At 44.4% G+C, this 57,806-nt stretch overlaps 1 long non-coding RNA gene across 1 annotated transcript; it reads left to right on the forward strand.

The window, feature by feature from the left end:
- Positions 1–9,551: 9,551 nt before the first annotated feature.
- On the forward strand, positions 9,552–21,242 carry LOC130317788 (uncharacterized). The gene is made up of 3 exons (XR_008864810.1): positions 9,552–9,605; positions 20,918–21,003; positions 21,098–21,242. It is a non-coding gene; the product is annotated as an uncharacterized LOC130317788 (long non-coding RNA).
- The last annotated feature ends 36,564 nt before the right edge of the window (positions 21,243–57,806 follow it).

Below are 57,806 nucleotides of genomic sequence, written 5' to 3' on the forward strand. Positions count from 1 at the left end.
AGGGTCTGTACAGGATATAGTCATGATGGAGGAGTGGAGTATATACAAGGGTCTGTACAGGATATAGTCATGATGGAGGAGTGGGAGTATATACAAGGGTCTGTACAGGATATAGACATGATGGAGGAGTGGGAGTATATATACAAGGATCTGTACAGGACATAGTCATGATGGAGGAGTGGAGTATATACAAGGGTCTGTACAGGATATAGACATGATGGAGGAGTGGGAGTATATACAAGGGTCTGTACAGGATATAGTCATGATGGAGGAGTGGGAGTATATATACAAGGATCTGTACAGGATATAGTCATGATGGAGGAGTGGGAGTATATATACAAGGATCTGTACAGGATATAGACATGATGGAGGAGTGGGAGTATATACAAGGGTCTGTACAGGATATAGACATGATGGAGGAGTGGGAGTATATACAAGGATCTGTACAGGATATAGACATGATGGAGGAGTGGGAGTATATACAAGGATCTGTACAGGATATAGACATGATGGAGGAGTGGGAGTATATATACAAGGGTCTGTACAGGATATAGTCATGATGGAGGAGTGGGAGTATATACAAGGGTCTGTACAGGATATAGACATGATGGAGGAGTGGGAGTATATACAAGGGTCTGTACAGGATATAGACATGATGGAGGAGTGGGAGTATATATACAAGGATCTGTACAGGATATAGACATGATGGAGGAGTGGGAGTATATACAAGGGTCTGTACAGGATATAGTCATGATGGAGGAGTGGGAGTATATACAAGGGTCTGTACAGGATATAGTCATGATGGAGGAGTGGGAGTATATATACAAGGATCTGTACAGGATATAGACATGATGGAGGAGTGGGAGTATATATACAGGGTCTGTACAGGATATAGACATGATGGAGGAGTGGGAGTATATATACAAGGGTCTGTACAGGATATAGTCATGATGGAGGAGTGGGAGTATATACAAGGGTCTGTACAGGATATAGACATGATGGAGGAGTGGGAGTATATATACAAGGATCTGTACAGGATATAGACATGATGGAGGAGTGGGAGTATATACAAGGGTCTGTACAGGATATAGACATGATGGAGGAGTGGGAGTATATACAAGGGTCTGTACAGGATATAGACATGATGGAGGAGTGGGAGTATATATACAAGGATCTGTACAGGATATAGACATGATGGAGGAGTGGGAGTATATACAAGGGTCTGTACAGGATATAGTCATGATGGAGGAGTGGGAGTATATACAAGGGTCTGTACAGGATATAGTCATGATGGAGGAGTGGGAGTATATACAAGGGTCTGTACAGGATATAGACATGATGGAGGAGTGGGAGTATATATACAAGGATCTGTACAGGACATAGTCATGATGGAGGAGTGGGAGTATATACAAGGGTCTGTACAGGATATAGACATGATGGAGGAGTGGGAGTATATACAAGGGTCTGTACAGGATATAGTCATGATGGAGGAGTGGGAGTATATATACAAGGATCTGTACAGGATATAGTCATGATGGAGGAGTGGGAGTATATATACAAGGATCTGTACAGGATATAGACATGATGGAGGAGTGGGAGTATATACAAGGGTCTGTACAGGATATAGACATGATGGAGGAGTGGGAGTATATACAAGGATCTGTACAGGATATAGACATGATGGAGGAGTGGGAGTATATACAAGGATCTGTACAGGATATAGACATGATGGAGGAGTGGGAGTATATATACAAGGGTCTGTACAGGATATAGTCATGATGGAGGAGTGGGAGTATATACAAGGGTCTGTACAGGATATAGACATGATGGAGGAGTGGGAGTATATACAAGGGTCTGTACAGGATATAGACATGATGGAGGAGTGGGAGTATATATACAAGGATCTGTACAGGATATAGACATGATGGAGGAGTGGGAGTATATACAAGGGTCTGTACAGGATATAGTCATGATGGAGGAGTGGGAGTATATACAAGGGTCTGTACAGGATATAGTCATGATGGAGGAGTGGGAGTATATATACAAGGATCTGTACAGGATATAGACATGATGGAGGAGTGGGAGTATATATACAGGGGTCTGTACAGGATATAGACATGATGGAGGAGTGGGAGTATATATACAAGGGTCTGTACAGGATATAGTCATGATGGAGGAGTGGGAGTATATACAAGGGTCTGTACAGGATATAGACATGATGGAGGAGTGGGAGTATATACAAGGGTCTGTACAGGATATAGTCATGATGGAGGAGTGGGAGTATATATACAAGGATCTGTACAGGATATAGACATGATGGAGGAGTGGGAGTATATATACAGGGGTCTGTACAGGATATAGTCATGATGGAGGAGTGGGAGTATATATACAAGGATCTGTACAGGATATAGACATGATGGAGGAGTGGGAGTATATACAAGGATCTGTACAGGGTATAGTCATGATGGAGGAGTGGGAGTATATATACAGGGGTCTGTACAGGATATAGACATGATGGAGGAGTGGGAGTATATATACAAGGATCTGTACAGGATATAGACATGATGGAGGAGTGGGAGTATATATACAAGGATCTGTACAGGATATAGACATGATGGAGGAGTGGGAGTATATACAAGGGTCTGTACAGGATATAGACATGATGGAGGAGTGGGAGTATATATACAAGGATCTGTACAGGATATAGTCATGATGGAGGAGTGGGAGTATATATACAAGGATCTGTACAGGATATAGACATGATGGAGGAGTGGGAGTATATATACTAGGATCTGTACAGGATATAGACATGATGGAGGAGTGGGAGTATATATACAAGGATCTGTACAGGATATAGACATGATGGAGGAGTGGGAGTATATACAAGGATCTGTACAGGGTATAGTCATGATGGAGGAGTGGGAGTATATATACAAGGATCTGTACAGGATATAGACATGATGGAGGAGTGGGAGTATATATACAAGGATCTGTACAGGATATAGACATGATGGAGGAGTGGGAGTATATATACAAGGGTCTGTACAGGATATAGACATGATGGAGGAGTGGGAGTATATACAAGGATCTGTACAGGGTATAGTCATGATGGAGGAGTGGGAGTATATATACAAGGATCTGTACAGGATATAGACATGATGGAGGAGTGGGAGTATATATACAAGGATCTGTACAGGATATAGACATGATGGAGGAGTGGGAGTATATATACAAGGATCTGTACAGGATATAGTCATGATGGAGGAGTGGGAGTATATACAAGGATCTGTACAGGATATAGTCATGATGGAGGAGTGGGAGTATATATACAAGGATCTGTACAGGATATAGTCATGATGGAGGAGTGGGAGTATATATACAAGGGTCTGTACAGGATATAGACATGATGGAGGAGTGGGAGTATATATACAAGGATCTGTATAGGATATAGACATGATGGAGGAGTGGGAGTATATATACAAGGGTCTGTACAGGATATAGTCATGATGGAGGAGTGGGAGTATATACAAGGGTCTGTACAGGATATAGACATGATGGAGGAGTGGGAGTATATACAAGGATCTGTACAGGATATAGACATGATGGAGGAGTGGGAGTATATATACAAGGGTCTGTACAGGATATAGTCATGATGGAGGAGTGGGAGTATATATACAAGGGTCTGTACAGGATATAGTCATGATGGAGGAGTGGGAGTATATATACAAGGGTCTGTACAGGATATAGACATGATGGAGGAGTGGGAGTATATATACAAGGGTCTGTACAGGATATAGACATGATGGAGGAGTGGGAGTATATATACAAGGATCTGTACAGGATATAGTCATGATGGAGGAGTGGGAGTATATACAAGGGTCTGTACAGGATATAGTCATGATGGAGGAGTGGGAGTATATACAAGGGTCTGTATAGGATATAGACATGATGGAGGAGTGGGAGTATATACAAGGGTCTGTACAGGATATAGACATGATGGAGGAGTGGGAGTATATATACAAGGATCTGTACAGGATATAGACATGATGGAGGAGTGGGAGTATATACAAGGGTCTGTACAGGATATAGACATGATGGAGGAGTGGGAGTATATACAAGGATCTGTACAGGATATAGTCATGATGGAGGAGTGGGAGTATATACAAGGATCTGTACAGGATATAGTCATGATGGAGGAGTGGGAGTATATACAAGGGTCTGTACAGGATATAGTCATGATGGAGGAGTGGGAGTATATACAGGGGTCTGTACAGGATATAGACATGATGGAGGAGTGGGAGTATATACAAGGGTCTGTACAGGATATAGTCATGATGGAGGAGTGGGAGTATATACAGATGTCCGTGTAGATGGGGGGTCAGGAGTTTATTCTATATATAATGTTTATATACCATCTGTAGACCCAGGTTATAGTGATATTCAGGGGTCCCCTTCTGCTGCAGTGTAATGATTAGGCCTGTGGGTGGCGCCGGTGTACATTGTTATCAGTGGGCGTCATCCCTGCGATCACATGGTCAGTGGTGAATAAATCAGGACCCCCGAGGGTCTTCTCTGTCCTCCTGGGGAAAAGCTAAAGCAAATTTGTCAATAAAAAAAACCCTCCAGACGTTTGTGTCTTCAGACCCGACCAATCACAAGTAGGAGCCGTTATTAGTACTTCCTGGTCACATGACACTGAGCCCACACGTCTCCTGTCTCATTCTTATGATTGGTCGGGATCTAAACGCTCAGACCTTGACTCTTCAAACTATAAAGAATTGTAAGAATGGTTCAAAGTCGCACCACAATATCGCTGGTCGCGCACTCGCTGGGCCTAGAGCGTCGCGCACTCGCTGGGCCTAGAGCGTCGCGCACTCGCTGGGCCTAGAGCGTCGCGCACTCGCTGGGCCTAGAGCGTCGCGCACTCGCTGGGCCTAGAGCGTCGCGCACTCGCTGGGCCTAGAGCGTCGCGCACTCGCTGGGCCTAGAGCGCCACGCACTCGCAGCGTCTACACTGTTCAGCTCCAGGCACTCTTATGACCTCATCGCCACTCTACAAGGATATTGTGGTGCAGAGCAAGATGGCAATGGAGGCTGGAATGGAGGTCTATCCTCTTCAGTGATGGAGGCTGGAGCGGAGGTCTATCCTCTTCAGTGATGGCGGGTGGAGTGAAGGTCTATCCTCTTCAGTGATGGAGGCTGGAGTGGAGGTCTATCCTCTTCAGTGGTGGAGGCTGGAGCGGAGGTCTATCCTCTTCAGTGGTGGAGGCTGGAGCGGAGGTCTATCCTCTTCAGTGGTGGAGGCTGGAGCGGAGGTCTATCCTCTTCAGTGGTGGAGGCTGGAGTGGAGGTCTATCCTCTTCAGTGGTGGAGGCTGGAGCGGAGGTCTATCCTCTTCAGTGGTGGAGGCTGGAGTGGAGGTCTATCCTCTTCAGTGGTGGAGGCTGGAGCGGAGGTCTATCCTCTTCAGTGATGGAGGCTGGAGCGGAGGTCTATCCTCTTCAGTGATGGAGGGGGGAGCGGAGGTCTATCCTCTTCAGTGATGGAGGGGGGAGCGGAGGTCTATCCTCTTCAGTGATGGAGGGGGGGAGCGGAGGTCTATCCTCTTCAGTGATGGAGGCTGGAGCGGAGGTCTATCCTCTTCAGTGATGGAGGCTGGAGCGGAGGTCTATCCTCTTCAGTGATGGAGGATGGAGCGGAGGTCTATCCTCTTCAGTGATGGAGAATGGAGCGGAGGTCTATCCTCTTCAGTGATGGCAGGTGGAGCGGAGGTCTATCCTCTTCAGTGATGGAGGCTGGAGCGGAGGTCTATCCTCTTCAGTGATGGAGGCTGGAGCGGAGGTCTATCCTCTTCAGTGATGGCGGGTGGAGCGGAGGTCTATCCTCTTCAGTGATGGCGGGTGGAGTGGAGGTCTATCCTCTTCAGTGATGGCGGCTGGAGCGGAGGTCTATCCTCTTCAGTGATGGCGGGTGGAGTGGAGGTCTATCCTCTCCAGTGATGGCGGGTGGAGCGGAGGTCTATCCTCTTCAGTGATGGAGGATGGAGCGGAGGTCTATCCTCTTCAGTGATGGAGGCTGGAGCGGAGGTCTATCCTCTTCAGTGATGGCGGGTGGAGCGGAGGTCTATCCTCTTCAGTGATGGAGGATGGAGCGGAGGTCTATCCTCTTCAGTGATGGAGGATGGAGCGGAGGTTTATCCTGTTCAGTGATGGCGGGTGGAGCGGAGGTCTATCCTCTTCAGTGATGGCGGGTGGAGCGGAGGTCTATCCTCTTCAGTGATGGAGGATGGAGCGGAGGTCTATCCTCTTCAGTGATGGCGGGTGGAGCGGAGGTCTATCCTCTTCAGTGATGGAGGGTGGAGCGGAGGTCTATCCTCTTCAGTGATGGCGGGTGGAGCGGAGGTCTATCCTCTTCAGTGATGGCGGGTGGAGCGGAGGTCTATCCTCTTCAGTGATGGCGGGTGGAGCGGAGGTCTATCCTCTTCAGTGATGGCGGGTGGAGCGGAGGTCTATCCTCTTCAGTGATGGCGGGTGGAGCGGAGGTCTATCCTCTTCAGTGATGGCGGGTGGAGCGGAGGTCTATCCTCTTCAGTGATGGCGGGTGGAGCGGAGGTCTATCCTCTTCAGTGATGGCGGGTGGAGCGGAGGTCTATCCTCTTCAGTGATGGCGGTTGGAGCGGAGGTCTATCCTCTTCAGTGATGGAGGATGGAGCGGAGGTCTATCCTCTTCAGTGATGGAGGATGGAGCGGAGGTCTATCCTCTTCAGTGATGGAGGATGGAGCGGAGGTCTATCCTCTTCAGTGATGGTGGGTGGAGCGGAGGTCTATCCTCTTCAGTGATGGCGGTTGGAGCGGAGGTCTATCCTCTTCAGTGATGGCGGCTGGAGCGGAGGTCTATCCTCTTCAGTGATGGAGGCTGGAGCGGAGGTCTATCCTCTTCAGTGATGGTGGGTGGAGCGGAGGTCTATCCTCTTCAGTGATGGCGGGTGGAGCGGAGGTCTATCCTCTTCAGTGATGGCGGGTGGAGCGGAGGTCTATCCTCTTCAGTGATGGCGGGTGGAGCGGAGGTCTATCCTCTTCAGTGATGGCGGGTGGAGCGGAGGTCTATCCTCTTCAGTGATGGCGGGTGGAGTGGAGGTCTATCCTCTTCAGTGATGGCGGGTGGAGCGGAGGTCTATCCTCTTCAGTGATGGTGGGTGGAGTGGAGGTCTATCCTCTTCAGTGATGGCGGGTGGAGCGGAGGTCTATCCTCTTCAGTGATGGAGGCTGGAGCGGAGGTCTATCCTCTTCAGTGATGGCGGGTGGAGTGGAGGTCTATCCTCTTCAGTGATGGCGGGTGGAGTGAAGGTCTATCCTCTTCAGTGATGGCGGGTGGAGCGGAGGTCTATCCTCTTCAGTGATGGAGGGTGGAGCGGAGGTCTATCCTCTTCAGTGATGGCGGGTGGAGCGGAGGTCTATCCTCTTCAGTGATGGAGGCTGGAGCGGAGGTCTATCCTCTTCAGTGATGGAGGCTGGAGCGGAGGTCTATCCTCTTCAGTGATGGAGGCTGGAGCGGAGGTCTATCCTCTTCAGTGATGGCGGGTGGAGCGGAGGTCTATCCTCTTCAGTGATGGCGGGTGGAGCGGAGGTCTATCCTCTTCAGTGATGGCGGGTGGAGTGGAGGTCTATCCTCTTCAGTGATGGAGGCTGGAGCGGAGGTCTATCCTCTTCAGTGATGGTGGGTGGAGTGGAGGTCTATCCTCTTCAGTGATGGCGGGTGGAGCGGAGGTCTATCCTCTTCAGTGATGGAGGCTGGAGCGGAGGTCTATCCTCTTCAGTGATGGCGGGTGGAGTGGAGGTCTATCCTCTTCAGTGATGGCGGGTGGAGTGAAGGTCTATCCTCTTCAGTGATGGCGGGTGGAGCGGAGGTCTATCCTCTTCAGTGATGGAGGGTGGAGCGGAGGTCTATCCTCTTCAGTGATGGCGGGTGGAGCGGAGGTCTATCCTCTTCAGTGATGGAGGCTGGAGCGGAGGTCTATCCTCTTCAGTGATGGAGGCTGGAGCGGAGGTCTATCCTCTTCAGTGATGGAGGCTGGAGCGGAGGTCTATCCTCTTCAGTGATGGCGGGTGGAGCGGAGGTCTATCCTCTTCAGTGATGGCGGGTGGAGCGGAGGTCTATCCTCTTCAGTGATGGCGGGTGGAGTGGAGGTCTATCCTCTTCAGTGATGGAGGGGGGGAGCGGAGGTCTATCCTCTTCAGTGATGGCGGGTGGAGTGGAGGTCTATCCTCTTCAGTGATGGCGGGTGGAGCGGAGGTCTATTCTCTTCAGTGATGGCGGGTGGAGTGAAGGTCTATCCTCTTCAGTGATGGCGGGTGGAGCGGAGGTCTATCCTCTTCAGTGATGGAGGGTGGAGCGGAGGTCTATCCTCTTCAGTGATGGCGGGTGGAGCGGAGGTCTATCCTCTTCAGTGATGGCGGGTGGAGTGGAGGTCTATCCTCTTCAGTGATGGCGGGTGGAGTGAAGGTCTATCCTCTTCAGTGATGGCGGGTGGAGCGGAGGTCTATCCTCTTCAGTGATGGAGGGTGGAGCGGAGGTCTATCCTCTTCAGTGATGGCTGGTGGAGCGGAGGTCTATCCTCTTCAGTGATGGCGGGTGGAGTGGAGGTCTATCCTCTTCAGTGATGGCGGTTGGAGTGGAGGTCTATCCTCTTCAGTGATGGCGGTTGGAGCGGAGGTCTATCCTCTTCAGTGATGGCTGGTGGAGCGGAGGTCTATCCTCTTCAGTGATGGAGGCTGGAGCGGAGGTCTATCCTCTTCAGTGATGGCGGGTGGAGCGGAGGTCTATCCTCTTCAGTGATGGCGGGTGGAGTGGAGGTCTATCCTCTTCAGTGATGGAGGGGGGGAGCGGAGGTCTATCCTCTTCAGTGATGGAGGGGGGGAGCGGAGGTCTATCCTCTTCAGTGATGGCGGGTGGAGCGGAGGTCTATCCTCTTCAGTGATGGCGGGTGGAGTGGAGGTCTATCCTCTTCAGTGATGGCGGGTGGAGTGGAGGTCTATCCTCTTCAGTGATGGAGGGGGGGAGCGGAGGTCTATCCTCTTCAGTGATGGCGGGTGGAGTGGAGGTCTATCCTCTTTAACAATAAGTCTCGCTTTTGTCTTGGACCTTGTGAAGTGCATTCAGCTTGGCAGAACAACCATTGATGATGTATATCTGCACATGGGTCCAGATTTATCAAACTGTGTGAGAGAAAAAGTGGAGAGATTTTTCCACAACAACCAATCACAGCTCTGCTAACGAGCTCTGGTAAAGTGAAAGCTGAGCTGTGATTGGTTGTTGTTGGAAAATCACTCCACTTTTTCTCTCACACAGTTTGATAAATCTGGGCCGGGTGTCTAAAGTCCTTAATGAATAAATGAAGGTGATTTGAATATTTAAAGTGTTATTATTTTGCATATAATTTACATATTTCCCCCGTTTCCTCCACAATGTTACAATTTGTGTGGAGTAGATGTTCTCCGTTCTGTATGGATAAGTATTTGCGCCCCTTACACCATGTGATTGTTTGTTTCCGTAGGATTGTGAGTATCTGGAAGACAATGGGCGGGAGCAGCCAATCCCATCACCAGGTAAGAGACCAATCACCGCTGTTCACACTGCGCTTATGTGTTCATCACGTGCGCCGAGAAGATCCCGAGGAAATCCGTATAATAAGAATAGTGCAAAATATTCTGTCCAGAATGTCACCCATAGTGCTGAGCCTCTAGTTTACCTCCTCCTTATCATCACAGACAGGATTACACTGACAGGTAACACCTATATATAGATAATACAGGATCCACCATTCACTATAGACTGACCCCTCCTGTTCTGTAGAGATCACTTCTCAGCAGTCTCCTCCTTATCATCACAGACAGGATTACACTGACAGGTAACACCTATATATAGATAATACAGGATCCACCATTCACTATAGACTGACCCCTCCTGTTCTGTAGAGATCACTTCTAAGCAGTCTCCTCCCTATCATCACAGACAGGATTACACTGACAGGTAACACCTATATATAGATAACACAGGATCCACCATTCACTATAGACTGACCCCTCCTGTTCTGTAGAGATCACTTCTCAGCAGTCTCCTCCTCCTTATCATCACAGACAGGATTACACTGACAGGTAACACCTATATATAGATAATACAGGATCCACCATTCACTATAGACTGACCCCTCCTGTTCTGTAGAGATCACTTCTCAGCAGTCTCCTCCTTATCATCACAGACAGGATTAAACTGACAGGTAACACCTATATATAGATAATACAGGATCCACCATTCACTATAGACTGACCCCTCCTGTTCTGTAGAGATCACTTCTCAGCAGTCTCCTCCTCATCATCATCACAGACAGGATTACACTGACAGGTAACACCTATATATAGATAATACAGGATCCACCATTCACTATAGACTGACCCCTCCTGTTCTGTAGAGATCACTTCTCAGCAGTCTCCTCCTTATCATCACAGACAGGATTACACTGACAGGTAACACCTATATATAGATAACACAGGATCCACCATTCACTATAGACTGACCCCTCCTGTTCTGTAGAGATCACTTCTCAGCAGTCTCCTCATCATCATCACAGACAGGATTACACTGAAAGGTAACACCTATATATAGATAATACAGGATCCACCATTCACTATAGACTGACCCCTCCTGTTCTGTAGAGATCACTTCTCAGCAGTCTCCTCCTCCTCATCATCACAGACAGGATTACACTGACCGGTAACACCTATATATAGATAATACAGGATCCACCATTCACTATAGACTGACCCCTCCTGTTCTGTAGAGATCACTTCTCAGCAGTCTCCTCCTTATCATCACAGACAGGATTACACTGACAGGTAACACCTATATATAGATAATACAGGATCCACCATTCACTATAGACTGACCCCTCCTGTTCTGTACAGATCACTTCTCAGCAGTCTCCTCCTTATCATCACAGACCGGATTACACTGACAGGTAACACATATATATAGATAACACAGGATCCACCATTCACTATAGACTGACCCCTCCTGTTCTGTAGAGATCACTTCTCAGCAGTCTCCTCCTCCTCATCACAGACAGGATTACACTGACAGGTAACACTTATATATAGATAACACAGGATCCTCCACCATTCACTATAGACTGACCCCTCCTGTTCTGTAGAGATCACTTCTCAGCAGTCTCCTCCTTATCATCACAGACAGGATTACACTGACAGGTAACACCTATATATAGATAATACAGGATCCACCATTCACTATAGACTGACCCCTCCTGTTCTGTAGAGATCACTTCTCAGCAGTCTCCTCCTCCTTATCATCGCAGACAGGATTACACTGACAGGTAACACCTATATATAGATAACACAGGATCCACCATTCACTATAGACTGACCCCTCCTGTTCTGTAGAGATCACTTCTCAGCAGTCTCCTCATCATTACAGACAGGATTACACTGACAGGTAACGCCTATATATAGATAATACAGGATCCACCATTCACTATAGACTGACCCCTCCTGTTCTGTAGAGATCACTTCTCAGCAGTCTCCTCCTCATCATCACAGACAGGATTACACTGACAGGTAACACCTATATATAGATAATACAGGATCCATCATTCACTATAGACTGACCCCTCCTGTTCTGTAGAGATCACTTCTCAGCAGTCTCCTCCTTATCACAGACAGGATTACACTGACAGGTAACACCTATATATAGATAATACAGGATCCATCATTCACTATAGACTGACCCCTCCTGTTCTGTAGAGATCACTTCTCAGCAGTCTCCTCCTTATCATCACAGACAGGATTACACTGACAGGTAACACCTATATATAGATAATACAGGATCCACCATTCACTATAGACTGACCCCTCCTGTTCTGTAGAGATCACTTCTCAGCAGTCTCCTCCTCATCCTCACAGACAGGATTACACTGACAGGTAACACCTATAATATAGATAACACAGGATCCACCATTCACTATAGACTGACCCCTCCTGTTCTGTAGAGATCACTTCTCAGCAGTCTCCTCATCATCTCAGACAGGATTACACTGACAGGTAACACCTATATATAGATAACACAGGATCCACCATTCACTATAGACTGACCCCTCCTGTTCTGTAGAGATCACTTCTCAGCAGTCTCCTCCTCATCACAGACAGGATTACACAGACAGGTAGCACCTATATATAGATAATACAGGATCCACCATTCACTATAGACTGACCCCTCCTGTTCTGTAGAGATCACTTCTCAGCAGTCTCCTCATCATCACAGACAGGATTACACTGACGGGTAGCACCTATATATAGATAATACAGGATCCACCATTCACTATAGACTGACCCCTCCTGTTCTGTAGAGATCACTTCTCAGCAGTCTCCTAATCATCACAGACAGGATAACACTGACAGGTAAAACCTATATATAGATAACACAGGATCCACCATTCACTATAGACTGACCCCTCCTGTTCTGTAGAGATCACTTCTCAGCAGTCTCCTCATCATCATCATCACAGACAGGATTACACTGACAGGTAACACCTATATATAGATAACACAGGATCCACCATTCACTATAGACTGACCCCTCCTGTTCTGTAGAGATCACTTCTCAGCAGTCTCCTCCTCATCATCACAGACAGGATTACATTGACAGGTAACACCTATATATAGATAACACAGGATCCACCATTCACTATAGACTGACCCCTCCTGTTCTGTAGAGATCACTTCTCAGCAGTCTCCTCATCATCATCATCACAGACAGGATTACACTGACAGGTAACACCTATATATAGATAACACAGGATCCACCATTCACTATAGACTGACCCCTCCTGTTCTGTAGAGATCACTTCTCAGCAGTCTCCTCCTTATCATCACTGACAGGATTACACTGACAGGTAACACCTATATATAGATAATACAGGATCCACCATTCACTATAGACTGACCCCTCCTGTTCTGTAGAGATCACTTCTCAGCAGTCTCCTCCTCCTCATCACAGACAGGATTACACTGACAGGTAACACCTATAATATAGATAACACAGGATCCACCATTCACTATAGACTGACCCCTCCTGTTCTGTAGAGATCACTTCTCATCAGTCTCCTCATCATCACAGACAGGATTACACTGACAGGTAACACCTATATATAGATAATACAGGATCCACCATTCACTATAGACTGACTCCTCCTGTTCTGTAGAGATCACTTCTCAGCAGTCTCCTCCTCCTCCTCATCACAGACAGGATTACACTGACAGGTAACACCTATATATAGATAATACAGGATCCACCATTCACTATAGACTGACCCCTCCTGTTCTGTAGAGATCACTTCTCAGCAGTCTCCTCCTTATCATCACAGACAGGATTACACTGACAGGTAACACCTATATATAGATAACACAGGATCCACCATTCACTATAGACTGACCCCTCCTGTTCTGTAGAGATCACTTCTCAGCAGTCTCCTCCTTATCATCACAGACAGGATTACACTGACAGGTAACACCTATATATAGATAATACAGGATCCACCATTCACTATAGACTGACCCCTCCTGTTCTGTAGAGATCACTTCTCAGCAGTCTCCTCCTCCTCATCACAGACAGGATTACACTGACAGGTAACACCTATATATATATATAGATAACACAGGATCCACCATTCACTATAGACTGACCCCTCCTGTTCTGTAGAGATCACTTCTCAGCAGTCTCCTCATCATCATCATCACAGACAGGATTACACTGACAGGTAACACCTATATATAGATAACACAGGATCCTCCACCATTCACTATAGACTGACCCCTCCTGTTCTGTAGAGATCACTTCTCAGCAGTCTCCTCCTCCTTATCATCACAGACAGGATTACACTGACAGGTAACACCTATATATAGATAACACAGGATCCACCATTCACTATAGACTGACCCCTCCTGTTCTGTAGAGATCACTTCTCAGCAGTCTCCTCCTCCTCATCACAGACAGGATTACACTGACAGGTAACACTTATATATAGATAACACAGGATCCACCATTCACTATAGACTGACCCCTCCTGTTCTGTAGAGATCACTTCTCAGCAGTCTCCTCATCATCATCATCACAGACAGGATTACACTGACAGGTAACACCTATATATAGATAACACAGGATCCACCATTCACTATAGACTGACCCCTCCTGTTCTGTAGAGATCACTTCTCAGCAGTCTTCTCCTCATCATCACAGACAGGATAACACTGACAGGTAACACCTATATATAGATAACACAGGATCCACCATTCACTATAGACTGACCCCTCCTGTTCTGTAGAGATCACTTCTCAGCAGTCTTCTCCTCATCATCACAGACAGGATTACACTGACAGGTAACACCTATATATAGATAATACAGGATCCACCCTTCACTATAGACTGACCCCTCCTGTTCTGTAGAGATCACTTCTCAGCAGTCTCCTCCTTATCATCACTGACAGGATTACACTGACAGGTAACACCTATATATAGATAATACAGGATCCACCATTCACTATAGACTGACCCCTCCTGTTCTGTAGAGATCACTTCTTAGCAGTCTCCTCCTCCTTATCATCACAGACAGGATTATACTGACAGGTAACACCTATATATAGATAACACAGGATCCACCATTCACTATAGACTGACCCCTCCTGTTCTGTAGAGATCACTTCTCAGCAGTCTCCTCATCATCATCACAGACAGGATTACACTGACAGGTAACACCTATATATAGATAATACAGGATCCACCATTCACTATAGACTGACCCCTCCTGTTCTGTAGAGATCACTTCTCAGCAGTCTCCTCCTCACAATCTTGTTACCGGTTTCTTTGGAGATTGGAGAAGTTTTGTAGGTTTTTTTTTTTTATTTTTTTTTTTTATGTTGTTAAAATCGTTTCAGTGCTGGAGACCATAATCTGTGATGGGGGAGGGGAGACCATTATCTGTGATGGGGAGGAGACCATTATCTGTGATGGGGGAGGAGAGACCATTATCTGTGATGGGGGAGGAGAGACCATTATCTGTGATGGGGGAGGAGAGACCATTATCTGTGATGGGGAGGAGAGACCATTATCTGTGGTGGGGGAGGAGACCGTTATCTGTGATGGGGAGGGGAGACCATTATCTGTGATGGGGGAGGAGAGACCATTATCTGTGATGGGGGAGGAGAGACCATTATCTGTGATGGGGGAGGAGAGACCATTATCTGTGATGGGGAGGAGACCATTATCTGTGATGGGGAGGAGAGACCATTATCTGTGATGGGAAGGAGAGACCATTATCTGTGATGGGGAGGGGAGACCATTATCTGTGATGGGGAGGGGAGACCATTATCTGTGATGGGGAGGGGAGACCATTATCTGTGATGGGGGAGGAGAGACCATTATCTGTGATGGGGAGGGGAGACCGTTATCTGTGATGGGGGAGGAGAGACCATTATCTGTGATGGGGAGGGGAGACCATTATCTGTGATGGGGAGGGGAGACCATTATCTGTGATGGGGGAGGAGAGACCATTATCTGTGATGGGGGAGGAGAGACCATTATCTGTGGTGGGGGAGGAGAGACCATTATCTGTGGTGGGGGAGGAGAGACCATTATCTGTGGTGGGGGAGGAGAGACAGTTATCTGTGATGGGGAGGGGAGACCATTATCTGTGATGGGGGAGGAGAGACCATTATCCGTGATGGGGGAGGAGAGACCATTATCTGTGATGGGGAGGGGAGACCATTATCTGTGATGGGGAGGGGAGACCATTATCTGTGATGGGGAGGGGAGACAATTATCTGTGATGGGGGAGGAGAGACCATTATCTGTGGTGGGGGAGGAGACAGTTATCTGTGATGGGGAGGGGAGACAGTTATCTGTGATGGGGGAGGAGAGACCATTATCTGTGATGGGGGAGGAGAGACCATTATCTGTGATGGGGGAGGAGAGACCATTATCTGTGATGGGGGAGGAGAGACCATTATCTGTGATGGGGGAGGAGACAGTTATCTGTGATGGGGAGGGGAGACCATTATCTGTGATGGGGGAGGAGAGACCATTATCTGTGATGGGGGAGGAGAGACCATTATCTGTGATGGGGGAGGGGAGACCATTATCTGTGATGGGGGAGGAGAGACCATTATCTGTGATGGGGGAGGGGAGACCATTATCTGTGATGGGGAGGAGAGACCATTATCTGTGATGGGGGAGGAGAGACCATTATCTGTGGTGTGGGAGGAGAGACCATTATCTGTGATGGGGGAGGAGAGACCATTATCTGTGATGGGGGAGGAGAGACCATTATCTGTGATGGGGGAGGAGAGACCATTATCTGTGGTGTGGGAGGAGAGACCATTATCTGTGATGGGGGAGGAGAGACCATTATCTGTGATGGGGGAGGGGAGACCATTATCTGTGATGGGGGAGGAGAGACCATTATCTGTGATGGGGGAGGGGAGACCATTATCTGTGGTGGGGGAGGGGAGACCATTATCTGTGGTGTGGGAGGAGAGACCATTATCTGTGATGGGTAGGGTGATTACGTGTCCCAGATTGCCCGGGACATTCCCGCATTTGGAGAGTCGGTCCCGGTCACCCTCATTTCGGGACAATGCAGTGTCACGGAATCAGGCCCGGACTGGCCATTGGGCACAGCCGTCCCCCTGAATGTTCATTAGCCCGGCCGATGTCACAGTGCCCGAAGGCAAGCTTCTCACCCCGCCTGTGCCACTTGGTCCTCATTACCATAATCACAAAACTGAATATAACAGCGCAACGAGGCGATGGATCCGGGCAAGGTTAGCATCATTTTAATCAGCGTCACCCACACTGCCAGACAGTACCACTGGTTAGTGCGGGTGCTTTGCTGACAGTTTTCCTTTAAATGGCAGAAAGGGGGCCCGCTGCCAGCCCCTAACCCCAAGTCTAGCCCCAAACCTCTATTCACTTAGACTGCAGGATGGGCTGCGGGTACTTTAAGGCCAGCACAGGGGCTGCCAGGGGTAGGCACTACTTTCTGGGGGCACTATCTACTGGGTGCATTACTTACCTGGGTAAAGTACCTACTGGGGGTACAACCTACAAGGGGCATTAACTACCTGGGGGGGGGCACTAGCTACTGGAATATTACCTGTCTTGGGGCTTACCTACTACCTACTGGGGGTATTACCTTTCTGCGGGGGTACTACCTACTGGGGGACATTACCTGCTACCTTTTGGGGCATTAACTACAACCTACCTGGGGGGCATCACCTGGTACCTACTGGGGGCATAACCTACCTGGGGGCATTACTTTCTGGTACCATTACCTACAACCTACCTACTGGGGGCATTACCTCCCTGGGAGCAATACGAGGGGCATTCCCTATGTACTGGGGGCACTACCAACCTACTGGGGGCTTCTACCTTATTGGGGAGATTCTCTACCTACCTACTGGGGGCATTACTTAGGGCACAGGTAGGGAACAGGTGGGGAATGTGCTTAAAAAGTGTGGAGCCTAATATGTTTGTTGCCTGGCAGATTCTGCGGTGACAACTCATGGTTGGAAGAAGAATTCATGACGATCTAAGCAAAACAGAGAAGAAAAGATAAGAGAACGACTCCAAGAAGACTCTTTCTGTGAGTCAGTAGATGTAACTGCACTGTAATCACTTATACGGTCTGCAGCGCCTGTATAGAGCCAGGGACACTACTCTATGGGCTTTGTATTGGGGATATTGGTTTATTTTCTGTAGTTTTTATACAGTCAGTATTATTCTTATTTGTATACTGGTATTATTGGTAATATTGGTCTCAGTATACAGGATTTGGTCAGTAACAATATGATGGTAATATGTATGGTAATAATATTTCTCCTTATATACTGGTATTATTGGTAATATTGGTCAGTATACAGGATTTGGTCAGTAACAATATGATGGTAATATGTATGGTGATAATATTTCTCCTTGTATACTGGTATTATTGGTAATATTGGTCAGTATACAGAATTTGGTCAGTAACAATATGATGGTAATATGTATGGTGATAATATTTCTCCTTGTATACTGGTATTATTGGTAATATTGGTCAGTATACAGGATTTGGTCAGTAACAATATGATGGTAATATGTATGGTGATAATATTTCTCCTTGTATACTGGTATTATTGGTAATATTGGTCAGTATACAGGATTTGGTCAGTAACAATATGATGGTAATATGTATGGTGATAATATTTCTCCTTGTATACTGGTATTATTGGTAATATTGGTCAGTATACAGGATTTGGTCAGTAACAATATGATGGTAATATGTATGGTGATAATATTTCTCCTTGTATACTGGTATTATTGGTAATATTGGTCAGTATACAGGATTTGGTCAGTAACAACATGATGGTAATATGTATGGTGATAATATTTCTCCTTATATACTGGTAATATTGGTCTCAGTATACAGGATTTGGTCAGTAACAATATGATGGTAATATGTATGGTGATAATATTTCTCCTTATATACTGGTATTATTGGTAATATTGGTCAGTATACAGGATTTGGTCAGTAACAATATGATGGTAATATGTGTGGTGATAATATTTCTCCTTATATACTGGTATTATTGGTAATATTGGTCAGTATACAGGATTTGGTCAGTAACAATATGATGGTAATATGTGTGGTGATAATATTTCTCCTTATATACTGGTATTATTGGTCAGTATACAGGATTTGGTCAGTAACAATATGATGGTAATATGTGTGGTGATAATATTTCTCCTTATATATTGGTGTTATTATGTAATTGTATGATTTATTTAGAGGTTTATATCATGGGAAATTGTCGAAGTTTGACGAAATGCACTTGTGAAAGTAAGTGTCCCTGAATGGCAGTTATGAAATGTGGTGACCCTAGTGACGGGGGAGGAGAGACCATTATCTGTGATGGGGGAGGAGAGACCATTATCTGTGATGGGGGAGGGGAGACCATTATCCGTGATGGGGGAGGGGAGACCATTATCCGTGATGGGGGAGGAGAGACCATTATCCGTGATGGGGGAGGGGAGACCATTATCCATGATGGGGGAGGAGAGACCATTATCTGTGATGGGGGAGGAGAGACCATTATCCGTGATGGGGGAGGGGAGACCATTATCTGTGATGGGGGAGACCATTATCTGTGATGGGGGAGACCATTATCTGTGATGGGGGGAGACCATTATCTGTGATGGGGGAGACCATTATCTGTGATGGGGGAGACCATTATCTGTGATGGGGGAGACCATTATCTGTGATGGGGGAGACCATTATCTGTGATGGGGGAGGAGAGACCATTATCTATGATGGGGGAGGAGAGACCATTATCCGTGATGGGGGAGGGGAGACCATTATCTGTGATGGGGGAGACCATTATCTGTGATGGGGGAGACCATTATCTGTGATGGGGGAGACCATTATCTGTGATGGGGGAGACCATTATCTGTGATGGGGGAGACCATTATCTGTGATGGGGGAGACCATTATCTGTGATGGGGGAGACCATTATCTGTGATGGGGGAGGAGAGACCATTATCTGTGATGGGGGAGGAGAGACCATTATCTGCGATGGGGGAGGAGAGACCATTATCTGCGATGGGGGAGGAGAGACCATTATCTGCGATGGGGGAGGAGAGACCATTATCTGTGATGGGGGGAGGAGAGACCATTATCTGTGATGGTGGAAGGGGAGACCATTATCTGTTATGGGGGAGGGGAGAACATTATCTGTGATGGGGGAGTGCGGCCCGAGACATTACATCACTAGTCAGGTGATCAGAGGGAACGTGTCTGTGCTTCAATGGGAGGAGCTCATTCTGCAAGAATTGTAGTTTTGCAACAGCTGGAGTCACCCTGGTTAGAAAACACTGGTCAATTGCATTGAAGGGAGCACAATCGTGTTTCAATGGGTGTGTGTGGGGTGGGGGCTGATGTGTAGGAGGAAGAAAAGTGACCTCACACTTACAAACAAGGTATTATGGGACTTATAGTTGTAGAAAGGGAACTCCAACAGGAAATACAGGTTCACAAACAGCTATCCACAGTGTTAGGGTAATCTCACAACATAGCCATTTAGCCCCAAGACAAGCGCAGATCCTTCCTAAGCATGTCCATTACTGTCTGCCAGGTACCTACTAAAATCACCTTATGGTGGAGAACCCCTTTAAGGCCAACAAGATGGAGCCTTGGCCACAACTGAACGGAGACCTATAGAATATCTATCAATATAAAAGAACATATTCCCTACTACATTTAGTCTCTTTTATCATTTTTCCGGGGGGGGATTTTTTTCGGGGCCTCCTGTCCTGGGGGGCGGCCGGGGCCTCCTGTCCTGGGGGGCGGCCGGGGCCTCCTGTCCTGGGGGGCGGCCGGGGCCTCCTGTCCTGGGGGGCGGCCGGGGCCTCCTGTCCTGGGGGGCGGCCGGGGCCTCCTGTCCTGGGGGGCGGCCGGGGCCACCTGTCCTGGGGGGCGGCCGGGGCCTCCTGTCCTGGGGGGCGGCCGGGGCCACCTGTCCTGGGGGGCGGCCGGGGCCACCTGTCCTGGGGGGTGGCCGGGGCCTCCTGTCCTGGGGGGCGGCCGGGGCCTCCTGTCCTGGGGGGCGGCCGGGGCCTCCTGTCCTGGGGGGCGGCCGGGGCCTCCTGTCCTGGGGGGCGGCCGGGGCCTCCTGTCCTGGGGGGCGGCCGGGGCCTCCTGTCCTGGGGGGTGGCCGGGGCCTCCTGTCCTGGGGGGCGGCCGGGGCCTCCTGTCCGCGGGGACGTTGTGATCCTCTGGGGGTAAAGTCCTATAATCAGATTTCATTCCCTTTGTTTCTTGTAGGTGGATCCAGATGTTCACCTGAGAGGAGCCCCCTGTCCCCCCAGGGGCGTTCAGAAGGAAATCATGATGTCCCATTGGATAGTCAGGTAGTCACATGGGGGTCACATGGTCTGAAATGACCTCAACTTGTTGGACTTCTCAGGGAATCTTATTCTATATAATTTGTATCCGTCTCTTCAGAATGAAAATACGATCGACATTAAAATCGAGGTTGTGGAGGAAGAAGAGGAGGAGACGTATCTCAGCGGCGATCGACAAATCAAGGAAGAGGAAATAGATGTCGACATCGGCGCAGGTCAGTGAGAACCGCCAAATCCACCTATGATTATTAGGACGCCATCGCTGCTCTGACAACATTGGGGGAATTTATAAAACGGTTTAGACCTTTCTACATTTGTCGAATGAAATGTTGCAGGCTGGTCTAGCGCGTCTTTTCCTGCGACAATTCAATTAGAGCATTCAGAATATATCACCATGAAGTGTCTGTATCTGTCGCACTTTGGGCAGTGGTCAGTGACTTATGTGCGACTTTTGTGTAAATGTCACAAGTTTGGCGCAACTGCATTTATTCGCTATCTCTGGCTAATTTCTATTGTCATCTAGACTGGCAGCGTGATTTGCTTGTGCGACAAATTCATCAAGTGCCGTCTGCCACTTGATGATGAGTTTGTCGCACGTCAAATTGCCCCAACTTTTTTTAATCTAGAATAGCGCGGACAGTAGGACATTATTGACGGATTTCCACCAGCGCACATTCTTATGTATACACAAGGTACAATAATGTCTATCGGATACTTATAGAATAAACCGATAACGCTCCTACACTGTAATAAAATAATCAGACGCCATCAATCACGTATATAGACGGACCGGTATAATAAGTGTATAACGACACCTATGAGCACTAATAATAATAATAATAGTGAACATCGTACATAACAAATCACATATACACAGAAAACAATTACTTGAGGAAATATCGTCCGTGTTTAGTCCTGCGGGGGATGGTAAATGATATTTCACTATATGTGCAAACTGGAAATTAGCAGAAAGATGAGAAATGGTCCGTATAAGGATTTGCGGATATACAATAACCGTAATGTTCACAGTTCACTGGGGTAAAGGATATTACGCTCACCGCTCCACCATCCATTCTGTGTACCGCTCACCGCTCCGTCATCCATTCTGTGTACCGCTCACCGCTCCGTCATCCATTCTGTGTACCGCTCACCGCTCCGTCATCCATTCTGTGTACCGCTCACCGCTCCGTCATCCATTCTGTGTTCTGTGCACCGCTCCGTCATCCATTCTGTGTACTGTGCACCGCTCCGTCATCCATTCTGTGTACCGCTCACCGCTCCGTCATCCATCCTGTGTACTGTGCACCGCTCCGTCATCCATTCTGTGTACCGCTCACAGCTCCGTCATCCATTCTGTGTACCGCTCACCGCTCCGTCATCCATTCTGTGTACCGCTCACCGCTCCGTCATCCATCCTGTGTACTGTGCACCGCTCCGTCATCCATTCTGTGTACTGTGCACCGCTCCGTCATCCATTCTGTGTACCGCTCACCGCTCCGTCATCCATTCTGTGTACCGCTCACCGCTCCGTCATCCATTCTGTGTACCGCTCACCGCTCCGTCATCCATCCTGTGTACTGTGCACCGCTCCGTCATCCATTCTGTGTACCGCTCACCGCTCCGTCATCCATTCTGTGTACCGCTCACCGCTCCGTCATCCATTCTGTGTACCGCTCACCGCTCCGTCATCCATTCTGTGTACCGCTCACCGCTCCGTCATCCATTCTGTGTACCGCTCACCGCTCCACCATCCAACCTGTGTACTGTGCAACGCTCCGTCATCCATTCTGTGTACCGCTCACCGCTCCGTCATCCATTCTGTGTACCGCTCACCGCTCCGTCATCCATTCTGTGCACCACTCAGTCATCCATTCTATGAACTGCTCTGTCATCCATTCTGTGTACCACTCACCGCTCAGTCATCCATTCTGTGTACTGCTCACCGTTTCACCATCCATTCTGTGTACTGCTCCGCCATCCATTCTGTGTACCGCTCAGTCATCCATTCTGTGTACCGCTCCGTCATCCATTCTGTGTACCGCTCCGTCATCCATTCTGTGTACCGCTCCGCCATCCATTCTGTGTACCGCTCCGTCATCCATTCTGTGTACCGCTCCGTCATCCATTCTGTGTACCGCTCCGTCATCCATTCTGTGTACCGCTCAGTCATCCATTCTGAGTACCGCTCAGTCATCCATTCTGAGTACCGCTCCGTCATCCATTCTGTGTACCGCTCCGTCATCCATTCTGTGTACCGCTCCGTCATCCATTCTGAGTACCGCTCCGTCATCCATTCTGTGTACCGCTCCGTCATCCATTCTGAGTACCGCTCCGTCATCCATTCTGTGTACCGCTCCGTCATCCATTCTGTGTACCGCTCCGTCATCCATTCTGTGTACCGCTCACCGCTCCACCATCCATTCTGTGTACAGCTCCGTCATCCATTCTGTGTACAGCTCCGTCATCCATTCTGTGTACAGCTCCGTCATCCATTCTGTGTACCGCTCACCGCTCCACCATCCATTCTGTGTACAGCTCCGTCATCCATTCTGTGTACAGCTCCGTCATCCATTCTGAGTACCGCTCCGTCATCCATTCTGTGTACCGCTCCGTCATCCATTCTGTGTACCGCTCCGTCATCCATTCTGTGTACAGCTCCGTCATCCATTCTGTGTACCGCTCACCGCTCCACCATCCATTCTGAGTACCGCTCCGTCATCCATTCTGTGTACCGCTCCGTCATCCATTCTGAGTACCGCTCCGTCATCCATTCTGTGTACCGCTCCGTCATCCATTCTGTGTACCGCTCCGTCATCCATTCTGTGTACCGCTCACCGCTCCACCATCCATTCTGTGTACAGCTCCGTCATCCATTCTGTGTACAGCTCCGTCATCCATTCTGTGTACAGCTCCGTCATCCATTCTGTGTACCGCTCACCGCTCCACCATCCATTCTGTGTACAGCTCCGTCATCCATTCTGTGTACAGCTCCGTCATCCATTCTGTGTACCGCTCCATCATCCATTCTGTGTACCGCTCCGTCATCCATTCTGTGTACAGCTCCATCATCCATTCTGTGTACCGCTCCGTCATCTATTCTGCGTACCGCTCACCGCTCCACCATCCATTCTGTGTACCGCTCCGTCATCCATTCTGTGTACCGCTCCGTCATCCATTCTGTGTACCGCTCCGTCATCCATTCTGTGTACCGCTCCGTCATCCATTCTGTGTACCGCTCCGTCATCCATTCTGTGTACCGCTCACCGCTCCACCATCCATTCTGAGTACCGCTCCGTCATCCATTCTGTGTACCGCTCCGTCATCCATTCTGTGTACCGCTCCGTCATCCATTCTGCGTACCGCTCACCGCTCCACCATCCATACTGTGTACAGCTCCGTCATCCATTCTGTGTACAGCTCCGTCATCAATTCTGTGTACCGCTCACCGCTCCACCATCCATTCTGTGTACCGCTCACAGCTCCGTCATCCATTCTGTGGCTCCGATCTCCGTTCGCTAGAACTAGCGGTGGCCTCTGATGTACACTCCATGCGGCCATCTCCTGCCAGTGCGTTGTATTGGCCTCTGACGTCACTGGTCAGGTGATGGAAAGTAGCGTGCGATCCACTTAAGAAAACGTAAAGTCCTATAGTTAATTCACTAGATTTGCCAGTTGCACAATTTCTCGTAGATGACATCTTGTGCTAGATGAATTATAGAATAATAAGTCCACAACTTCACTTAGTTTAGTGTAAACAGGGTTCTAATAGATTGCCATCTGTTGTCCACATTTAGCCATTAGCCAAGCGCTTTTTGGGGTACAGGTGACTGAAAAATCTATGCGAGGGATTTTACACACTAAATCCATATTTGTTATGTGCACTGTTCACTATTGACATTATTAGTGGTCAGGTGCTCATAGGTGTCATTATACACTTATTATATCTATATCCTATGTCCCTTATTATACCGGTCAGTCTATATATATATAATTTGTTATGTGATCCAAGTGAAGAATGGTCGGCACTGTAATGTAAAGTCCGGTGCTCGTGGATAATGAATAATATTAATAGAAGAAGATCCTCATGAATGAATTCTTTTTCTTTTATTGCATACGGCAGATATAACAAACGCGTTTCGGCTATTGCCTTTTTCAACTGCACAACAAAATACAACATAGTGGCTCTTTTTATACACGTCATCGGCGCACAATTATCACATCATTAGTTACCATGACCACAGGTATAGATAACAAACATGGTGGTTTCTAGACAGACGATCAGTTGTACATCAGAGATGATCAGGTGGGTCTCTAAAGGAATTATTTTTTTAAATGATCAATATTCATAAATATTATGTTATAACAGTTAATCACGATTTAACCCCCTTGGCTCCAAAGAATCCAAAGTGTGTATCCAAAATGCTTCCTTTTGTAAAAGTCATTTTTTTATGTCACCTCCTCGTCTCGGGGGAAAATCTTGGTCAATAACCTGGTACCGTAACTGAGAAATATTAAGACCCTTAATCTTAAAATTATAGGGTATAGGAAAAGCTTTAACCCCTTTGACCAAATTCACACCTGCATTTTTGGTAGATTCGTCCGAATTTTTGGTAATAATTAAAAACCTCACTTGAGTGACGGAGGAGACCTTATTAGTAAATAGATGTGGTGAGCTTATATATTGCTCATCAAAAGGGTTTAGAGGCCACTAAATGGCTATTGGAGAAAAATAAAATAATTTTTGGTGGAAATGTTGACTATTGTTCTTCATGAAAATTACTTTTTATTTGAGGATGATTTTTTTTGTTCAGCGCAGGGGATCGGCGATGGGTGCGAATGTGGCCCCTCCGTTCTGCGTACAGCTCCCGGTGGCCACACCCCTTTTTTGGGTTTTCTTAGCAAAATGGAGAGTTAGTCGGGTTTTTTTCAATTCTGGCACAAAATCTGGCGCAGACTTTGGACAGAATCTGGCGCACAACCCGACAAAACATGTTGGCTTTGCAATAGTAAATGAGGGCCATTGTGTTGTTTGTGTTCTCTTTATTTTTTGAGCAGTGTAGAAAACCCTTTTCAATAATTTAGTCGTCGCTTGTGATACGTGGGCCGCGCTCTATATACAGAGATCTAATATTAAGGTTATTTACTCCAAAGTATTTCTAGACGTTTTACGACAGTTCATAAAAACATTATTGATTCTATAGAATTATTAGAAACTATTTCTGAAAATGTTCCAAACCCATATCAATGATTTGTTGACCCTGAATCGATTTGGATTTTCAAGTTGGCTGCATTAACCCCGCAAAGACTAAATGAAACTATAGAAAACATTCAGTAGTTTTGTGTTTTCTCCTCTGGTCATATAGATATATTTGTATGTGTCCTTTGTGTATGTGCACATTTTTATTTTATTTTGTGTATAGGTTTTATATATTATATGTATTTGTCTGCAGCATTAAACGCTAAATTTATTAACATGATTTGTTGAGGAAAGGGTTAATATTTTGTTATATAATGGATAGCCCTACTACACCTGCCATGCCTGAGCAGTGAAACGCGTTGTATGTCTGTGGATAAAGCCGTGTTTTTATTGTCCCTGATCTGGTGGGTCCAAATTGTTCCTTTACTACTCAGCAGGAAGGCTGCAGATACTTTTCCTTGATACGCTCGTTCCATTGTTGTGTATGAGGCTACACAACCCCCTGTGATAAGTGATATCCACCTATTTCCACCCCACTATATTGGTGTTTTTACGCTATGGCGCGCCTTTGTTTCTTTCTCTAGATTATCTGCAGTCATGGGACTGGGAGAACTCTGTATCAAATGTAACCTTTCATTTACATAATCCTGTTTCCCCTGATGACACCGCCATGTTGAGACAAAATGCGTTGGGATCTGTTCTGATAACTGGAATTGTTTGTTAGGGTATAATTCAGGGTCACTTTTCAATTATTAAGCTGTAAAACCCCTAATATTTAACATAACATAGTAACATAGTTCATAAGATTGAAAAAAGACCAGACCATGAGTCCCAACTGAGATGATCCTGAGGAGGCAAAAAAAAAACTCAAACTAGAGGTAAAAATTCCTTCCTGACTCCAAATATCAGAATAAATCCCTGGATCAATGTTCTGTCCCTATAAATCTAGAATCCATAACCTGTAATGTTGTTATTCTCGAAAAATGTATCCAGACCCCATTTTTTAAATCATTGAACTGCAGCGGCTTATCGGCGTATAACACGCAGGTAGACTTTAGGCTAAAAATTCTAGCCTAAAAAGTCCGTGTTATATGCCGATAAATAAGGTATATATTATTAGGTCACCTCCTTGTTATATATACAGTCCTGAGTATAAATAGATCATGGGGAGATCTCTGTACGGTCCTGATATATTATATATATTATTAGGTCTCCTCCTTGTTATATATACAGTCCTGGGTATAAATAGATCATGGAGAGATCTCTGTACTGTCCTGATATATTATATATATATTATTAGGTCACCTCCTTGTTATATATACAGTCCTGGGTATAAATAGATCATGGGGAGATCTCTGTACTGTCCTGATATATTATATATAGTTATTAGGTCTCCTCCTTGTTATATATACAGTCCTGGGTATAAATAGATCATGGAGAGATCTCTGTACTGTCCTGATATATTATATATATTATTAGGTCACCTCCTTGTTATATATACAGTCCTGGGTATGAATAGATCATGGAGAGATCTCTGTACTGTCCTGATATATTATATATAGTTATTAGGTCTCCTCCTTGTTATATATACAGTCCTGGGTATAAATAGATCATGGAGAGATCTCTGTACTGTCCTGATATATATATTATTAGGTCACCTCCTTGTTATATATACAGTCCTGGGTATAAATGGATCATGGAGAGATCTCTGTACTGTCCTGATATATTATATATATTATTAGGTCACCTCCTTGTTATATATACAGTCCTGGGTATAAATAGATCATGGGGAGATCTCTGTACGGTCCTGATATATTATATATATTATTAGGTCTCCTCCTTGTTATATATACAGTCCTGGGTATAAATAGATCATGGAGAGATCTCTGTACTGTCCTGATATATTATATATATTATTAGGTCACCTCCTTGTTATATATACAGTCCTGGGTATAAATAGATCATGGGGAGATCTCTGTACTGTCCTGATATATTATATATAGTTATTAGGTCTCCTCCTTGTTATATATACAGTCCTGGGTATAAATAGATCATGGAGAGATCTCTGTACTGTCCTGATATATTATATATATTATTAGGTCACCTCCTTGTTATATATACAGTCCTGGGTATGAATAGATCATGGAGAGATCTCTGTACTGTCCTGATATATTATATATATTATTAGGTCACCTCCTTGTTATATATACAGTCCTGGGTATGAATAGATCATGGAGAGATCTCTGTACTGTCCTGATATATTATATATAGTTATTAGGTCTCCTCCTTGTTATATATACAGTCCTGGGTATAAATAGACCATGGAGAGATCTCTGTACTGTCCTGATATATTATATATATTATTAGGTCACCTCCTTGTTATATATACAGTCCTGAGTATAAATAGATCATGGGGAGATCTCTGTACGGTCCTGATATATTATATATATTATTAGGTCTCCTCCTTGTTATATATACAGTCCTGGGTATAAATAGATCATGGAGAGATCTCTGTACTGTCCTGATATATTATATATATTATTAGGTCACCTCCTTGTTATATATACAGTCCTGGGTATAAATAGATCATGGGGAGATCTCTGTACTGTCCTGATATATTATATATAGTTATTAGGTCTCCTCCTTGTTATATATACAGTCCTGGGTATAAATAGATCATGGAGAGATCTCTGTACTGTCCTGATATATATATTATTAGGTCACCTCCTTGTTATATATACAGTCCTGGGTATAAATGGATCATGGAGAGATCTCTGTACTGTCCTGATATATTATATATATTATTAGGTCACCTCCTTGTTATATATACAGTCCTGGGTATAAATAGATCATGGGGAGATCTCTGTACGGTCCTGATATATTATATATATTATTAGGTCTCCTCCTTGTTATATATACAGTCCTGGGTATAAATAGATCATGGGGAGATCTCTGTACTGTCCTGATATATTATATATATTATTAGGTCACCTCCTTGTTATATATACAGTCCTGGGTATAAATAGATCATGGGGAGATCTCTGTACGGTCCTGATATATTATATATATTATTAGGTCTCCTCCTTGTTATATATACAGTCCTGGGTATATATAGATCATGGAGAGATATCTGTACTGTCCTGATATATTATATATATTATTAGGTCACCCCCTTGTTATATATACAGTCCTGGGTATAAATAGATCATGGAGAGATCTCTGTACTGTCCTGATATATTATATATATTATTAGGTCACCTCATTGTTATATATACAGTCCTGGGTATAAATAGATCATGGAGAGATCTCTGTACTGTCCTGATATATATATTATTAGGTCACCTCCTTGTTATATATACAGTCCTGGGTATAAATAGATCATAGAGAGATCTCTGTACTGTCCTGATATATTTTATATATTATTAGGTCACCTCCTTGTTATATATACAGTCCTGGGTATAAATAGATCATGGAGAGATCTCTGTACAGTCCTGATATATTATATATATATTATTAGGTCACCTCCTTGTTATATATACAGTCCTGGGTATAAATAGATCATGGGGAGATCTCTGTACGGTCCTGATATATTAGGTCTCCTCCTTGTTATATATACAGTCCTGGGTATATATAGATCATGGAGAGATCTCTGTACTGTCCTGATATATTATATATATTATTAGGTCACCCCCTTGTTATATATACAGTCCTGGGTATAAATAGATCATGGAGAGATCTCTGTACTGTCCTGATATATTATATATATTATTAGGTCACCTCATTGTTATATATACAGTCCTGGGTATAAATAGATCATGGAGAGATCTCTGTACTGTCCTGATATATATATTATTAGGTCACCTCCTTGTTATATATACAGTCCTGGGTATAAATAGATCATAGAGAGATCTCTGTACTGTCCTGATATATTTTATATATTATTAGGTCACCTCCTTGTTATATATACAGTCCTGGGTATAAATAGATCATGGAGAGATCTCTGTACTGTCCTGATATATTATATATATATTATTAGGTCACCTCCTTGTTATATATACAGTCCTGGGTATAAATAGATCATGGAGAGATCTCTGTACTGTCCTGATATATTATATATATTGTTAGGTCACCTCCTTGTTATATATACAGTCCTGGGTATAAATAGATCATGGAGAGATCTCTGTACTGTCCTGATATATTATATATATTATTAGGTCACCTCCTTGTTATATATACAGTCCTGGGTATAAATAGATCATAGATAGATCTCTGTACTGTCCTGATATATTATATATATTATTAGGTCACCTCCTTGTTATATATACAGTCCTGGGTATAAATAGATCATGGAGAGATCTCTGTACAGTCCTGATATATTATATATATATTATTAGGTCACCTCCTTGTTATATATACAGTCCTGGGTATAAATAGATCATGGAGAGATCTCTGTACGGTCCTGATACATTATATATATTATTAGGTCTCCTCCTTGTTATACATAGCTATTAGGTCGCCCCTAATCCTTGTGGGGTGCAGCGCTGGGCTGATAAACCGGCGGGGGTGGGGGAGTTAGGGACGTTGGGGGGCATTTACACCCCCATTATCATCATGTGATATGCGGAGCTCGCGCATATCACATGATGATAAAGGGGGGGGGGGGGGGGGTAAATAACGTGGAACCGCCATGTTGTTCAATGTGCATAAGCCCTACCCTGAAAATTTGCCCTAGTGTGTTTTTTGGGGCAAAAATTTATATAAGACCCGGTCCTATTTTCGGAGAAACACGGTATGTGCAGTCTGACCAGTACTGTACACAGTATTCCATGTGCGGTCTGACCAGTACTGTACACGGTATTCCATGTGCGGTCTGACCAGTACTGTACACAGTATTCCATGTGCGGTCTGACCAGTACTGTACACGGTATTCCATGTGCGGTCTGACCAGTACTGTACACGGTATTCCATGTGCGGTCTGACCAGTACTGTACACGGTATTCCATGTGCGGTCTGACCAGTACTGTACACGGTATTCCATGTGCGGTCTGACCAGTACTGTACACGGTATTCCATGTGCGGTCTGACCAGTACTGTACACGGTATTCCATGTGCGGTCTGACCAGTACTGTACACGGTATTCCATGTGCGGTCTGACCAGTACTGTACACGGTATTCCATGTGCGGTCTGACCAGTACTGTACACGGTATTCCATGTGCGGTCTGACCAGTACTGTACACGGTATTCCATGTGCGGTCTGACCAGTACTGTACACGGTATTCCATGTGCGGTCTGACCAGTACTGTACACGGTATTCCATGTGCGGTCTGACCAGTACTGTACACGGTATTCCATGTGCGGTCTGACCAGTACTGTACACGGTATTCCATGTGCGGTCTGACCAGTACTGTACACGGTATTCCATGTGCGGTCTGACCAGTACTGTACACGGTATTCCATGTGCGGTCTGACCAGTACTGTACACGGTATTCCATGTGCGGTCTGACCAGTACTGTACACGGTATTCCATGTGCGGTCTGACCAGTACTGTACACGGTATTCCATGTGCGGTCTGACCAGTACTGTACACGGTATTCCATGTGCGGTCTGACCAGTACTGTACACGGTATTCCATGTGCGGTCTGACCAGTACTGTACACGGTATTCCATGTGCGGTCTGACCAGTACTGTACACGGTATTCCATGTGCGGTCTGACCAGTACTGTACACGGTATTCCATGTGCGGTCTGACCAGTACTGTACACGGTATTCCATGTGCGGTCTGACCAGTACTGTACACGGTATTCCATGTGCGGTCTGACCAGTACTGTACACGGTATTCCATGTGCGGTCTGACCAGTACTGTACACGGTATTCCATGTGCGGTCTGACCAGTACTGTACACGGTATTCCATGTGCGGTCTGACCAGTACTGTACACGGTATTCCATGTGCGGTCTGACCAGTACTGTACACGGTATTCCATGTGCGGTCTGACCAGTACTGTACACGGTATTCCATGTGCGGTCTGACCAGTACTGTACACGGTATTCCATGTGCGGTCTGACCAGTACTGTACACGGTATTCCATGTGCGGTCTGACCAGTACTGTACACGGTATTCCATGTGCGGTCTGACCAGTACTGTACACGGTATTCCATGTGCGGTCTGACCAGTACTGTACACGGTATTCCATGTGCGGTCTGACCAGTACTGTACACGGTATTCCATGTGCGGTCTGACCAGTACTGTACACGGTATTCCATGTGCGGTCTGACCAGTACTGTACACGGTATTCCATGTGCGGTCTGACCAGTACTGTACACGGTATTCCATGTGCGGTCTGACCAGTACTGTACACGGTATTCCATGTGCGGTCTGACCAGTACTGTACACGGTATTCCATGTGCGGTCTGACCAGTACTGTACACGGTATTCCATGTGCGGTCTGACCAGTACTGTACACGGTATTCCATGTGCGGTCTGACCAGTACTGTACACGGTATTCCATGTGCGGTCTGACCAGTACTGTACACGGTATTCCATGTGCGGTCTGACCAGTACTGTACACGGTATTCCATGTGCGGTCTGACCAGTACTGTACACGGTATTCCATGTGCGGTCTGACCAGTACTGTACACGGTATTCCATGTGCGGTCTGACCAGTACTGTACACGGTATTCCATGTGCGGTCTGACCAGTACTGTACACGGTATTCCATGTGCGGTCTGACCAGTACTGTACACGGTATTCCATGTGCGGTCTGACCAGTACTGTACACGGTATTCCATGTGCGGTCTGACTAGTGATTTGTACAGCGGTAGAATTATTTCCTTGTCGTGGGCATCTATGCCCCTATTGATGCCCCCCATGATTTTATTTGCCTTGGCAGCAGCTGCCTGATACTGGTCACTACAACTAAATTTACTATTAACTAAGACTCCCAAGTCCTTTTCCATGTCAGTCGTCCCAAGAGTTCTCCCATTTAATACATAATCCCAGCCTGGATTTTATCTCCCCATGTGCATTACCTTACATTTATCAGTGCAGGGATGAGGGAATCCTATCGCCCGACGCCCGGGACAAGTAGTTTTGGGCGCCAGGCAGGTGAAGTTTTCATAGATTTAGTATCGGGCGAGCAGGGACAGACAGACTGAGGTGGGGAGCGGACGCAAGTCTACACCTCACACCGGCGCTCAGGGTGTATGGAGGGGGCAGCGGCCCCCAGCTGATTTCAGTAGCCGGGGGCCGCTGCTCAGAGAACCAACCCCGTGCCCCATCTGTCCTCACACACACAAATCCTCCCCGTGCAGTCTATCCTCCTCACACACACAAATCCTCCCCGTGCAGTCTATCCTCCTCACACACAGAAATCCTCCCCGTGCAGTGCAGTCTATCCTCCTCACACACAGAAATCCTCCCCGTGCAGTCTATCCTCCTCACACACAGAAATCCTCCCCGTGCAGTGCAGTCTATCCTCCTCACACACAGAAATCCTCCCCGTGCAGTCTATCCTCCTCACACACAGAAATCCTCCCCGTGCAGTGCAGTCTATCCTCCTCACACACAGAAATCCTCAGCCCCGTGCAGTGCAGTCTATCCTCCTCACACACAGAAATCCTCAGCCCCGTGCAGTGCAGTCTATCCTCCTCACACACAGAAATCCTCCCCGTGCAGTCTATCCTCCTCACACACAGAAATCCTCCCCGTGCAGTCTATCCTCCTCACACACAGAAATCCTCCCCGTGCAGTCTATCCTCCTCGCACACAGAAATCCTCCCCGTGCAGTGCAGTCTATCCTCCTCACACACAGAAATCCTCCCCGTGCAGTGCAGTCTATCCTCCTCGCACACAGAAATCCTCCCCGTGCAGTGCAGTATATCCTCCTCGCACACAGAAATCCTCCTCGTGCAGTGCAGTCTATCCTCCTCACACACAGAAATCCTCCCTGTGCAGTGCAGTCTATCCTCCTCACACACAGAAATCCTCCCTGTGCAGTGCAGTCTATCCTCCTCACACATAGAAATCCTCCCCGTGCAGTCTATCCTCCTCACACACAGAAATCCTCCCCGTGCAGTTCAGTCTATCCTCCTCACACACAGAAATCCTCCCCGTGCAGTGCAGTCTATCCTCCTCACACACAGAAATCCTCCCCGTGCAGTGCAGTCTATCCTCCTCACACACAAAAATCCTCCCCGTGCAGTGCAGTCTATCCTCCTCACACACAGAAATCCTCAGCCCCGTGCAGTGCAGTCTATCCTCCTCACACACAGAAATCCTCAGCCCCGTGCAGTGCAGTCTATCCTCCTCACACACACAAATCCTCAGCCCCGTGCAGTGCAGTCTATCCTCCTCACACACAGAAATCCTCACCGTGCAGTGCAGTCTATCCTCCTCACACACAAATCCTCAGCCCCGTGCAGTGCAGTCTATCCTCCTAACACACAGAAATCCTCCTCGTGCAGTGCAGGCTATCCTCCTCACACACAGAAATCCTCCCCGTGCAGTGCAGTCTATCCTCCTCACACACAGAAATCCTCCCCGTGCAGTGCAGTCTGTCCTCCTCACACACAGAAATCCTCCTCGTGCAGTGCAGTCTATCCTCCTCACACACAGAAATCCTCCCCGTGCAGTCTATCCTCCTCACACACAGAAATCCTCCCCGTGCAGTGCAGTCTATCCTCCTCACACACAGAAATCCTCCCCGTGCAGTGCAGTCTATCCTCCTCACACACAGAAATCCTCCCCGTGCAGTCTATCCTCCTCACACACAGAAATCCTCCTCGTGCAGTGCAGTCTATCCTCCTCACACACAGAAATCCTCAGCCCCGTGCAGTGCAGTCTATCCTCCTCACACACAGAAATCCTCCCCGTGCAGTGCAGTCTATCCTCCTCACACACAGAAATCCTCAGCCCCGTGCAGTGCAGTCTATCCTCCTCACACACAGAAATCCTCAGCCCCGTGCAGTGCAGTCTATCCTCCTCACACACAGAAATCCTCAGCCCCGTGCAGTGCAGTCTATCCTCCTCACACACAGAAATCCTCCCCGTGCAGTGCAGTCTATCCGCCTCACACACAGAAATCCTCCCCGTGCAGTGCAGTCTATCCTCCTCGCACACAGAAATCCTCCTCGTGCAGTGCAGTCTATCCTCCTCGCACACAGAAATCCTCCCCGTGCAGTGCAGTCTATCCTCCTCACACACAGAAATCCTCAGCCCCGTGCAGTGCAGTCTATCCTCCTCACACACAGAAATCCTCCCCGTGCAGTGCAGTCTATCCTCCTCACACACAGAAATCCTCCCCGTGCAGTGCAGTCTATCCTCCTTACACACAGAAATCCTCCCCGTGCAGTGCAGTCTATCCTCCTCACACACAGAAATCCTCCCCGTGCAGTGCAGTCTGTCCTCCTCACACACAGAAATCCTCCCCGTGCAGTGCAGTCTATCCTCCTCACACACAGAAATCCTCCCCGTGCAGTGCAGTCTATCCTCCTCACACACAGAAATCCTCCCCGTGCAGTGCAGTCTATCCTCCTCACACACAGAAATCCTCCCCGTGCAGTGCAGTCTATCCTTCTCACACACAGAAATCCTCCCCGAGCAGTGCAGTCTATCCTCCTCACACACACAAATCCTCAGCCCCGTGCAGTGCAGTCTATCCTCCTCACACACAGAAATCCTCCCCGTGCAGTGCAGTCTATCCTCCTCACACACAGAAATCCTCCCCGTGCAGTCTATCCTCCTCACACACAGAAATCCTCCTCGTGCAGTGCAGTCTATCCTCCTCACACACAGAAATCCTCCCCGAGCAGTGCAGTCTATCCTCCTCACACACACAGAAATCCTCCCCGTGCAGTGCAGTCTATCCTCCTCGCACACAGAAATCCTCAGCCCCGTGCAGTGCAGGCTATCCTCCTCGCACACAGAAATCCTCCCCGTGCAGTGCAGTCTATCCTCCTCACACACAGAAATCCTCCCCGTGCAGTCTATCCTCCTCACACACAGAAATCCTCCCCGTGCAGTCTATCCTCCTCACACACAGAAATCCTCCCCGTGCAGTCTATCCTCCTCGCACACAGAAATCCTCCCCGTGCAGTGCAGTCTATCCTCCTCACACACAGAAATCCTCCCCGTGCAGTGCAGTCTATCCTCCTCGCACACAGAAATCCTCCCCGTGCAGTGCAGTATATCCTCCTCGCACACAGAAATCCTCCTCGTGCAGTGCAGTCTATCCTCCTCACACACAGAAATCCTCCCTGTGCAGTGCAGTCTATCCTCCTCACACACAGAAATCCTCCCTGTGCAGTGCAGTCTATCCTCCTCACACATAGAAATCCTCCCCGTGCAGTCTATCCTCCTCACACACAGAAATCCTCCCCGTGCAGTTCAGTCTATCCTCCTCACACACAGAAATCCTCCCCGTGCAGTGCAGTCTATCCTCCTCACACACAGAAATCCTCCCCGTGCAGTGCAGTCTATCCTCCTCACACACAAAAATCCTCCCCGTGCAGTGCAGTCTATCCTCCTCACACACAGAAATCCTCAGCCCCGTGCAGTGCAGTCTATCCTCCTCACACACACAAATCCTCAGCCCCGTGCAGTGCAGTCTATCCTCCTCACACACAGAAATCCTCACCGTGCAGTGCAGTCTATCCTCCTCACACACAAATCCTCAGCCCCGTGCAGTGCAGTCTATCCTCCTAACACACAGAAATCCTCCTCGTGCAGTGCAGGCTATCCTCCTCACACACAGAAATCCTCCCCGTGCAGTGCAGTCTATCCTCCTCACACACAGAAATCCTCCCCGTGCAGTGCAGTCTGTCCTCCTCACACACAGAAATCCTCCTCGTGCAGTGCAGTCTATCCTCCTCACACACAGAAATCCTCCCCGTGCAGTCTATCCTCCTCACACACAGAAATCCTCCTCGTGCAGTGCAGTCTATCCTCCTCACACACAGAAATCCTCAGCCCCGTGCAGTGCAGTCTATCCTCCTCACACACAGAAATCCTCCCCGTGCAGTGCAGTCTATCCTCCTCACACACAGAAATCCTCCCCGTGCAGTGCAGTCTATCCTCCTCACACACAGAAATCCTCCCCGTGCAGTGCAGTCTGTCCTCCTCACACACAGAAATCCTCCCCGTGCAGTGCAGTCTATCCTCCTCACACACAGAAATCCTCCCCGTGCAGTGCAGTCTATCCTCCTCACACACAGAAATCCTCCCCGTGCAGTGCAGTCTATCCTCCTCACACACAGAAATCCTCCCCGTGCAGTGCAGTCTATCCTTCTCACACACAGAAATCCTCCCCGAGCAGTGCAGTCTATCCTCCTCACACACACAAATCCTCAGCCCCGTGCAGTGCAGTCTATCCTCCTCACACACAGAAATCCTCCCCGTGCAGTGCAGTCTATCCTCCTCACACACAGAAATCCTCCCCGTGCAGTCTATCCTCCTCACACACAGAAATCCTCCTCGTGCAGTGCAGTCTATCCTCCTCACACACAGAAATCCTCCCCGAGCAGTGCAGTCTATCCTCCTCACACACACAGAAATCCTCCCCGTGCAGTGCAGTCTATCCTCCTCGCACACAGAAATCCTCAGCCCCGTGCAGTGCAGGCTATCCTCCTCGCACACAGAAATCCTCCCCGTGCAGTGCAGTCTATCCTCCTCACACACAGAAATCCTCCCCGTGCAGTCTATCCTCCTCACACACAGAAATCCTCCCCGTGCAGTCTATCCTCCTCACACACAGAAATCCTCCCCGTGCAGTGCAGTCTATCCTCCTCACACACAGAAATCCTCCCCGTGCAGTGCAGTCTATCCTCCTCACACACAGAAATCCTCCCCGTGCAGTGCAGTCTATCCTCCTCACACACAGAAATCCTCAGCCCCGTGCAGTGCAGTCTATCCTCCTCACACACAGAAATCCTCAGCCCCGTGCAGTGCAGTCTATCCTCCTCACACACAGAAATCCTCCCCGTGCAGTCTATCCTCCTCGCACACAGAAATCCTCCCCGTGCAGTGCAGTCTATCCTCCTCACACACAGAAATCCTCCCCGTGCAGTGCAGTCTATCCTCCTCGCACACAGAAATCCTCCCCGTGCAGTGCAGTATATCCTCCTCGCACACAGAAATCTTCCCCGTGCAGTGCAGTCTATCCTCCTCACACACAGAAATCCTCCTCGTGCAGTGCAGTCTATCCTCCTCACACACAGAAATCCTCCTCGTGCAGTGCAGTCTATCCTCCTCACACACAGAAATCCTCCTCGTGCAGTGCAGTCTATCCTCCTCACACACAGAAATCCTCCCCGTGCAGTGCAGTATATCCTCCTCGCACACAGAAATCTTCCTCGTGCAGTGCAGTCTATCCTCCTCACACACAGAAATCCTCCTCGTGCAGTGCAGTCTATCCTCCTCACACACAGAAATCCTCCCCGTGCAGTGCAGTCTATCCTCCTCACACACAGAAATCCTCCTCGTGCAGTGCAGTCTATCCTCCTCACACACAGAAATCCTCAGCCCTGTGCAGTGCAGTCTATCCTCCTCACACACAGAAATCCTCCCCGTGCAGTCTATCCTCCTCGCACACAGAAATCCTCCCCGTGCAGTGCAGTCTATCCTCCTCGCACACAGAAATCCTCCCCGTGCAGTGCAGTCTATCCTCCTCGCACACAGAAATCCTCCCCGTGCAGTGCAGTCTATCCTCCTCACACACAGAAATCCTCCCCGTGCAGTCTATCCTCCTCGCACACAGAAATCCTCCCCGTGCAGTGCAGTCTATCCTCCTCACACACAGAAATCCTCCTCGTGCAGTGCAGTCTATCCTCCTCACACACAGAAATCCTCCTCGTGCAGTGCAGTCTATCCTCCTCACACACAGAAATCCTCCTCGTGCAGTGCAGTCTATCCTCCTCGCACACAGAAATCTTCCTCGTGCAGTGCAGTCTATCCTCCTCACACACAGAAATCCTCCCCGTGCAGTGCAGTATATCCTCCTCGCACACAGAAATCTTCCTCGTGCAGTGCAGTCTATCCTCCTCACACACAGAAATCCTCCTCGTGCAGTGCAGTCTATCCTCCTCACACACAGAAATCCTCCCCGTGCAGTGCAGTATATCCTCCTCGCACACAGAAATCTTCCTCGTGCAGTGCAGTCTATCCTCCTCACACACAGAAATCCTCCCCGTGCAGTGCAGTCTATCCTCCTCACACACAGAAATCCTCCCCGTGCAGTGCAGTCTATCCTCCTCACACACAGAAATCCTCCCCGAGCAGTGCAGTCTATCCTCCTCACACATAGAAATCCTCCTCGTGCAGTGCAGTCTATCCTCCTCACACACAGAAATCCTCCTCGTGCAGTGCAGTCAATCCTCCTCACACACAGAAATCCTCCTCGTGCAGTGCAGTCTATCCTCCTCACACACAGAAATCCTCCCCGTGCAGTGCAGTCTATCCTCCTCACACACAGAAATCCTCCTCGTGCAGTGCAGTCTATCCTCCTCACACACAGAAATCCTCAGCCCTGTGCAGTGCAGTCTATCCTCCTCGCACACAGAAATCCTCCCCGTGCAGTGCAGTCTATCCTCCTCACACACAGAAATCCTCCTCGTGCAGTGCAGTCTATCCTCCTCACACACAGAAATCCTCAGCCCCGTGCAGTGCAGTCTATCCTCCTCACACACAGAAATCCTCAGCCCCGTGCAGTGCAGTCTATCCTCCTCACACACAGAAATCCTCCCCGTGCAGTGCAGTATATCCTCCTCGCACACAGAAATCCTCCTCGTGCAGTGCAGTCTATCCTCCTCACACACAGAAATCCTCCCTGTGCAGTGCAGTCTATCCTCCTCACACACAGAAATCCTCCCTGTGCAGTGCAGTCTATCCTCCTCACACATAGAAATCCTCCCCGTGCAGTCTATCCTCCTCACACACAGAAATCCTCCCCGTGCAGTTCAGTCTATCCTCCTCACACACAGAAATCCTCCCCGTGCAGTGCAGTCTATCCTCCTCACACACAGAAATCCTCCCCGTGCAGTGCAGTCTATCCTCCTCACACACAAAAATCCTCCCCGTGCAGTGCAGTCTATCCTCCTCACACACAGAAATCCTCAGCCCCGTGCAGTGCAGTCTATCCTCCTCACACACAGAAATCCTCAGCCCCGTGCAGTGCAGTCTATCCTCCTCACACACACAAATCCTCAGCCCCGTGCAGTGCAGTCTATCCTCCTCACACACAGAAATCCTCACCGTGCAGTGCAGTCTATCCTCCTCACACACAAATCCTCAGCCCCGTGCAGTGCAGTCTATCCTCCTAACACACAGAAATCCTCCTCGTGCAGTGCAGGCTATCCTCCTCACACACAGAAATCCTCCCCGTGCAGTGCAGTCTATCCTCCTCACACACAGAAATCCTCCCCGTGCAGTGCAGTCTGTCCTCCTCACACACAGAAATCCTCCTCGTGCAGTGCAGTCTATCCTCCTCACACACAGAAATCCTCCCCGTGCAGTCTATCCTCCTCACACACAGAAATCCTCCCCGTGCAGTGCAGTCTATCCTCCTCACACACAGAAATCCTCCCCGTGCAGTGCAGTCTATCCTCCTCACACACAGAAATCCTCCCCGTGCAGTCTATCCTCCTCACACACAGAAATCCTCCTCGTGCAGTGCAGTCTATCCTCCTCACACACAGAAATCCTCAGCCCCGTGCAGTGCAGTCTATCCTCCTCACACACAGAAATCCTCCCCGTGCAGTGCAGTCTATCCTCCTCACACACAGAAATCCTCAGCCCCGTGCAGTGCAGTCTATCCTCCTCACACACAGAAATCCTCAGCCCCGTGCAGTGCAGTCTATCCTCCTCACACACAGAAATCCTCAGCCCCGTGCAGTGCAGTCTATCCTCCTCACACACAGAAATCCTCCCCGTGCAGTGCAGTCTATCCGCCTCACACACAGAAATCCTCCCCGTGCAGTGCAGTCTATCCTCCTCGCACACAGAAATCCTCCTCGTGCAGTGCAGTCTATCCTCCTCGCACACAGAAATCCTCCCCGTGCAGTGCAGTCTATCCTCCTCACACACAGAAATCCTCAGCCCCGTGCAGTGCAGTCTATCCTCCTCACACACAGAAATCCTCCCCGTGCAGTGCAGTCTATCCTCCTCACACACAGAAATCCTCCCCGTGCAGTGCAGTCTATCCTCCTTACACACAGAAATCCTCCCCGTGCAGTGCAGTCTATCCTCCTCACACACAGAAATCCTCCCCGTGCAGTGCAGTCTGTCCTCCTCACACACAGAAATCCTCCCCGTGCAGTGCAGTCTATCCTCCTCACACACAGAAATCCTCCCCGTGCAGTGCAGTCTATCCTCCTCACACACAGAAATCCTCCCCGTGCAGTGCAGTCTATCCTCCTCACACACAGAAATCCTCCCCGTGCAGTGCAGTCTATCCTTCTCACACACAGAAATCCTCCCCGAGCAGTGCAGTCTATCCTCCTCACACACACAAATCCTCAGCCCCGTGCAGTGCAGTCTATCCTCCTCACACACAGAAATCCTCCCCGTGCAGTGCAGTCTATCCTCCTCACACACAGAAATCCTCCCCGTGCAGTCTATCCTCCTCACACACAGAAATCCTCCTCGTGCAGTGCAGTCTATCCTCCTCACACACAGAAATCCTCCCCGAGCAGTGCAGTCTATCCTCCTCACACACACAGAAATCCTCCCCGTGCAGTGCAGTCTATCCTCCTCGCACACAGAAATCCTCAGCCCCGTGCAGTGCAGGCTATCCTCCTCGCACACAGAAATCCTCCCCGTGCAGTGCAGTCTATCCTCCTCACACACAGAAATCCTCCCCGTGCAGTCTATCCTCCTCACACACAGAAATCCTCCCCGTGCAGTCTATCCTCCTCACACACAGAAATCCTCCCCGTGCAGTCTATCCTCCTCGCACACAGAAATCCTCCCCGTGCAGTGCAGTCTATCCTCCTCACACACAGAAATCCTCCCCGTGCAGTGCAGTCTATCCTCCTCGCACACAGAAATCCTCCCCGTGCAGTGCAGTATATCCTCCTCGCACACAGAAATCCTCCTCGTGCAGTGCAGTCTATCCTCCTCACACACAGAAATCCTCCCTGTGCAGTGCAGTCTATCCTCCTCACACACAGAAATCCTCCCTGTGCAGTGCAGTCTATCCTCCTCACACATAGAAATCCTCCCCGTGCAGTCTATCCTCCTCACACACAGAAATCCTCCCCGTGCAGTTCAGTCTATCCTCCTCACACACAGAAATCCTCCCCGTGCAGTGCAGTCTATCCTCCTCACACACAGAAATCCTCCCCGTGCAGTGCAGTCTATCCTCCTCACACACAAAAATCCTCCCCGTGCAGTGCAGTCTATCCTCCTCACACACAGAAATCCTCAGCCCCGTGCAGTGCAGTCTATCCTCCTCACACACACAAATCCTCAGCCCCGTGCAGTGCAGTCTATCCTCCTCACACACAGAAATCCTCACCGTGCAGTGCAGTCTATCCTCCTCACACACAAATCCTCAGCCCCGTGCAGTGCAGTCTATCCTCCTAACACACAGAAATCCTCCTCGTGCAGTGCAGGCTATCCTCCTCACACACAGAAATCCTCCCCGTGCAGTGCAGTCTATCCTCCTCACACACAGAAATCCTCCCCGTGCAGTGCAGTCTGTCCTCCTCACACACAGAAATCCTCCTCGTGCAGTGCAGTCTATCCTCCTCACACACAGAAATCCTCCCCGTGCAGTCTATCCTCCTCACACACAGAAATCCTCCTCGTGCAGTGCAGTCTATCCTCCTCACACACAGAAATCCTCAGCCCCGTGCAGTGCAGTCTATCCTCCTCACACACAGAAATCCTCCCCGTGCAGTGCAGTCTATCCTCCTCACACACAGAAATCCTCCCCGTGCAGTGCAGTCTATCCTCCTCACACACAGAAATCCTCCCCGTGCAGTGCAGTCTGTCCTCCTCACACACAGAAATCCTCCCCGTGCAGTGCAGTCTATCCTCCTCACACACAGAAATCCTCCCCGTGCAGTGCAGTCTATCCTCCTCACACACAGAAATCCTCCCCGTGCAGTGCAGTCTATCCTCCTCACACACAGAAATCCTCCCCGTGCAGTGCAGTCTATCCTTCTCACACACAGAAATCCTCCCCGAGCAGTGCAGTCTATCCTCCTCACACACACAAATCCTCAGCCCCGTGCAGTGCAGTCTATCCTCCTCACACACAGAAATCCTCCCCGTGCAGTGCAGTCTATCCTCCTCACACACAGAAATCCTCCCCGTGCAGTCTATCCTCCTCACACACAGAAATCCTCCTCGTGCAGTGCAGTCTATCCTCCTCACACACAGAAATCCTCCCCGAGCAGTGCAGTCTATCCTCCTCACACACACAGAAATCCTCCCCGTGCAGTGCAGTCTATCCTCCTCGCACACAGAAATCCTCAGCCCCGTGCAGTGCAGGCTATCCTCCTCGCACACAGAAATCCTCCCCGTGCAGTGCAGTCTATCCTCCTCACACACAGAAATCCTCCCCGTGCAGTCTATCCTCCTCACACACAGAAATCCTCCCCGTGCAGTCTATCCTCCTCACACACAGAAATCCTCCCCGTGCAGTGCAGTCTATCCTCCTCACACACAGAAATCCTCCCCGTGCAGTGCAGTCTATCCTCCTCACACACAGAAATCCTCCCCGTGCAGTGCAGTCTATCCTCCTCACACACAGAAATCCTCAGCCCCGTGCAGTGCAGTCTATCCTCCTCACACACAGAAATCCTCAGCCCCGTGCAGTGCAGTCTATCCTCCTCACACACAGAAATCCTCCCCGTGCAGTCTATCCTCCTCGCACACAGAAATCCTCCCCGTGCAGTGCAGTCTATCCTCCTCACACACAGAAATCCTCCCCGTGCAGTGCAGTCTATCCTCCTCGCACACAGAAATCCTCCCCGTGCAGTGCAGTATATCCTCCTCGCACACAGAAATCTTCCCCGTGCAGTGCAGTCTATCCTCCTCACACACAGAAATCCTCCTCGTGCAGTGCAGTCTATCCTCCTCACACACAGAAATCCTCCTCGTGCAGTGCAGTCTATCCTCCTCACACACAGAAATCCTCCTCGTGCAGTGCAGTCTATCCTCCTCACACACAGAAATCCTCCCCGTGCAGTGCAGTATATCCTCCTCGCACACAGAAATCTTCCTCGTGCAGTGCAGTCTATCCTCCTCACACACAGAAATCCTCCTCGTGCAGTGCAGTCTATCCTCCTCACACACAGAAATCCTCCCCGTGCAGTGCAGTCTATCCTCCTCACACACAGAAATCCTCCTCGTGCAGTGCAGTCTATCCTCCTCACACACAGAAATCCTCAGCCCTGTGCAGTGCAGTCTATCCTCCTCACACACAGAAATCCTCCCCGTGCAGTCTATCCTCCTCGCACACAGAAATCCTCCCCGTGCAGTGCAGTCTATCCTCCTCGCACACAGAAATCCTCCCCGTGCAGTGCAGTCTATCCTCCTCGCACACAGAAATCCTCCCCGTGCAGTGCAGTCTATCCTCCTCACACACAGAAATCCTCCCCGTGCAGTCTATCCTCCTCGCACACAGAAATCCTCCCCGTGCAGTGCAGTCTATCCTCCTCACACACAGAAATCCTCCTCGTGCAGTGCAGTCTATCCTCCTCACACACAGAAATCCTCCTCGTGCAGTGCAGTCTATCCTCCTCACACACAGAAATCCTCCTCGTGCAGTGCAGTCTATCCTCCTCGCACACAGAAATCTTCCTCGTGCAGTGCAGTCTATCCTCCTCACACACAGAAATCCTCCCCGTGCAGTGCAGTATATCCTCCTCGCACACAGAAATCTTCCTCGTGCAGTGCAGTCTATCCTCCTCACACACAGAAATCCTCCTCGTGCAGTGCAGTCTATCCTCCTCACACACAGAAATCCTCCCCGTGCAGTGCAGTATATCCTCCTCGCACACAGAAATCTTCCTCGTGCAGTGCAGTCTATCCTCCTCACACACAGAAATCCTCCCCGTGCAGTGCAGTCTATCCTCCTCACACACAGAAATCCTCCCCGTGCAGTGCAGTCTATCCTCCTCACACACAGAAATCCTCCCCGAGCAGTGCAGTCTATCCTCCTCACACATAGAAATCCTCCTCGTGCAGTGCAGTCTATCCTCCTCACACACAGAAATCCTCCTCGTGCAGTGCAGTCAATCCTCCTCACACACAGAAATCCTCCTCGTGCAGTGCAGTCTATCCTCCTCACACACAGAAATCCTCCCCGTGCAGTGCAGTCTATCCTCCTCACACACAGAAATCCTCCTCGTGCAGTGCAGTCTATCCTCCTCACACACAGAAATCCTCAGCCCTGTGCAGTGCAGTCTATCCTCCTCGCACACAGAAATCCTCCCCGTGCAGTGCAGTCTATCCTCCTCACACACAGAAATCCTCCTCGTGCAGTGCAGTCTATCCTCCTCACACACAGAAATCCTCAGCCCCGTGCAGTGCAGTCTATCCTCCTCACACACAGAAATCCTCAGCCCCGTGCAGTGCAGTCTATCCTCCTCACACACAGAAATCCTCCCCGTGCAGTGCAGTCTATCCTCCTCACACACAGAAATCCTCCCCGTGCAGTGCAGTCTGTCCTCCTCACACACAGAAATCCTCCCCGTGCAGTGCAGTCTATCCTCCTCACACATAGAAATCCTCCCCGTGCAGTGCAGTCTATCCTCCTCACACACAGAAATCCTCCTCGTGCAGTGCAGTCTATCCTCCTCACACACAGAAATCCTCCTCGTGCAGTGCAGTCTATCCTCCTCACACACAGAAATCCTCCCCGTGCAGTGCAGTCTATCCTCCTCACACACAGAAATCCTCCCCATGCAGTGCAGTCTATCCTCCTCACACACAGAAATCCTCAGCCCCGTGCAGTGCAGTCTATCCTTCTCACACACAGAAATCCTCCTCGTGCAGTGCAGTCTATCCTCCTCACACACAGAAATCCTCCCCGTGCAGTGCAGTCTATCCTCCTCACACACAGAAATCCTCCCCATGCAGTGCAGTCTATCCTCCTCACACACGGAAATCCTCAGCCCCGTGCAGTGCAGTCTATCCTTCTCACACACAGAAATCCTCCTCGTGCAGTGCAGTCTATCCTCCTCACACACAGAAATCCTCCCCGTGCAGTGCAGTCTATCCTCCTCACACACAGAAATCCTCCCCATGCAGTGCAGTCTATCCTCCTCGCACACAGAAATCCTCCCCGTGCAGTGCAGTCTATCCTCCTCAAACACAGAAATCCTCAGCCCTGTGCAGTGCAGTCTATCCTCCTCACACACAGAAATCCTCCCCGTGCAGTGCAGTCTATCCTCCTCACACACAGAAATCCTCCTCGTGCAGTGCAGTCTATCCTCCTCACACACAGATATCCTCCCCGTGCAGTCTATCCTCCTCACACACAGAAATCCTCCCCGTGCAGTGCAGTCTATCCTCCTCACACACAGAAATCCTCCCCGTGCAGTGCAGTCTATCCTCCTCACACACAGAAATCCTCCCCGTGCAGTGCAGTCTATCCTCCTCACACACAGAAATCCTCCCCGTGCAGTCTATCCTCCTCACACACAGAAATCCTCCCCGTGCAGTGCAGTCTATCCTCCTCACACACAGAAATCCTCCCCGTGCAGTGCAGTCTATCCTCCTCACACACAGAAATCCTCAGCCCCGTCTGTGTGTATATATGATGTGTGTATGATGTCTGTGTATATATATATATATATATGATGTGTGTATGATGTCTGTGTATATATATATATGATGTGTGTATGATGTCTGTGTATATATATATATGATGTGTGTATGATGTCTGTGTATATATATGATGTGTGTATGATGTCTGTGTATATATATATATGATGTGTGTATGATGTCTGTGTATATATATATATGATGTGTGTATGATGTCTGTGTATATATATATATGATGTGTGTATGATGTCTGTGTATATATATATATGATGTGTGTATGATGTCTGTGTATATATATATATGATGTGTGTATGATGTCTGTGTATATATATATATGATGTGTGTATGATGTCTCTGTATATATATATGATGTGTGTATGATGTCTGTGTATATATATATATGATGTGTGTATGATGTCTGTGTATATATATGATGTGTGTATGATGTCTGTGTATATATATATATGATGTGTGTATGATGTCTGTGTATATATATATATGATGTGTGTATGATGTCTGTGTATATATATGATGTGTGTATGATGTCTGTGTATATATATATGATGTGTGTATGATGTCTGTGTATATATATATATGATGTGTGTATGATGTCTGTGTATATATATATGATGTGTGTATGATGTCTGTGTATATATATATGATGTGTGTATGATGTCTGTGTATATATATATATGATGTGTGTATGATGTCTGTGTATATATATATATGATGTGTGTATGATGTCTGTGTATATATATGATGTGTGTATGATGTCTGTGTATATATATATGATGTGTGTATGATGTCTGTGTATATATATATATGATGTGTGTATGATGTCTGTGTATATATATATATGATGTGTGTATGATGTCTGTGTATATATGTATGATGTGTGTATGATGTCTGTGTATATATATATGATGTGTGTATGATGTCTGTGTATATATATGATGTGTGTATGATGTCTGTGTATATATATATATATGATGTGTGTATGATGTCTGTGTATATATATATATGATGTGTGTATGATGTCTGTGTATATATATATATATGATGTGTGTATGATGTCTATGTATATATATATATGATGTGTGTATGATGTCTGTGTATATATATATGATGTGTGTATGATGTCTGTGTATATATATATGATGTGTGTATGATGTGTATATATATATATGATGTGTGTATGATGTCTGTGTATATATATATATATATATATGATGTGTGTATGATGTCTGTGTATATATATATATGATGTGTGTATGATGTCTGTGTATATATATTTGATGTGTGTATGATGTCTGTGTATATATATATATGATGTGTGTATGATGTCTGTGTATATATATATATGATGTGTGTATGATGTCTGTGTATATATATATATGATGTGTGTATGATGTCTTTGTATATATATATATGATGTATGTATGATGTCTGTGTATATATATATATGATGTGTGTATGATGTCTGTGTATATATGTATGATGTGTGTATGATGTCTGTGTATATATATATATGATGTGTGTATGATGTCTGTGTATATATATATATATGATGTGTGTATGATGTCTTTGTATATATATATATGATGTGTGTATGATGTCTGTGTATATATATATATGATGTGTGTATGATGTCTGTGTATATATATATGATGTGTGTATGATGTCTGTGTATATATATATATATGATGTGTGTATGATGTCTGTGTATATATATATATGATGTGTGTATGATGTCTATGTATATATATATATATATATGATGTGTGTATGATGTCTGTGTATATATATATATATATGATGTGTGTATGATGTCTGTGTATATATATATATGATGTGTGTATGATGTCTATGTATATATATATATATATATGATGTGTGTATGATGTCTGTGTATATATATGATGTGTGTATGATGTCTGTGTGTATATATATATATGATGTGTGTATGATGTCTGTGTATATATATATATATGATGTGTGTATGATGTCTGTGTATATATATATATGATGTGTGTATGATGTCTGTGTATATATATATATGATGTGTGTATGATGTCTGTATATATATATATATATATGATGTGTGTATGATGTCTGTGTATATATATATGATGTGTGTATGATGTCTGTGTATATATATATGATGTGTGTATGATGTCTGTGTATATATATATATGATGTGTGTATGATGTCTGTGTATATATATATGATGTGTGTATGATGTCTGTGTATATATATATGATGTGTGTATGATGTCTGTGTATATATATATATGATGTGTGTATGATGTCTGTGTATATATATATATGATGTGTGTATGATGTCTGTGTATATATATATATGATGTGTGTATGATGTCTGTGTATATATATATGATGTGTGTATGATGTCTGTGTATATATATGTATGATGTGTGTATGATGTCTGTGTATATATATATATATGATGTGTGTATGATGTCTGTGTATATATATGTATGATGTGTGTATGATGTCTGTGTATATATATGTATGATGTGTGTATGATGTCTGTGTATATATATGTATGATGTGTGTATGATGTCTGTGTATATATATATATATGATGTGTGTGATGTCTGTGTATATATATATGATGTGTGTATGATGTCTGTGTATATATATATGATGTGTGTATGATGTCTGTGTATATATATATATATGATGTGTGTATGATGTCTGTGTATATATATATATATATGATGTGTGTATGATGTCTGTGTATATATATATATATGATGTGTGTATGATGTCTGTGTATATATATATATATATATGATGTGTCTATGATGTCTGTGTATATATATATATATATGATGTGTGTATGATGTCTGTGTATATATATATATATGATGTGTGTATGATGTCTGTGTATATATATATATATATGATGTGTCTATGATGTCTGTGTATATATATATATATATGATGTGTATGATGTCTGTGTATATATATGATGTGTGTATGATGTCTGTATATATATATATATGATGTGTGTATGATGTCTGTGTATATATATATATATATGATGTGTGTATGATGTCTGTGTATATATATATGATGTGTGTATGATGTCTGTGTATATATATATGATGTGTGTATGATGTCTGTGTATATATATATATGATGTGTGTATGATGTCTATGTATATATATATATATATATGATGTGTGTATGATGTCTGTGTATATATATATGATGTGTGTATGATGTCTGTGTATATATATATGATGTGTGTATGATGTCTGTGTATATATATATATGATGTGTGTATGATGTCTGTGTATATATATATATATATATGATGTGTGTATGATGTCTGTGTATATATATATGATGTGTGTATGATGTCTGTGTAATATATATATGATGTGTGTATGATGTCTGTGTATATATATATATGATGTGTGTATGATGTCTGTGTATATATATATATATATGATGTGTGTATGATGTCTGTGTATATATATATATGATGTGTGTATGATGTCTGTGTATATATATATATGATGTGTGTATGATGTCTGTGTATATATATATATGATGTGTGTATGATGTCTGTGTATATATATATATGATGTGTGTATGATGTCTGTGTATATATATAATATATGATGTGTGTATGATGTCTGTGTATATATATATATGATGTGTGTATGATGTCTGTGTATATATAATATATATGATGTGTGTATGATGTCTGTGTATATATATGATGTGTGTATGATGTCTGTGTATATATATATATGATGTGTGTATGATGTCTGTGTATATATATATGATGTGTGTATGATGTCTGTGTATATATATATATGATGTGTGTATGATGTCTGTGTATATATATATATATATGTGTGTATGATGTCTGTGTATATATATGATGTGTGTATGATGTCTGTATATATATATATATATATGATGTGTGTATGATGTCTGTGTATATATATATATGATGTGTGTATGATGTCTGTGTATATATATATATATATGATGTGTGTATGATGTCTGTGTATATATATATATATGATGTGTGTATGATGTCTGTGTATATATATATGATGTGTGTATGATGTCTGTATATATATATATGATGTGTGTATGATGTCTGTGTATATATATATATGATGGTGTATGATGTCTGTGTATATATATATATGATGTGTGTATGATGTCTGTGTATAATATATATATGATGTGTGTATGATGTCTGTGTATATATATATATGATGTGTGTATGATGTCTGTGTATATATATGATGTGTGTATGATGTCTGTATATATATATATATATATATATATATATGATGTGTGTATGATGTCTGTGTATATATATATATGATGTGTGTATGATGTCTGTGTATATATATATATGATGTGTGTATGATGTCTGTGTATATATATATATATGATGTGTGTATGATGTCTGTGTATAATATATATATGATGTGTGTATGATGTCTGTAATATATATATATATGATGTGTGTATGATGTCTGTATATATATATATATGATGTGTGTATGATGTCTGTACTATATATAATATGATGTGTGTATGATGTCTGTGTATATATATATATATATATATGATGTGTGTATGATGTCTGTGTATATATATATGATGTGTGTATGATGTCTGTATATATATATATATGATGTGTGTATGATGTCTGTATATATATATATATATATGATGTGTGTATGATGTTGTGTATATATATATATATGATGTGTGTATGATGTCTGTGCATATATATATATGATGTGTGTATGATGTCTGTGTATATATATATATATGATGTGTGTATGATGTCTGTGTATATTATATATATGATGTGTGTATGATGTCTGTGTATATATATATATGATGTGTGTATGATGTCTGTGTATATATATATATGATGTGTGTATGATGTCTGTGTATATATATATATGATGTGTGTATGATGTCTGTGTATATATATATATATATGATGTGTGTATGATGTCTGTGTATATATATATATATATATATATGATGTGTGTATGATGTCTGTGTATATATATATGATGTGTGTATGATGTCTGTATATATATATATATGATGTGTGTATGATGTCTGTATATATATATATATGATGTGTGTATGATGTTTGTGTATATATATATATATGATGTGTGTATGATGTCTGTGTATATATATATATGATGTGTGTATGATGTCTGTGTATATATATATATATGATGTGTGTATGATGTCTGTGATATATATATATATGATGTGTGTATGATGTCTGTGTATATATATATATGATGTGTGTATGATGTCTGTGTATATATATGTAATGATGTGTGTATGATGTCTGTGTATATATATATATATATATGATGTGTGTATGATGTCTGTGTATATATATATATATATATGATGTGTGTATGATGTCTGTGTATATATATATATATATATGATGTGTGTATGATGTCTGTGTAATATATATATATGATGTGTGTATGATGTCTGTGTATATATATATATGATGTGTGTATGATGTCTGTGTATATATATGTATGATGTGTGTATGATGTCTGTGTATATATATATATATATGATGTGTGTATGATGTCTGTATATATATATATATGATGTGTGTATGATGTCTGAGTATATATATATATGATGTGTGTATGATGTCTGTGTATATATATATGATGTGTGTATGATGTCTGTGTATATATATATATGATGTGTGTATGATGTCTGTGTATATATATATATGATGTGTGTATGATGTCTGTGTATATATATATGATGTGTGTATGATGTCTGTGTATATATATATATGATGTGTGTATGATGTCTGTGTATATATATATATATGATGTGTGTATGATGTCTGTGTATATATATATATGATGTGTGTATGATGTCTGTGTATATATATATGATGTGTGTATGATGTCTGTGTATAGATATATATATGATGTGTGTATATGATGTCTGTATATATATATATGATGTGTGTATGATGTCTGTGTATATATATATATATGATGTGTGTATGATGTCTGTGTATATATATTGATGTGTGTATGATGTCTGTGTATATATATATGATGTGTGTATGATGTCTGTGTATATATATATAATGTGTGTATGATGTCTGTGTATATATATGATGTGTGTATGATGTCTGTGTATATATATATGATGTGTGTATGATGTCTGTGTATATATATATATATGATGTGTGTATGATGTCTGTGTATATATATATATGATGTGTGTATGATGTCTGTGTATATATATATGATGTGTGTATGATGTCTGTGTATATATATATGATGTGTGTATGATGTCTGTGTATATATATATGATGTGTGTATGATGTCTGTGTATATATATATATGATGTGTGTATGATGTCTGTGTATATATATATATATGATGTGTGTATGATGTCTGTGTATATATATATGATGTGTGTATGATGTCTGTGTATATATATATATGATGTGTGTATGATGTCTGTGTATATATATATGATGTGTGTATGATGTCTGTGTATATATATATGATGTGTGTATGATGTCTGTGTATATATATATGATGTGTGTATGATGTCTGTGTATATATATATGATGTGTGTATGATGTCTGTGTATATATATATATGATGTGTGTATGATGTCTGTGTATATATATATATGATGTGTGTATGATGTCTGTGTATATATATATGATGTGTGTATGATGTCTGTGTATATATATATGATGTGTGTATGATGTCTGTGTATATATGTATGATGTGTGTATGATGTCTGTGTATATATATGATGTGTGTATGATGTCTGTGTAATATATATATGATGTGTGTATGATGTCTGTGTATATATATATGATGTGTGTATGATGTCTGTGTATATATATATGATGTTGTGTATGATGTCTGTGTATATATATATTATGATGTGTGTATGATGTCTGTGTATATATATATATATGATGTGTGTATGATTGTCTGTGTATATATATATATGATGTGTGTATGATGTCTGTGTATATATATATATATGATGTGTGTATGATGTCTGTGTATATATATATGATGTGTGTATGATGTCTGTGTATATATATATATGATGTGTGTATGATGTCTGTGTATATATATATATATATGATGTGTGTATGATGTCTGTGTATATATATATATGATGTGTGTATGATGTCTGTGTATATATATATATGATGTGTGTATGATGTCTGTGTATATATATATATATGATGTGTGTATGATGTCTGTGTATATATATATGATGTGTGTATGATGTCTGTGTATATATATATGATGTGTGTATGATGTCTGTGTATATATATATGATGTGTGTATGATGTCTGTGTATATATATATATGATGTGTGTATGATGTCTGTGTATATATATATATGATGTGTGTATGGTGTCTGTGTATATATATATATGATGTGTGTATGATGTCTGTGTATATATATATAATATGATGTGTGTTATGATGTCTGTGTATATATATATATATATGATGTGTGTATGATGTCTGTGTATATATATATATATGATGTCTGTGTATATATATATGATGTGTGTATGATGTCTGTGTATATATATGTATGATGTGTGTATGATGTCTGTGTATATATATATATGATGTGTGTATGATGTCTGTGTATATATATATGATGTGTGTATGATGTCTGTGTATATATATATGATGTGTGTATGATGTCTGTGTATATATATATATGATGTGTGTATGATGTCTGTGTATATATATATATGTGTGTATGATGTCTGTGGTGTATATATATATGATGTGTTGTATGATGTCTGTGTATATATATATATGATGTGTGTATGATGTCTGTGTATATATATATATGATGTGTGTATGATGTCTGTGTATATATATATATATATATGATGTGTGTATGATGTCTGTGTATATATATATATATGATGTGTGTATGATGTCTGTGTATATATATATGATGTGTGTATGATGTCTGTGTATATATATATGATGTGTGTATGATGTCTGTGTATATATGTATGATGTGTGTATGATGTCTGTGTATATATATGATGTGTGTATGATGTCTGTGTATATATATATGATGTGTGTATGATGTCTGTGTATATATATATGATGTGTGTATGATGTCTGTGTATATATATATGTGTGTATGATGTCTATGTATATATATATAATATATATGTGTGTATGATGTCTGTGTATATATATACACATATATATATATATATATGATGTGTGTATGATGTCTGTGTATATATATATATGATGTGTGTATGATGTCTGTGTATATATGTATGATGTGTGTATGATGTCTGTGTATATGTATATGATGTGTGTATGATGTCTGTGTATATATATATATATGATGTGTGTATGATGTCTGTGTATATATATATGATGTGTGTATGATGTCTGTGTATATATATATGATGTGTGTATGATGTCTGTGTATATATATATGATGTGTGTATGATGTCTGTGTATATATATATGATGTGTGTATGATGTCTGTGTATATATATATATGATGTGTGTTATGATGTCTGTGTATATATATATATATGATGTGTGTATGATGTCTGTGTATATATATATATGATGTGTGTATGATGTCTGTGTATATATATATATATGATGTGTGTATGATGTCTGTGTATATATATATGATGTGTGTATGATGTCTGTGTATATATATATATGATGTGTGTATGATGTCTGTGTATATATATATATATATATGATGTGTGTATGATGTCTGTGTATATATATATATGATGTGTGTATGATGTCTGTGTATATATATATATATATGATGTGTGTATGATGTCTGTGTATATATATATATATGATGTGTGTATGTCTGTGTATATATGTATGATGTGTGTATGATGTCTGTGTATATATATATATGATGTGTGTATGATGTCTGTGTATATATATATGATGTGTGTATGATGTCTGTGTATATATATATGATGTGTGTATGATGTCTGTGTATATATATATATGATGTGTGTATGATGTCTGTGTATATATGTATGATGTGTGTATTATGTCTGTGTATATATATATGATGTGTGTATTATGTCTGTGTATATATATATGATGTGTGTATGATGTCTGTGTATATATATATATATGATGTGTGTATGATGTCTGTGTATATATATATATATGATGTGTGTATGATGTCTGTGTATATATATATATATATATGATGTGTGTATGATGTCTGTGTATATATATATGATGTGTGTATGATGTCTGTGTATATATATATATGATGTGTGTATGATGTCTGTGTATATATATGTATGATGTGTGTATGATGTCTGTGTATATATATATATGATGTGTGTATGGTGTCTGTGTATATATATATATGATGTGTGTATGATGTCTGTGTATATATATATATATGATGTGTGTATGATGTCTGTGTATATATATATATATGATGTGTGTATGATGTCTGTGTATATATATATATATATATATATGATGTGTGTATATGATGTCTGTGTATATATATATATATATATATGATGTGTGTATGATGTCTGTATATATATATATATATATATGATGTGTGTATGATGTCTGTGTATATATATATATGATGTGTGTATGATGTCTGTGTATATATATATATGATGTGTGTATGATGTCTGTGTATATATATATATGATTGTGTAATATATGATGTGTGTATGATGTCTGTGTATATATATATATATGATGTGTGTATGATGTCTGTGTATATATATATGATGTGTGTATGATGTCTGTATATATATATATATGATGTGGTGTATGATGTCTGTGTATATATATATATATGATGTGTGTATGATGTCTGTGTATATATATATATGATGTGTGTATGATGTCTGTGTATATATATATATGATGTGTGTATGATGTCTGTGTATATATATATATGATGTGTGTATGATGTCTGTGTATATATATATATGATGTGTGTATGGTGTCTGTGTATATATATATATGAGTGTGTATGGTGTCTGTGTATATATAGATGTGTGTATGATGTCTGTAATATATATATATGATGTGTGTATGATGTCTGTGTATATATATATGATGTGTGTATGATGTCTGTATATATATATATATGATGTGTGTATGATGTCTGTGTATATATATATATGATGTGTGTATGATGTCTGTGTATATATATATATGATGTGTGTATGATGTCTGTGTATATATATATATGATGTGTGTATGATGTCTGTGTTATATATATATATGTGTGTATGGTGTCTGTGTATATATAGATGTATGAGTGTGAATGTTATGGTGTCTGTGTATATATATGATGTGTGTATGATGTCCTGTGTATATATATGATGTGTGTATGATGTCTGTATATATAGATATGAGTATATATGATAGTGTGTATGATGTCTGTGTATATATATATGATGTGTGTATGATGTCTGTGTATATATATGATTGATGGTGTTGTGTATGTCTAGTGTATATATATATATGATGTGTGTATGATGGCTGGGTAATGAGGTCGATCGCGTGTCAGACGAAGCAAGATGGGGGTGGGGTGTGTGTGATGCTGGTATATACTGAATGTTGTGAGTGTGTATGTCTGATGTATATCATAAGTGTATGTGTGATGTATGATGTATGATGTATAATATGATGAGTGTGTGATGTAATGAGTGTATGATGTAATCTATATGACTGTGTGTGTGACTGACTACTAGTGACCGTGTGTGTGTCCTA

This window comes from Hyla sarda, unplaced genomic scaffold (assembly GCF_029499605.1).
Source record: "Hyla sarda isolate aHylSar1 unplaced genomic scaffold, aHylSar1.hap1 scaffold_2025, whole genome shotgun sequence".
NCBI classification, from domain to species: domain Eukaryota; kingdom Metazoa; phylum Chordata; class Amphibia; order Anura; family Hylidae; genus Hyla; species Hyla sarda.